Raw genomic sequence first — 72,089 nt, forward strand, 5'->3', positions numbered from 1 at the left:
GGCCAAAGCTGCAGCACTAACAGTAGAAACATGTTTAAGCTAATAGAAGAAGAGTGTTCGACTCTCTCTGCAGCAGCTGTGCATGACTTTAAGAGGAGTGAGAGTGAACACAGAGGAGTGCAGTGAAAGGAGGACGCTTACTTTCTCTCTCATGAATCTGTTTAAATGGAGTGGGATCAGTGCAGAGTTGGAGTTAGCGCTCACAATGCCAAACTCTAAAACCGCCTAAAACCCTAAAACCTCCTTGGCCTAGCCGTGCACCCTCTGAGCGGTTTGGTCACCGGATTAGATGTTACAGTATCATTTGGAGAAACCCTTCCTCCTACACGCTGCCACAGTCTTCTGCCTTTTCTCCCAGCTCTCTATTCAACTTGTTTAATCCCGGCCTCGCCAGGGGACTTGTGAAAATTTCTGACAGCCTGTGCATTGTATTACAAGCTACATGTGCGTAGGTAGGCTGAGTGAATCTGCATGTCTTTGTGTGCGTGAACATCGTCTCCCTGCAGGATGTTGTGGACCTGTACATTTCGTGGCTGCGGCCTGATGCGTCCCTTTTTACCCAACATGTGAGTCTGTATTTTTAGACACCGCCCGTGCAGCCAGCGTGCAAGTTTGCACATCGAGTCCGGCCATCGCTTGTCGTCTGTTCCCTCCATACACATACACACACACACACACTCTCCCTGCCCCCTCCTGAATTATTCATCCATTTGGGTGAAGTAACACACATCTATTATTCATTCAGCCTCCCCGGTGTCAAGCTACCCGTGCAGCTACAACGCTGTGAAACCTGAAGGGAGCGCTGCTTTGGGCTCCGGCACGTCGCTTTTAGCTGGCTTACAGTATGCAACACTTTGCAACAGTGGCCATTGTGGGGAGATTTGCATAAATTGAATAGGAATTTGGAAAGTCAGGGCCTCTCCTCCAAAAAAGGAGCAGTGTTGAAAGAGAAAATGAGTCTAAATCCAAACCGAGATTTTTCAGTGAACCCCTTTTCAGATATTTTGTGAGGCTTGTTGTGTTTTGTTGTTGCTGAGTTTCCCTCAACACCGACTCCGACACCTCAAACTTAATATTTAATAGAAGTCGAATGTGTTGTTGCTCTTAAAACGCTTAGCAAACCCTCTGAGCTTCGACTTTGCACAAATAAACGCAGGTGGAAAGGATGCAAATATGGTTTCATTCAGAAGTCACATCTGTTTTAATCCTGCAGTTTTGTTAGTGTGTTGTTTCTGTTGGTCTGTTGCACAAGATCTGCAGTATTGATATTGTTTTCGCTGTCAGTTTCCTTGCAGCAGTAACCGTGGCCATCTTTACTTCTTGCCTGATTTGGCAGCTTGATCCTCAGCCGGCAAAACACATAATCAATCGGACCGATGTTACATGTGTACGGGCCGTTACGCACACTCAAGCTGAGTCTAAAATAAGCTCCTCAGTTGTTTTCTTTCCCACTTGGATACGATCGTTGTCCTGCCTTATTTATACTCAGTGGGTGAGGCCTTTCAAATTAAAAGCAAAACATAATTTTCCTAAAGCTTTCTGGATGCATTGATTGACAGACTGCTGCAGAAATAAAGATAGCAGAGATAAATCAGGGCCACAAATCCCTCCGTGAGGTGTATCTTTCTCTTTCTTGGTTCTGTGTGATGGACAGGAGGGTTGAGAATTGAGCGACGATGAGTTCGGGAGCCTGTGATGTCTACAGATTATTTGACCCAGTATAAAAGCTGCAGAGGATACAAGCGGTTCAATCAATGGGTCATGCGGGACCTGCAGAGTCAGAACAAGCCGAAAGCTGACACAACAAATGGATTAAAAAAAAGTACAGAGCGTTCAACTTATGACACCTCTTTGTGGTGGATTTTTCTCATGTGTTGTCCCAGGCTCAGGCCTCCGACGGCCGGCTTCAGTTTCTCACATTTCTATCCAGTAACAGTCCCGAGTGGGATCAGCAGAGGCTGACAAAGACTCAGCGCTGCCCCGCAAACCCCCGGTAACAATGCTGCACAATACAGCCGGGGAGATATATATACTCCAGTGTGTGGCCATATTTTACATTTAGTGTCGAGCTGAGCCATTAATGCTGAGCCTGTAAGCTGCAAGAAAATGATGCTGACTGTGGAGCCTCAGGCTGGGCTGAAGAAGCTGCTGACAGGCTCCTGGAGACCCAGACGACAGATCCTGGTCTCTAACAATATGTTATACTGAAGTGTTAAAGAGCTGTTGTCACAAGGGGAAGTTTAAGTCTGTGCACAAACAACTTCAGTCCACGTACTGTAGGCTTTATAAGACAGTGCAGCACCTTGTGTTTGTGTTTATGGACATTTTGGGAAGACAATATTTGACTGAACTCATGTAGGCTACACCGAGTTTGGAGTTATGGTGCGTCTGAATTTCTGAGCTCTGAGTTGGCATTTTGATCTTGAACACCACCCGAAGTCGGACGACTCTCACCAGCCCCGACATAAGAATTCAAGATGGCTGCCACTCACGTTACAAAATCACTGAGGTTTCTGTACAAGTCTTAGTGTCATGGTTTGTGTGTTGTTGTTTTTTCACGTGAGTTTTGACTTCTTTGTGTTTTTGTGCTTGTCGTTTTCTGTTTTATTTTGAAATATCTTGTCTCTTGTCTTCTTCCTGTGATTACCTCATGTGTCCCACCTGTGTTTCTATCCCACCTGTGTCTCATTTCTCCCTGGTGTATGAAGTCTGTCTGTTTGTCTGTGTTATTTTGCTCTGAGTCAGTTCCTCCCTGCAGCTTTTTGATTTCCCCCCTGTGATTTATAGTTGTATTATATATTTTGAGTCTGGTTTTATCCCAGACGCTGAAGCTGCCTTTTGTTGTTTCTTTATTGCCATGACCATTTTTATGCGATAAGTTATTAGTTTGTTTTTGTTCACTTTACCTTCCTTGTCCTGGGTCTTTCCCTCTGTATTTCTGTCCTGAAGCGGGAACATTTCTTTCAATAATGAGACATTTTTCTTATTGTTTTGTATATTTACTAAGTCAAAAAAGCAGAAAGGCAAAGAATTTGTTGTGAAATTGACACTTGAAATGAAGTATTATAATCAGAACCAAACCATGGCTGTATATCTAATATATTTAATAAGTGAAGTTTTCTTACCTTTGTTCAAACAGCAGCCAGAGTAAGTTGTGTATTGTGCTGTGTCGTGTTTGTTTCCTGTTTTAGCCTCAGGAACCTGCAGCATCTGTGCACATCCCTGCTCCTCTTTCTGTTGATCGTCCTCGTCACAGGAAACTCAACTTAAAAAAGGAGAAAAGTACAAGTTTTACTCTCTTTTTGTTGGTGTACTATATTTGTAAAAATTAAACAGCGGGGTTTTAACAGGTTGTGAGAACCTGGGAGCAATGAAACACTCGCCGGAGGTAAAGTGAAGATGAACAATAATAAATACAACAACAACAAAAAAGACAACAGTTGTGAGTGTTTTGGTTTATTTGACAGCAGGGAGATGCTATTCTGCAGCTTCAATAAAATCCCCTGCTGCTCTAACCCCCCGACATACACACTCACCCTCTCTCTCTCTCTCTCTCACACACACACTCTGCTCCCCTGGGGGAGATCCAGCAGGTTCAGTGCACATTTCCATGATAAGAGTTGAGATGACAGCCGCGGGGACGTAAACGGCTTCTGTTTGCAGGGAAACATCAATCACGCACAATAGCCGCCTCCCAGGTGGCAGTGACCTCTGGTGACCCCACAGCCCCTCCACACTTCCTCCTGGACACTTCCTGTGTGTGTGTTTGTACATGTGGTATTTACACTGAAAAGCATAAGCCTGACTGCTGCTCTCAGGCTCAGGCGCAGGTCCAGGATATTTTTGTTAGTTTTATCTCTGTGGCCAGATTCACTCCTGGCATTAGAATACCGACACTGACAAAAGATGCAACTAGATTTGGTCTCGATAGACATCCAAGAGCAGAAAATTACTTCCAGCCACAAGCTGAATGCTGCTAAATTATCTCAGCGACTGTGGCAGATAATCAACCAGGCTTTTATTATGGAATTGGACCCAAAAAAAAAAAATCAGCAAGAGCTCGCCAAAATAAGAGTTTTCCTTCCAAGTGAAGACGCTCTGAGGTTCAGAAAAGGAAATAATTGGAAGTGAGGCGGTTAACATTATGAAGCATGAAGCTGCCTGCACTACAGTAAAAACCTGAGTAATTGTAATGTGTGTGGCCGTGGAAGGGGCCCATGCAGGGGGCCACAGTGCAGGAAACAGCCAGGAAGTAGTTCTTCAAAATGATGTTACATTATTCTGTTTTTGTTTAGTTTTTTTTGCAGTATATGCATTTACAGATGCTCAATTATGTCTTAAAGGGATAGTTCAACATTTTGGCAAATTGGCCCATTGCCATAATCCCTATAGTCTTAGCAGTAGGTAGGTTACCTTGAATTGTTGGTGCAAGCTATTTTTAGAACGGCGGAGCGGAGCGGCGAGCTGCTCAGAGCTAAGCTATGGAGGCTGATGGGATTTCTTGGTTTCCCTCATCAAACTCATCAAATACACAATCCAAAAACTCCAAAAAGCTCTGGTGGACAAGTTGTGACCTGCACATTCACCACGCTATAAGATAATAACGGAACGTTACGAGACAGAGTCGTTTTCAGGGTAAATTCATGCAAAACCACTGATGCATGTTGCCTTCAGGGGCAGTTTTTCAGCAACCAGTCTCTGCAACTCTGTCTGGTAACGTTCTGTTATTATCTCATTGCGTGGTGAATGTGCAGGTCACAACTTGTCCACCAGAGTGTTTTGGAGTTGTTGGATTGTGTATTTGATTTGATTTGATTTGAAAATCTTTAATGTCCCCGAAGGGCAATTCGGTTTGCAACAAAAGTTCAGAGTCAGTGTATTTGATGAGTTTGATGAGGGAAACCAAGAAATTCCATTAGCCTTTGTAGCTTAGCTCTGAGCAGCTCGCGGCTCTGTTCTTCCGTTCTAAAAATAGCTTGCACTGACAATTAAAGGTAACGAACCTACTATGACTATAGGGATTAATTTGGGTCAATTTGCAAAAATGTTGAACTATCCCTTTAGGCCGGTGCATATTCTCATTTGCCCAGGTCATAGTATTTCAAAGGAGGTTAAATCGAAAGCAACTGGACTTAGTTATTTGTCTAGGAAGACGTTTCACCAGTTCATGTACGCAACTGACCAGGCTGGGACTGGTCCTAGTCCCAGCCTGGTCAGTTGCGTACATGAACTGATGAAGCCTCTTGGATGAGAGGTGAAACGTCTTCCTAGACAAATAACTAAGTCCAGTTGCTTTCGATTTAAAAAACTATCCCTTTAATACAAAACAAACACACATGTTGAGTAGCCCTGTCTGAGTACAATGAGTCCACAGCACTTGGGAAACATGAAGTATGCAATCCTCTGCTGGTTGATTTGAACACAATTTCACAATAAAAACAAAATCAATAGACTAAAATGGAGGAGAAACAAGCCTAAATGATTTGTCAGTGGATCTCTCAGCAGGTATTAAAAAAAAAAAAATCTGAGTTAAACATTTAATAGAATAAACAATAAACTGATGAATCATGAAGGTAATTAATTAAACTAATATGCTGCTCTACACCTGTCAGGGAAGTCTAATTATAATCATTACAACAATTACTCATGCACCAAAATAGTTGCTGCTATTGATTAATTAGTCAGTTAATCATCTAATCATGATGAAATGGTGAGATAATGGTTTAACCCTTTAAAGCGCACTATGATGAATTCTTTGTCTTTTATTTTGTAATTCTTTGGCTTTTCCTTGAGAATTGTTTACGATTCAATTGGACTCAACAAAATAAATTCCCAGTGAAGTATTTCACCTTCCTGATACGATTTTCAGCCAGTCAGAAAGCATTTCTAACAACGTAATCACCTACTACGCCTGAACGTCTCATCCTCTTGAAGTGAGAAGCATACACACGTCACATTTGGTATTTGAATGCATTGAATACCTGCATCTCTTTCTGCTTACTTCTCCTGTCCTGTCTTGTCTTGTGTTTGTTAATTCTTGAATTCAGCAGTGACGCCGCTGGAGGATGTAACGCAGAGCGAGCGAGCGAGCGTCCTCCCTGCAGGACTCCACCGCCGAGCTCAGGTGTGAATGTGTGAGTTTTATAGCTGCTGTCATTTCACTTCTCTCTGAGCTCGTCAGTTTGGGAGCAGCTGCTGTCAAACCTCTTTTTCTATTTCTTTTCTTTTTTTTGTTTCTATCTACTTTGCATCACAGCTTCACCTCAAGGTTTTCACAGTCAGTGTATGTGTGTGTGTGTGTGTGTGCAGCTAAGTGCTGGTTATTCCTCCCACATGCTGCGTTATAGTAAAGAGAAGTCAATAAAGTGGAGAAACAGACTGTCACCTAGAATCAGGTATAAATCTGCTGCAGCCTGGAAAAAAAGAATCCAATTTTTTTTTTAGATAAAGGAGCAGTATGAGAGAGTCAATATGGATTTTGGTTTGTCACTGTTGAGAAAGCACTAAAGTGAGATTAGATGTGCATCATATTGGAGCGTAAATCTGTCTTCACAAAGATCTTATCACGTCGTTATTGTCCAAACGGTGAAAGGAAAACCTGCGGGAATTGGATGTTTCCCATCGTGTCGTCATCGTCGGCTCACAGCGGGAAGAAAAAACAGGGGCTGAGTGAGGATGAGGATGAAGGTGTTAAAACATCCAGAGATTAGTGCAGACACAGACAGGGGCTTCATCCCCTCCCTAATCCCTCTCCTCTCTGGGGCTCTGGGTGGAAGTAGCTTTACCTGATGTGCTGCAGATAATCATCACTTCCTCCCGCTGACAGGAAGTCGATCCCCCTCCACCGGGAAGTTCTCGGCATCTCGGTCTGAGACGTGTCGTTTTTCGCGGGAGAGCCGTGACATCCTCAGGAAGTCTTAGGAAACAGTCGGGGCCTCGACTTCCTGGCAGCGAGACGGGAACAATCGACGAGGGGAAGAAAATAGGAAGAAGAAGGAAAGGAGTGAAGTGAATGTTTCACCTCTGAATTGTGTTTTTTGTGTGTGAACTTTACAGGAGGAATCGTTCAGCTGTTTCACTCTCCAACACCTCAGGCCTTCTCCACACGTGACTCAGGATACACACATGTGAACACAACTGTAATAGACACAACATTATGAAACAACATGGAAACTCTAGGTGGAATAGTCTCCCTGCAGTTACAGACAAAACTGAGATTTTCCATTATTTATATGTCTGAAAGTTCTGACATTGTTCTTTATGGAGGAATCAGCTGTAATAGACCAAGTGAATATTTGAGTTTCAAAGTTGAGTTCTGTTCGTGGAAAATACAGAAAATCTGAGATAACAGACGAATGTCGGAGAAGATGAATCAAAGAAACAGAACAGATGTTTTCCTGCCTTTAACTTCAAACTTCATTTGCTGATGTAGTGAAATAATTCGACCAAAAAAATCCTGAGATGAGCCTGATGAGTGTGACATCCCTTGCCTAAGCACACATTGTTCTTTATTAGCTGTAATAGACCAAGTGAAGAGAAATGTTGTGAAGTGTTTGAAAACTAATTGTTTGAGAAACTAATTTTAACATTAGATAAAATAACCTGATGGAAATGTTGTGAAGAGTTGGACTCTAATACAAGCAGAGATAATGAAGGTGAAGCTGCCAGAGACATGATGTCAAATCAGAGTAAAGTTCAATAAACTACATGAATAAATAATAATCCTAACTCTTCAAACATTGTCATTTGTATTTTTGTAAAGGAATAGCTTTATTGTATTATTTGCAGACTCACCCCAAATTTCCCCTTGAAGTTTGAACACAATATTTTGAACTGAATAGAAAGGACGAGTGTCATATACTGTATGAGCTAAAAGCTGCTTTTTGAATAAAAAATAAAACATAAAATTCAATTTATTTATATGATATGAGGCGATTTGATGTGAAACGAAACAAATTACTTTATTAACCCCAAAAGGGAAATTTGTTTGTCTGGCAGCTCATGAATGAATGCCAATCAATAGAATATAATCATTACTATAAATAAATAAATAAAATCCAATAATCATTCAGGGTCTTCATCAGCAGGTGGATTTGACCCTTTGAATCAATGAACCGAAAACAGATGTGACACCAATTTCATATTTGGGTGGGTCACCTGTTGACAACTGACAAGACCATGAGATACACAAGAATGTGATATGAATGTAATTTAGACAAAACCTGATCAAGTTATTCTACTGTAGGCTTTGTAGTTTTTAATATTTGAGTTTCAAAGTTGATTTCTGTTCTGAGATAACAGACGAATGTCGGTGACGATGAATCAAAGAAAAAGAACTGATGTTTTCCTGCCTTTAACCTCAAACTTCATTTGCTGATGCAGTGAAATAATTCGCCTAAAAATATCCTGAGATGAGCCTGATGAGTCTGGACAGGAAGTCAAATCCCTTGCTTAAGCGCGCACACACACACACACACACACACACACACACACACACACAGAGTTGTCAAATGAACATGTCAGAGACGCTGCCTGTTGCTGACTGTTGAAAAAAAAACCCATATAAATGAACAGATTTGCCTGTTTGTGGCACCTGTAGCAGGAGAACGCAGCAGGTCGAGTCCGACTCCATCATGATATTCATGGAGACGATTCACGAGGGAGCGAGTCGGGGCTTTAAGAAGATGCAACCTGCAAAACTGTCAACGTTGGGTTTTATGTTATTTCATTATTTGGTGTAAAATATCAGGAAAGACAAATGCTGAATAAAGTCTGGGGTTTATGTGCGGAGGTGGGATGAGGTTTGTTTTGCTGCTGTAATGAAGGAGGATCTCGAACGCAGCCTGTCGGAGCTTCCCCCCTCTAAATATGCATAAGATGAATATTTCATGTTCCAGCAGGAGGGTGAGGAAGAGGAGGAGGAAGAGGAGGAGGAGGAGGAGGAGGAGGAGGGAGGAAGAGGAAGAGGAAGAGGAGGAGGAGGAGGAGGAGGAGGGAGGAAGAGGAAGAGGAGGAGGAGGAGGAAGAAGAGGAGGAGGAGGAGGAAGAGGAGGTGGAGGAGAGCTTCAGGTAGCTGCAGATGGATAAAGGGTTTTCTTTTCTTCTTCCTGTGTGATCATCTTTAACACATCCACACCTCCCTGCATCATTCTATCCATCTCTTTCTCCATCCATCCCTCTCCCCCTCCATCCATCCATCCATCTCTCTCTCCCCATCCATCTCTCTATCCATCCATCCATCCATCTCTCTCTTTCTCTCTCCATTCATCCATCCATCTCTCTCTCCATCTATCTCTCTATCTATCCATCTCTCTTTCTATCATCTATCCATCTCTCTATCCATCCATCTCTCTATCATCTATCCATCTCTCCATCTCTCTCCATCCATTCATCTCTCTATCCATCCATCCATCTCTCTCTCTCATCCACCCATCCATCCATTAATCTCTCTTTCCATCCATCTATCCACCTCTCTATCCATCCATACATCCATCTCTCTCTTTCTCTCTCTCTCCATCTATCCATCCATCCATCCATCCATCCATCCATCTATCTCTCTCCCCTCTCTCTATCCATCCATCCATCTATCCATCATTAACCTCTCCCCATCCATCATTCATCTCTCTCCATCCATCCACCTCTCTATCCATCCATTATTAGTAATCTCTCCCCATCCATCCATCTCTCTCTCTCATCCACCCATCCATCCATCCATCTCTCTCTCCCCATCCTTCCATCCATCTCTCCATCCATCCATCATTAATCTCTCTCCATCCATCTCTCTATCCATCCATCATTAATCTCTCTCCATCCATTAATCTCTCTCTCCATCCATCCATCCATCCATCCATCTATCTCTCTCCTCTCTCTCTCTCTCCATCCATCCATCCATCTATCTCTCTCCTCTCTCTCCATCCATCCATCCATCCTTCCTTCCTGCTGCAGGACACAGGTCGTTATCTTGGACGTCACACCAGCGTCGTCACGGTCCCGTTAGCGTCACAGGTGGATAAAAGGTCAGAGGTCAGAGGTCGTCTGCAGGTAGAGGAGCTGCTGCTCGACATGAACCAGGAGAGGGAGAGCGCTCGTGTTCAGGTCAGAGGCCAAAGGTCACAAGGAAGAACAAATTGTCTAGTCAGCTTCTTTTTTTTTCCTTCTGCAGGTCGACGGTGCAGTTTTATTGTTGCTGATACGGTGTAAACATCATCTGAGGCAGCGGTTTAAGGTCAAAGGTCACCTGGATGTGACACACACACACACACAAAGCTGTGAAGGAACAAAAGGTGTTTTTTTTTTTTTTTTAATTCTACAGCCAGAAGGAAATATGAAAGAGTGAGCAGAAGAGAAGAAGCATCAGAGTGAGTTCAGAGTCCAGTCAAGTGCTGCTTGCTGCTGCTCTAATCCGAGCCGCGTCCAGACCTGAATATAAAACACAGCAGAGAGGAAGAGGGAGGACGCTCGGAGCATCAGAAAGAGAAGCTGCTGTGTTTGATACCAACATGTGTCCTGAGTGACTGAAAAAAAAAAAATCACATTAAAGCAGCAGCAAAAGGCTTTATCTCTTGGGTGTTGTCAAAATGAGAAGTTCATTATGAAGATAATGTATCACAACAGGAAGTGATGTGTAGCTACATGTACAACAGTGGATTTCACCTAAATAAAAACTCAAACTTCTGCATTTAATGAAAAACACACAACACAAGGAGAGATAACAAGGTATCAATAGTAAAAGCTCTTTTACTATAAAGACCTCCACAGTCGGACTGACCACACTCTGCAGAGCTCAATTTATACTAACGCATCGGTGCCACACAAAATACTGCGCCATAACAGAGAAGTGTAAACAGCGTGCAAGGATTGTGGGAAATGTAGGTAACTGGCATGAGATATGTAGGAGATTGTTACATAGTGGTACGTTCGATGATGAAATGCTAAACGACTGCAGCCACCTATAAGGCTGAACCAATGAATGAGTGAATCTATTAACGGACTGAATGAAAATCAATTTAAAGGAATACATATTTAGATTGAGATATATGTTACTGCTGTTGAAAGTGAAACTACAAAGTGCAGTTAGTACAAAGTGTACAGAAAATTATCTTAAATTGTTAGAAAACGTGATCCACACAAAACATTGGATTAAAACAACAAAAAGTGACTTTTAAATCAGATTAAAGGATGGTTTAAAATGAAATTATGTTGCAACAAACTAGTTCAAAATTAAAGAACATTTAAACCTCTGTTTAAACTCAGTTTAAATTAATAAACTTGACTTTACTAAACGCAGTTTAATCAGAGCTCGGCCCAGTTTCAAACTTGGATTAATTCATTTTAAATCAAGTTTTAATTCACTTTGATCTTTAAATTGAATCAAACCTTGTTGGCCTAATTCAGCCCAACTGTGTCCACGGAGACGTTGCACGGCCGTGAAACTGTCATACACTGTCAGTGCAGGTTTATTTATAGTATGAAGCACGTTACAAGGAAAGTTTATTTGTTTATTTGTTAATTCACCTTCATGCTCATTTTGGAGGATTAGGCTTTTTTTATACTAAGCTGCGGCAACTGATTATTTACATTATCGATCAATCTCCACATTCTTTTTCAACTAATCGATTAATCTTGCTGTTTATAAAACACCAGAAATGTGAACAGCAGCTTCCCTCAGGGCGATGTCTTCAGATTATCTCTGTCCAAACTCAAACATATTATTGAATCAGTTTATTATGATAAAAAGTAATGGAAAAAGTAATTATTTAAACTTTTATATTTGATTTCAAGACCAGAAATGACTATAAAATTGAATTAAAGCAGTTTAAATTAGTCCGGCTGGCTGTTCTGTTTGTCTTGGGTAAAGTGAATAATAATAAACTGTTAACTGAGTGTGTTCATGCATCAGGAGAGGATTTGGGGTCGTCGTCACATCTTCTTCCCCTCTGTATAATGAACTGAAAGGAAGCCAACGCACGCATACATGCACGCACACAAAAACAAGACTTCCCATGATTCCACAGCCGACTGTGTGCAGAGGAGGGCAGGCTTGACCCACGTGTCCCAAAGTGCCATTTACCAGCCGATGGCGCTGACAGACGGCCCACATGCTACATCTAATTCTCAGCCATTAGTCTCCCACACGTCCACGCGGGCCGACGTGCTCGTTTTGGCACCGGGCGCCGTTTTATTTACGGAGGATTGTGTGAAGCGGTAATTTGGCTTCGGAGCAAGCAGCAGCTCTGCACTTCATCCTCTGAGCCGAGCCGCCATCTGGACAATCATCGCTCGCTACCAGAAACATCCACCTTGTTCGGTCGGGTGGCTCGGCCTCCATCCACTCGCTCGTCTCTTCTACCTTCTAGTGAAACGAGCGAAGCAATCTGCTGCTTTTCAACACTTTTTCTCACTCACTGTGAGGAAATAGTTTAATAAGTTAGAGACTGTGAAAAGTAACCTGATCACGTCTTAATCCAAGTTAAAGCTGAGAAAATTGAACTTTTGAGTTTCACCAAATTATGTTTGATTTTTTTGATTTTTCTCATTTTTCACTTTTTTGTTGGAACAATTTCCGTTAATAAACTTTCAAGCTGAGTTTGATCTTTTCTGTGCAGATACTTGATCGTTTTATGCCCTTTCAGTCTATAGATTGAGTCAGAAACCAAAACAAACCATTCTCCCTGTCCGCTATAATGCGAAAGCACGGATCATTGACCCAGTATTTCAAAATGTACGGACAACAATTGACCTCGATCATACTGAGTTTTTTAATATATAGCTCTTTGTCAGCAGATACAAGCGATTCATGACAGCAGACAAGCGTTAGACAAAGGTTTAAAATGCTGCGCTTTCCCATTGCCGACTCAATCTATGGCTTCTATCCATCTAAGTGGCCATATAATCATTAATGTTGTCCTTCTTTATCCTACAGATGTGACACATGGGTTATGTTGATCGGCATCCCTCAGTCATCATCCAGTATCCATGGAGACGCCCAGAGCCTGGAGGCTGTTCAGCTGTGTGGTCACCAAAGTTTATTTTTCTAGAGACTATGAGAAATTGATCTGGTTATCTCAGGGAAATGCAGGAAATAAAGGCTTCTCTAGTTTTCCATGCCTTGGACCAAGAGTCATGTTACGTTTCAATGGATGAAAATTGTAATGCTGCAGAACATGATGATAGTTAATCTCATAGTTTACGTCCAACTCTTAGGTGTCGGCCGCCCACTAATCAGAAACTCACTGCTCCTGTGGTCTGCATGTCGAAGTCATTGATCAAGATATCAGTGTATGGGTGTGATTAAAGCAGATATCAGTGGAATGTTTTTGTTAATATAAGTCCTAAATAGTCCTATTTTCCGTCAGCAATCACTTACATGAAGTATTTCAGCCTAAACACGAGTCTCTCCGTCACTCTGCTCTGCTGTAACCCGAGGAGAAAATTTTCCTTGTGGGATACAAGTGTTATCCAATGAGGAGAGAGAACGGCATGAAGGGCTGTGTGTGCAGCCAAGGGATGCGCGTGAATGTGGTGACGTAGCACGAGGACCAATTGATGCCTGACAAGGGCGGGGGCTGCTAACTCATGGTGCGTTCAAAGAAACTCGTACTTTGTGTTTTTCCTTCCTGTGAACTCGTACCAGATCGAACTGGTATGACTTCACAGGTCGGAAGTTACGAGTGGCCGTTATAGGGAACTTTCACAGACAACAGGACGGTAAAAACACGAGCTACGGGTTACCTGGAACGCTACCAAGTCGTAGTTGTGACTTGAAGCTGTAACTTACGGTTTCAAAAGCCTGCCTTGAACGCAGCATTAGCCGAAACGGCCGTGAAGCTGATATCTGCTTTAATGTATGGCCGTTGACTGTTGTCTCTGGAAAGGCTAGAAAAGTGCACTTCGACTGTAGCCTTTAGCCTTTAGCATCACGTTTTTTTTGTTTGTGTCTCCCCAAAAACATTTCTGGTGTCTTTCCATGTGTTTACTTAAAAAAATGCTGTGCCTTGAGCCCTCAGGGCCACCGTACATTTAGCCTCATTAACATCTATTGTGTTTGTAATTGTGTTTTGTGTGTGTGTCCACATACTTCTGTCCATGCCGTGTGCACGGTTCCTGATCGTCAGCTCCCTCCATGTTAAATCAACTGCAGTAATTAACTCGACAGCCTCAGTTTGTTTTTGGTTAAACTTGCTCATCTGTGTCACTGATCCTCTGGGACAGTCAGCTGCTTTGCTCCAATTTAAAACAACTTCAAGAGGAGCAGGAACTTCACATAATTTTTAAGGGGGAGATAATTGTCTGGACTTGTTTTCATCTGGAGAAACAAGACGTCTGAATTATTCACAATCAATAACTGAAGTCATGATACATGATTTAAACCTCTTCTTACTGGTGGAAAAAAAAATATTTTAAGGGGAAAGTCTGTGTCACAGCAGAGCAGGTTTTCTCTCTTCGCTCTCACCCAGGAGGTTATCTCAGTCGAGCGGCTTAAAATAGAGCAAAGTCAGACTTGGCACCGTGACGCTTCAGGGAAACCAGGCGCTTCTTCAAAAACGCTGAATTTACACTGCCGGCTCAAATCTGCCTTCTTCTGCATCTGTGACACAGTTTGGATCTTTTTGAAATGTTGTCCAAACAAATGGGGGAAAAAATCTGACTCCATGTGGGTTTCCATATTTAGACAGCAAAGCCGGAGAGGGACTGGGACTGGGGCTAACGTTACACTATAATGACTGCTGTCTGATTACGCTAACGTCACCACCACACTTTATCAGGTTGGTGGTTGTGAAGCACAATTAACGGTTCACTGGCGGAAAACATCATACTGTAAATACATACCACTTCCTACCCAGTCCTAATCCCCATGAGCCCCACAAATGGGTAATAATGGACTTAATATATGATTAAGTCCATTAAATTAGCAATTTATCCACATGCAATCTAGGCTATACTGTAGGTATTGGAATTTAAATGTATGCACATATACATTTAGCTTCTGCAGAAGAACTCCCAACAGACCTTTTCAAGTATAATGCACCAGTGTCTGCATATGCAATTAAAAACAGTACACATACATATATTGCTCTCAACAGAGGTGGATGCAAATGAGGAAGCACAACTAGAAGTGTTGAAGGAGAAGTAGAACAAAGGAGACAAAAATACAACTAATTTTTGTCGTTGTCAATTTTTCTGCAGATTGTTTTGTGTTTTCAATGAATGCATTAATTGATATTTGCAATAAATATAAGAAAATAGTCAACTTGGTCCATCCATGAAGCCGCAAAAACAAATGAAGATGGAACCAGAAAATGGTTTAAACTGGCTCCCCTCTGAGCAGTATTATAATATAATGAAGTGCAAACTGTGCCGAAGCATCTGTAGTTTAAGAATCTGACGTTTAAATTATTTAAATTTCTAGGAACTTTCAGTTTTACTCCAACTGCAGAGGAGAAGTCAGTGAACTAGTGCTGATGAAGATCACGTTAGACACTCGTTGGCTTCGTTTGCAAGAAATATTTTCATACATTGGATTAAAACATTCTTCCCACAGGATGAAGTGTCTCTCTGCTTATAGCCTCTGTTTGGTCCTTGAATTTGAGACAATTCTGCCTGAAAAGTCCTGGAAAAACCTTCAAATTTGATCTTTAAGAAGGTTTGGTTTAAGGTTTAATGTCATGAAACATCTGATCAGACTTAAAGTAGAAAAAAAAAGATTTATTGGATCTCAGATCAGCATTTAAATTCATCTTTATCAAAACATCTCTGGTGTTTGTGTGTTTGTACCCTATAATGATCAATGTGTTTGAAGTGCAGCACACTGTACGTTACCATAGCGAGAACGAAGATTGACAGGTCGAGATCTTAGTGGATTTCACTGAACTCTCTGTGTCACATATTTTGCAAACTTTAACCCTGCGGCTTAGAAAAGACACAGAAAGTGAGATTTTTTGGATTTGGTCCTATGGGGTGTAAAATCCGTCCTGTGGGAGGGGGGAGGGAGGGGCTCTGAGGCCGGTGAGCTGCCTCACTGTCAGGAATCGCCACTAATTACCAGCAAGGTAAATCCACCTCCTCCCCCTCCCCCTCCTCCTCTAACCCCCCCTATAGAAACAGCTTAAATCAATTAGCCCACACTCCGGACGGCTGGGCTCAATCCTCGCCGCCTTTCTCACGATCCTGCAGAACTGTGGGAAGCTGCCCTCTCCTCCTCCCCTCTTCCTCCCCCCCTGAGGCTTCATTTCCCCCTCCTCCCTTCCTCTTTCCCTCCTCTCTCTCTCTCATCCCTCCATCCTCGCTGGTCCACCGCCAAAACCAAACGTTAAACAAACAATCCAGCTACCGGTGGAGTCACTATGAAATAACTATGAACTGGTCACACACGCATCTTTCCACTCTCTACTTTCATCTCAGCCACTTTTCCTCAGGATTTAGTGACTTCTCACACTCGGGCGACTTAATTTCTGCAAAGTGAACAATGACAAATAGGAGCGGAGCGTGATATTGGTTTGCTAATATATCAGGTGGATATTAGCCTGATGGTAAGAACCTGGATTTCAGCCAAGTCACTAGATCAGCTCCATAAGAAGCAGTTAGTTAAACCTTCAAAGAGGATTTATCTTCTTTACATGTTTCTCCCTTTTTTTCCATTTACATGACTAATTATGTATTTTCCAAGTCATTAAGTTGGGGACTCAGGTAAATGAAAAAATCCAGGGAAGCGCACCAGGCTTTTAATTATCTCTGCTCCAAAGTGAAGTGGCAATCTCAAAGATTTTCACCTCAATTATTGACCTTGAAGTCACTTTTTTTATCGTCGAATAAGGAAACACAACAGTGTCTATGAGTCTATGATGCACAAAAACACAGAGTTAGTGATGCAATGTGGACATAGGCCTACCGAACAGGGAATCACAACTCAGCAACTTTAGGCCCTGTATCCTCACTTTGTTCAAACCACCAACACAAGCCATGAACAGACTTTAAAGCAGAAGTAAGCGGAATATTTGTGTTAATATAAGTCTTAAATAGTTATATCTTCTGACGGCTTTAAACAAAAAGGCAAACAGTTAATCCCAGTTGTATTAAAATTCAAGCACAAAACACAAAGGGAAATGTCCTTTTCAGGTGGAACCACAAAAGCAAAATGTCCAAAATGTCCCACACAAACAATAAAAAACAAAAACCAGTTCAGCTTCACCAACAGAAAGTTCAGTTCATCTCAGTCCCGTAAAAAGGACTCGTAGTGACCCCTCTTCCTCAACATAAAATCAGGTAAGGTAGGAGTTTCTTTTTTCTCGCCCGAGTAACTCCTCTTCACACAAAACGAATAAAGGATCTTTGAATTAACGAATCTCCGAGGAATGACGTTAACTGGTTACCTTGACGTTGCAGGTTAGCTTGCCGTTAGCTGTTGCTCAGAGTGGTCCAGACCTTTCTTTTTACAGTCTATGGTCCAGACTTTATAATCCACAGGACGAGGATGTTATGATCGATCCGACACGACCGCGGACGGTGTACGAAAGCCACTTGAGGAGAAGCACGGAGCCGAAGAGACGGCGAAGCGGACACTGCTTGTACTGCTGCTGCTCCGGTACGTTGAGCCGCCATCTTGTCTCTAACGGCACCATTTTTGAAAAACAAGGGCGGGAATTAACTGTTGAAGGGACTTTAGAAGATTAAGAAATATTTTTATTCATTATTTACCTGGAGGATTACCTCAGTTATTTATGAATGGTTACTGTAAATGATACAGCTTAAAGCAGATATCAGTGGCACGGCCGTTTCGGCTAATGCTGTGTTCAAGGCAGGCTTTTGAAACCGTAAGTTACAGCTTCAAGTCACAACTACGACTTGGTAGCGTTCCAGGTAACCCGTAGCTCGTGTTTTTACCGTCCTGTTGTCTGTGAAAGTTCCCTATAACGGCCACTCGTAACTTCCGACCCGTGAACTCGTACCAGATCGAACTGGTATGACTTCACAGGAAGGAAAAACACAAAGTACGAGTTTCCTTGAACGCACCATGAGTTAGCAGCCCCCGCCCTTGTCAGGCATCAATTGGTCCTCGTGCTACGTCACCACATTCACGCGCATCCCTTGGCTGCACACACAGCCCTTCATGCCGTTCTCTCCCCTCATTGGATAACACTTGTATCCCACAAGGAAAATTTTCTCCTCGGGTTACAGCAGAGCAGAGTGACGGAGAGACTCGTGTTTAGGCTGAAATACTTCATGTAAGTGATTGCTGACGGAAAATAGGACTATTTAGGACTTATATTAACAAAAACATTCCACTGATATCTGCTTTAAATTCTTGTTGATATTGTTGCTGAAGAGAAGCAGCTTGGTTGAACCTCCTGCTACCCTAACTAGGATGTTGAGTGGACAAAACAAGACACTTGAATATGTGTTGGGCATTGTTTAATTGAGAAAAATAATCTGTGTAGTTTATTAATAAGTAGTGAATAACCTACCATAAATTCTCGAAAGCCCAACTGCCGAAGTGTATAAGCTATCAGCCTATTATCAAATCGTACTGTTGTTAAAGAGTAATAATACAGTGAAATAGACGGATCTGTAGCACACATTCATTTAGAAGTTAAAGCAGAGCTGCAGAGCACGGTGCTGCGGTGTTGTTTGGACGCTTTCCATCCCAGAGTGCATCGGTGCATACCCACAATGCATTGCGCGATGTCAAAAATGGCGGTATTTGCGTAACGGGTTATCGGCTGACAAGACGCTATGGTGCGTTCAAGGCAACCCGTAACTCGTGTTTTTCCGACCTGTGAAGTCGTACCAGTTCGATCTGGTACGAGTTCACGGGTCGGAAGTTACGAGTGGCCGTTATAGTGACTTTCACCGGTAAAACAGGTCGGAAAAACACGAGTGGGTCGCCTGGAACGCTACAAAGTCGTAAGTCGTGACTTGAAGCTGTAATTTACGGTTTCAAAAGCCTGCCTGGAACGCAGCATTAGGCAAAACGACCGGATCGCTTAGTTCTGCTTTAAATCGGCACTGATTTGTGTGCTCCAGCTCCGGCTCTTTCCTTGGGTCAGTCGGAGTTCTCAACAGGCCGGGCTGGGCTGATCAACCCGACCGAACCCGAAGGTTCGGGTAAAGAACATACAAATTGCCTAACTCAGGTCGGGTCGGACCACAGGTTTCTTTCTTTCTTTCCTTTTTTTTTGGGCCACATTCGAGCTGAGAATGAATACTAGTCCAGCCACATCTGATCACTTGAAACATGTGATGTGGACTCTGTCAGCGAGATCGGATCCTCATCAGATTTGCCAAAAAATTGGATTTGTGCTGCAGTCTAAGTTTAAATAGTTTACTGTTGATTAACATGCAAATTAGCCTGAGACATCATCAGAAACTTTGATTTTGAGGACTCCACTTTCTTCATGTTTTCCCACACCTTCAGTTGCCATTAAAGCCAAAGTTCAGGGTCAGTTTAAGGTTTACATCTGGCTCCAGATTAAACACCAGCTTTCCACTCAGCAGCTAATACTCTTCACTGGTGGCAGGGATTTAACCCTGAAGCCGAAGTGTATAAGCTATCAGCCTATTATCAAATCGTACTGTTGTTAAAGAGTAATAATACAGTGAAATAGACGGATCTGTAGCACACATTCATTTAGAAGTTAAAGCAGAGCTGCAGAGCACGGTGCTGCGGTGTTGTTTGGACGCTTTCCATCCCAGAGTGCATCGGTGCATACCCACAATGCATTGCGCGATGTCAAAAATGGCGGTATTTGCGTAACGGGTTATCGGCTGACAAGACGCTATGGTGCGTTCAAGGCAACCCGTAACTCGTGTTTTTCCGACCTGTGAAGTCGTACCAGTTCGATCTGGTACGAGTTCACGGGTCGGAAGTTACGAGTGGCCGTTATAGTGACTTTCACCGGTAAAACAGGTCGGAAAAACACGAGTGGGTCGCCTGGAACGCTACAAAGTCGTAAGTCGTGACTTGAAGCTGTAATTTACGGTTTCAAAAGCCTGCCTGGAACGCAGCATTAGGCAAAACGACCGGATCGCTTAGTTCTGCTTTAAATCGGCACTGATTTGTGTGCTCCAGCTCCGGCTCTTTCCTTGGGTCAGTCGGAGTTCTCAACAGGCCGGGCTGGGCTGATCAACCCGACCGAACCCGAAGGTTCGGGTAAAGAACATACAAATTGCCTAACTCAGGTCGGGTCGGACCACAGGTTTCTTTCTTTCTTTCCTTTTTTTTTGGGCCACATTCGAGCTGAGAATGAATACTAGTCCAGCCACATCTGATCACTTGAAACATGTGATGTGGACTCTGTCAGCGAGATCGGATCCTCATCAGATTTGCCAAAAAATTGGATTTGTGCTGCAGTCTAAGTTTAAATAGTTTACTGTTGATTAACATGCAAATTAGCCTGAGACATCATCAGAAACTTTGATTTTGAGGACTCCACTTTCTTCATGTTTTCCCACACCTTCAGTTGCCATTAAAGCCAAAGTTCAGGGTCAGTTTAAGGTTTACATCTGGCTCCAGATTAAACACCAGCTTTCCACTCAGCAGCTAATACTCTTCACTGGTGGCAGGGATTTAACCGGCAACTTTTTTGGGGGGGTTATTGAATTAGAGATTAAACTTTGCTGATCCCTGTGGAGGAAAGAGTTGTGACAGCAGCAGAATAACAGGACTCAGCAGGGGAAAGGAAACCAGAATAGCAGCAGAACACAAATAGACTGTGAAATAAGCAGGAAAACAGAAGACAAACTATTGTAGGGTTATATAAACACGTTCTGCTGAGACTCTCAATATGTTAAGTAGGTTACAAGAGTGGGAGAGAAATATGAAGACTACTAATATTTACGGATTTACCTACAGATGTTCCCACTCAGCTATACCTGTCCCGAACAAATGAGCAGTGAAGGGGGGAAAAATAATGCCCTAGGGCATGTTGGCAACACCGGCGAGCGCCGTGTTTGTGGTTATTAGTCGGCCTCTGTCCGCCGGCCAAACTAAATCCTCCAACCGCTGGAATGGCACTACCCTTATTAGCAAAGATTTTAAAGTATAAGCCCTTGTTAACCATCAATGGCAGGAGGGAAAATGAAAGTGAAAGGCACCCATCACCCCCCACATCCCTCTCCTCCTCCCCTCTCTTGCCCTTGCCTCCATCCCCCTAGCTGAATCTGAATAAGTGGCTGGTTACAGATGAGAAAGCATGGAGGACTACAAAGGATAGTGGAAACTCTCACTGAGGCTATTTTAAAGGTTATGGATGAAGCTGCATCAGGCATCTCCACTGCATAAAGATTGTAGTTGTGCTCGAGGAATTTAAATTTTGTTTACTGTCACTCTGCAGAGTGAGTCTTAGCTGTGCTCAAATACATGATACTAAATATATATATCAACTAATGAATCTCTAGTTTGATTCAAATGAAAATTTAATGACGAAAAAATATAGTGTAAGAAGTTTTTTTAAATTTCCAAATGTCTTCATTCCACACACAAATGTGGAAATTGGAGGTATTCCATATCCAGCCGAGCCCATACAAATGTGTTTGCTCATATTATGTCAATATGTTGAACTCATAAACAGCAGGTTCAATAGTTTGAGAGAAGATTCCCACAGTTTAAATGAACATCAAAGTAAAAGAGAGAAAAAACTATGCAGGATTTTTCCTTAACTATGCTACATTATTACCTTAATTAAACAGCTTCGGAGTAATTGTAATGGTTGAATAAATTACTTTTAACTTGTCAGAGGGAGAATGGAGGCTCTCTGCCTTCCACGTAGCGTGCCTTGGCTAAAAACCAATCTTGCAAGATCAAGGTTGCCTCCGACCTGCTCTCGTCTCTGCCGCTACGTTATCCACCGCTCCATGGATTGCTTTCTCACTTGCTTCGTTAAAAACAAATGCACATGGCCAGGAGGAGGGTTAGCAAAACAGAGGAAAATATTTCCCTTTTAATGGGGAAAGTGAAAAGGAGAAAAATGCAGAATATAATCAAATAGAATTTGTATGTGAACACGCTGTTAAATAAACTTAAGTAAAATATCCAAAATCCAAATAATGTATAGGCCTGTATAATGTAATAATGTTGGTGCCAAATAAGTGAGGCACTTTCAGTCACCTGTATGCTATAGCATGTTAAACCAAAGATTTTGGACCAGAACTCAATCCTTCAGAAGCCTGACTCATGTTGAATTTTTTGTTTTTGGAGTTGTAGTGGAGCCATGTTGTTGTTGTTTTATAAGTCACAAATTTATAAGAAATACATTTAATATTTGTGGGGGATTTTTCCGAGGAAGGAAGGAAACTTGTCTCTGCACTTTGCAAGGTCAGACAAACATTGTTTGTTTTGCTTTCTGCCCACAGCACTGGGAGATCTTATCAAACTCGACTTTTCAGTTGTATATTTATCAAAAAGGAAATACCTTTTTATTTTATCCCAGAATCAGAATCAGATCATTTTAGTGTCTGCTCTGCCAGCATTGCAAAGTGCAGAGACGTGTTTCTTTCCTTGATTTAAAAAACATAAATTTCAAAAGTGTTTTTCTTGCAAATTTGTTATTTTATAATCAGAGAATATCAATTTTTTTTCTCATAAATTTTCATCTTTACACTCAGAAATTCAACATACTGTATAATGGCCTTTATACGCCAACATACAATTATGTTATTTTTAGCCTCAGTGATATCAATATTAGTGTGAATGTAAAGTGTAGTTGGGGTATTTGTTGGACTTGGTGAGTTGCCCCCCCCTGCAGGCATGACGGCCTGTGTTGCCTCACAGTGAACCCTCCTGCACTGGAGCTACTGGTTCAAACACAAGACGCACTTGGCACTGGAGATGTTTACAGACATCCTGGCTGGAGGATAATTTCCATCCCTTGTTAGGAATAAAAAAAATAAATAAAAAAAAAAGCCGACATGTTTCTGCTATTCTCGTATTTGACTGCACATCTTGTCGGTGTTTTGTTTTTTTTACCCCTCGGGGCAGAAACGCACCGAAGCTTCCTCCACGTCCAGACAGCGTGGGAGGAGGGAGGGCGAGGGGAGCAAGAGTGGGGGGGTGTGGGCGTTGGGTTTACCAGTCTGGGGGTCCCGTCAGCGGGGAGATAAATTGTTAGCTATCTATCCAGCAGAGCCCCTGGCATGTTCTATCTATGGCAACACAACAGACACTTCAGAAATCCAGGTTGATCCTTTCTCCTCGCCTCAGAAGGATGCTGGTGTGAGGGTGGGGGTAGGGGTAGTGGGGGGAGGAGGGGGCCCTGCGTCCCAGCTCTCCAAAAGCACCATAAATATCAAATATGTGGGCAGCTTGCAGGGATTCATCCAACCTCCAAATAGGAAAATAATATCTGCTTCTTAGGCTTCCTCACTCCATCAGCTCGCTGCTCACACTTAGTCTCTCTCTTTGTGATGCATCCAGACAAACTTCAGCTACTGATTCATTTCTTTCTCCCTTTTGCTTTGCACCGTTTCTGTGTCGGCGGCGGCGACGACAGGGGGGGGGGGGGGGGGGGGGGGTTTACAAATGCTTTTGTTTATTTATTGAGACAAAATAATATACACAGGCCCTTGAGACTGAAGTGAGCTCTCGGTGTCTGTGTTCCCAATCTTCCCTCCACCCTCCTGTCCAGGCTCAGCAGCTGTGCACACAGAGAATAACACTCACTCAGCCAAATCCATTCTGCTCTAATTAATGAGGGAATCAGCCCGAGTACCTGAGTGTTTGCAGCGACGGTCGGCAAACAGCTGCCGGTTGGTTCCCCCCGGCTCATCTGCACCGAGAGGAAGAATAAAGCACGGCCTGCAGAGCTGATCAGTAATAATCCGACATGACTTTGGAAACTTATAGAAACACCTCTTTAGTGTCAGTGTCGGACGTGTCCCTCTGCAGTGTCATTGAAACACAGAGGAGAGCACATTATCAAATATACATAGATCAGACATTTATACCCCACTATAGGTACTCTACTACATAATTGCATGCATTAGTGGATGAATAATGGTTGTATTTCATGGTCATACATGTATGTTGAATGCTACAAGTGCACTAGCATGACAGCAGTTCGCATTAACTCAACACTGGTGGTTCAAGTTAAAAAGTGAACTTCAGAAAAAGTTTTTTTTTTTCTCCATTATTAAAGTTAAGTTGTTTAATTAATGATCATTTATTGTTTGAACATGATACGAGATATATAACATTATCCATTCTGTTGTCAACGAAACATACAATTCAATGCTACTTCAACTCATTTTAAAGTTAAGATAACTAACTTTATTCAATTCAATATCCTCTCTAAGTTATGTAAACTAATACTCATTTTCAAGGCTGCAATTGAACTTAAACTTTCAAATTGAGTGAATTGAATATTCTGCATTTTAGCATCTGAGCTTGCTAATATCACGCTAACAAACTCACAGTTACTAAATGCGTAAGTAAACAGAGGAAGCTAACATGGTAAATATTTTACCATGTTAGCTTCCTCTGTTTACTATGTGCATCTAATGTAAACTGTAGAATAACCAATAAATGGTTGAAAATGATGAATGAAATACAGTGCATTATATATAAAAGACATAAAACTATTTTAATCATTGACCTATTGACCTCAAGGATCCAGTTACTTGAACTATAAATTACTACAAAATAATGACTTTGTCCTGTCTTATCCTGTTTTACACCTTTTCAGACAAAAAACTACTATTATTAACCCGAGCAAACAGTTGTGCACAACTTCAGCCAGGCTTCAGGAACATACATTCGATGTGTTGGACATATCAAGCCATTAAAACAACGTCTGATCCCGTTCCGAAGAGCTGCAGCCGTGAGCGGTAAAATAACCTGTCATGTTACAGCGTAAACATGAAACGCGTCACCCCCAATCTCCCTGCAGCAGACTGCAGCTCTCTGGTTATTTTATATAAGATAAAAGGAACACCTTATCTACACGGTGAGAGCGAGTCAAGCGTCGACGCTTTCTGCAGCCAACATTAGTGCAGCTGCTGCTAACACCTGCTCAGCTGGGACAGATGTCCCCGGGACGCACAGACACTGTCGAGCCAAATTTATCAGTCCAGGAACTCTGAATATTTACGGCCTGCGGTAAAATGCATCTATACGCAAACCAGGGAGGGTGTCGCTTACACGGCTCATCACCTCACTGTTGATTATGTTTGAAGCATGTGTAATCAGAGTGAACATTAGCACCGCGGCTACAGCTCCGCTCTCTGCTCCCTGACACACATGCATTAACCGATGATGGATTCATCATTGGCATCCATAGTTAACCACATCATTCTCTGGCAATGTAGATACGTTACAGTAGAATGAGTGCAGGTGGCTTTTTTTTTTTAAAACACATGTGAGCATATAAGTTAATGCAGGAGGACGTGAATATTTCGCATAATGCATGGCTGTCAAGTTGTTGTCACTCTGGATTGTTGTATTACAGGTGAAAACAAATGCAGATAGTTTGCAGCATCTGAAATTTGGATATCGCACTCGGCCATATTGCAGTTTAATTGAGCAGCCTCAGATCTGTTCCACACAGAAATATTCTTTCACTTTCTATTATAATATGGGTTCATTTGTCTAGTGCAAGATTTCAATACACACGGTGTAGTTTCTGGAATAGCACTGTTTTTCTCAATCTTAAAATCAACTTGAATTCCTCCATCGTGATCAATTTCTTGTCTCTTTGTAAATCATTTCAGTTTGACGAGGCGGCCCAGTTCTTCTCTTACTCTTACATTGAGTGACATGAAACACAAAATGATAAACCAGTGAAAGAACACAGTAAAACAACAGAACGATAGTAATAGAATTAAATAATTGGGATGCCCTAAAAGTGAACTTGCTGCTAATGGAGGAACTATGCAAGTCCCCTGGCCATTTGCATTTGTTTTTATCAAAGCCAGCGAGAAGGTAATCCAGTAGAGTGGTTATAGCGTTATATACCATGGCATATATGATGTGTATATTTGTGTATTATGTGGTGTGTTTATGTTGCAGGTTCGCCGAGATGAGATCTGGGACACCAAGTCGGAGGCTCTGATCGTACAAGGTTGGTTTTTTCAGCCAAGATATGCTAGGTGGAGGGCAGAGAGCCTCCATTCTCCCTGTAACAAGTCATTTTACCATCACAATTACTCCAAAGCTGATTAATTTGGGTAAAAATCTTGCATTATTCCCTTGTTTCGGCTCACCTCCTCCATGTGAGTCCGTGTTGTTGAGTGAAGGTGCACCAGGTTCCTCTGTTTTCACTGTAGATAGTAAAATGTTATAGTGATTGTGACAGGAGGGGAGAGACTGACTGAAGGACGGAGAGACAGAATAAGGTCAGGGCAGAAAGAGAGAGAGAGAGCCAGCATCACTCACTTCACATCAGCAGCTCAAAGGATAAAGAGGCAAACAGGTAGACAGACAGAGTGATGGAGTGATTTAACGGAGGTGTAAAGAGGAGGAACGGCGCGTTGAGCTAAAGAGATTGACAGGACGACCTGCCGGGGAAAGAAAAGTCCTCCACCCAGATCTTAACGTGTAAACAAACGTCCACTTTGTCCTGTCACGGTCAGACAAAGCCTACAAACGTCCATGAAGACACGGAGGAGCAGAGACCGGACGCTGCTCGTTCAACAGGTTTCAGACTGAACATAAATACTCATTACTCTCCGGAGAGAGGAAAATGGCAGCTGTCTGGGCCGATGAGACGAGAACGAGTTTATAATTTGCACATTGGCAGTGAGAAGTGTGTGAACACGGGATGTTTAGTTTCCCAGAAATTAGGAGCAATTACAGCAGAAACATCCACAATGTAAAGTCAACACACACTCTGAGGGTCGACTGAGGTACTTATTACATCACCATGCAAATATAATACATGTACATTCATTGAATTTCTGTAAAAGACATACAGTATATGGACATAAATAAAGAAAATCAAGTATGAAACCTTTTAGAAATTGGAGCAGTTCCATGTATTAACGTATTTCCTGCTCATATGATCATGTATGTTAATGCATGTCATAGATATATGTTATATTAATGCATTGATCCTAAAGCCTGTCAATATATGTTGATGTTATAATGAGTTGGCTCCAAAAGACTGAGACTAATCAACAAGAAAGACACATGTGCAAATAGTAATGTTTATTTATATTAAATGCTGTTAAATTAACTGCAAATCATCACAAAGATGTTTTTGAAAAATGTATGAATGTATTTCATACATCAGACTTGATAAAAGGATATATACTGTATGTCTAGACATTCATAAGGATGAATGAGCAGTTCATTCAGACCACTGCTGCTTACAGCTGAAATGATTCATCGATTAATTGATTAGTTTATAAAATCAGCAGTTATTGTGATAATCAGCTCTTTTCAATATCAAATTAGTAAAAAATGCTTCAACCTTCTGCAGCTGGTAGGCTGTAAAATACAGTAAACAGAATATGTTTCAGTTTGTTTTTCTGTAGGACGTGGCCTCCGGCTGTTGGAAGTTATGATCGGAAAGTTCACTGACAACCTGAAAAATATTGACAACTCAATCAATAATGGAAATCATCATTAGCTGTAACTATACTGCTGAAGGGCTTTGACTTTACTGTGATATAGTTTGAGCTGCTCCGTTTCTTTCATTATATTTTATACAGTTTGTACCAATAACATCTCTGTTGTGTAATTCTGTTGTGTCTAAAAAGTATCTTAAAATTTTTGGAAATACCGGTAGTGAAAATATTCTCATTGCAGCTTCCACACATCATCTGGTGCTTTATTTTGTTCAACCAACAGTCTAAAACCCTGAAGATACAAACAGGAAATCCTCACATTTAACAAGCTGGAGCCTGGAAATGTGTAAAAACCCTTGTGTAGAACAAGACTTTGTGCCAAAAAAATGGACAAATCAGTTAAACAACTAGTTATTACAGCTTCCCCTATTTTCTGAAGCAACATTATTCCGGATTTTTTAAATCTGCACTAACTTCATTACTCACAGTTATCAGACCTGTCCAGGTTTTAAATCCCCGTCTCCCCATCACTTATTTCTAAACTGGAACAAACAGTTCAATCCTCACAGACAAACAGACCCCCGTGATCTCCAGCATCGTCCACGTTCCTTCACATTGAACTTTACTGCACTGATCTCTCGTTATGTTCACTGGAAATACACAAACAGCACTGATTTCCCATTTTCCAGCCAACTTAATCATGTCAGAGTCAACACGGCTCAGATCGCTGACAGAGCTGTAATGTTTAGATTTGATTCAGTGATTTTCTAAAAGCACAGATATGGATGGTGCACACACCTCATCGTCATGGTTTCATCTCGTCCTCTTTGTTCGCTGTGTGTGTGTGTGTGTGTGTGTGTGTGTGTGTGTAAGGGCTCAGTAAACAGACAGACGGTCAACAGACAGACGGTCAACAGACAGATAATAACACCAGTCATGAAGACGAGCAGATGGAGTTGGATGTAAACACACAGGCTGCAGCTCTTATTCTCTGATTGTGGCCAGATTGACTTTCTGCTAATTAACAATTTTTCTACTTTTCTTAAAAAGAGAAAAATTACTTAAATAAGTCGTTTTGACATTCAGAGTCCAGATCCAACAGAAAGTTTAATGAAGAGATAATGTATTCACAAATTAGATTCTGGAAAATGATCTAAAATTTCATTTCTCCTGCTTCTTCTTCTTCTTTCTTTTTTTTCCTTTAACCTCATGTTAATGAGTTTTAGAAGTGATGATGGTAGATTTGAACTTCGGACAGAGCGAAGCAGGTTTCAGGCCTCATATTAAACTGGAATAACCACATCCTGACTTTGTATTTAAAGTGACAGGGTCGGTAGAAATGAGTCTGTGTGTGGTCGGTGTTCTACCTGCTGTAGATTGGATGAAGACATCAACAACGTCCATTATATTTTGAATATTTTCACGGCTTTAAGTCAAGTCAAGTCATTTAAGTTTTATTTAAACAGCACCAACTCAAAACAGGTTATCTCACGGCACTTTTTAGGACACTATTTCAGAATAGTATTTACAGAAACCAAACAGTTCCCACCAAGAGCAGCAAACATGGAAACAGTGGTGAGGAAATGCTTTCTGTTAAGAGGCAGAAACCTTGAGTAGAACCAGACTCAAGATAGACAGACATCTGCCTCAACTGGTTGGGTTGGAAAAGAGAGAAATAGACAGGACGTACTATAAATACTGACAAAATCTAATAAAACTGACCCTGACACTGAAACTGCAGCTGGCTGTAACTTAAAGCCTCCTAACAGCGGATGTGTGGTTAATGTGCAGGAATATGGAAGTGCAGTGGTTGAGAAGATGTTGTGCCAACAAACTATTTGAGATAAAGCAGTGCAATTATTCCAAATAAAGCCAACACTTATTTACAGTCATGTTGTTTTTGTAGCTAAAAACACATTTTCTTTTGGTACAATCAGGTAGAAATATTTTTTTTATTTTTTCCCCACCCTTTTTGTACTTTGTCCATCCACATATCGGATGATTGTTTTTTGGGTTGAACATCAAAGAGAAATTGGAAAATCTTCAGTAGTGATCACAAAACATCCTGTTATTTAATCTCTACACGAACACAAATCACTGTTTCCCCTCCCTCCATCCTCCATGTTTCCACTTCCCTTTCATCACTTCTCCTTCCTTTCTTCCCTCCCTCCATCTCCCTCTCTCTCTCTTTCCCTCCCTCACTATCTCTTCCAGCCAAGTCTGCCAGCTCTCATGCAGATCTGAGCTTGGACAGATGGTCGCGAGCAGAAAGTGTTTACTTACACACAGTTCCTAACAAAACGAGCAGATGCCTGCAGAGCCGCCGCTCCCCTCCAACCACCATGATACCAAAAACATGGAGGAGGAGATGGTGAAGAAAACCACCGGACCGGTTCTGAGCACGAAAGGAGGATGAGTTTGAATTTTTCTGCTCAAGTATAAACACACACTTCATCACGAACTGACAGTCAGCAACAAACTTAATTTAATTGGGTTTCTTTCCCCTTTTCACCTGAGTCTGTCTCATCTTCTGTCTCTTTTTGGAGTGAGATGTTTTTTAATCCTCTGGAGGTTTCTGCATCTCTCAGGCACAATAGTTTCCCTTTCCTCTCCTCCACCATCCTTTTTTTTTGTGTATATGGAGATATGCTAAACCTAAATCCAGGGTTTATTTCCTCAGTGAAATAAAATTAGTTTTCTGCGGCTCAGCATTCAAAGCTCAATTCAAAAGTCTATGAATAAACAAAAATCCAGCATGAGTCACGCAGAGGCACCTCCCAGTGAGCGCCGGAGAATATGTCTGGATAATTTGGATGAGATTGGTTTCTTTTTTTAAAAAAACAACAACTTTTATTTATAAAACTCTCACTCTGGAAAACCTCAACTGTATATTTTCCACATTTACCACACTGGTTCCAGTATCAATGAAATTAAAAAATCATAACAGTTGTAGCTGTGAATGACACTCACGTTGTGGTTAATGTGTAAAGCTTGCATTTGTAGTTTGTTAGGTTATTATCTCATTTTGTAATATCTGGTGTGAACTGAGGTTTATTTTGAAAGGGCATTTTATACATGTAATGTAAGGAATGTGACGGTAAATGAAAACAAAAGGGAAAAGGAGAAACCGGGAGAGATAACAGGTCATTATGCTAATCGAATATAGTCACGCTTACTTATGTACTACAGTATGTAGAGTTTGTCTCATGTATTAGCTAACTTTTGGAGGTAGCAAAGTTTGGTGTAAGTCGGTCTAACTACACATTGATCACATATAGATTGCAAAAAACAGAAATTCCCACTTGAAACCAGTGTTTATAGCTTTGTTTACGCAGGAGTGTTGAGTGAAATCATGATCTTCCTCTCACCATAATAAGTAGTTTTGGTCCTAAACCTGATGAAGCCACAACCTTTATATTTGCGTTGATTGGTACACTGGTACAGTCACATGTTTATTATGGTAACCATGATAACCAGAGTCCATTATGGGTGCTGCTATTTCAGGAAACACTCACATGGGTTGGTCGTACTGTATGAGACGACACTTTGGTTGAAGTTTGATGTCAGCCTCCGATCATTGTTGGGTTGTTTTACTGCACATGTCACTGTAAAAAAAAAACAAGTCCTTTTCTACCATTTACTCATTGATACATGGAAATAATGCTGACCTTTTTGGTGCCAGGGGATCAGGATCGTGCCAAGGATTCATCATCCTCTGGGGACCGTGAACATCTGGACCCGATTCCACACAAATTCATCCAGTTGTTGCTGAGCTTCGTCTCCAGTTGTCTGGTAGGATCCCACTGAAATGTTTGTCTAGATTTAGTTCTTGGTTTTTGTTGATATTATGTGGCCCCCTGTTGCGCTATGTTCTGGGCGTTACTGCTACAAATTTAAAGGAATAGTTCACCAAAAAATGAAATTCAGTCATTATTGACTCACGCTCATGCTGATGAATACTCCGGAGTAGTTTTTTATTCCTCAGTGCATCTGGAGAACCGGGAGGGGAGTTGGTAGTCCCAGAAATCCTTTTATGAGAGTCAATAGTGCTGGACACAAAAAAGTCTATAAAACTACACAAAGACCTTGTAATATTCCTCCACACCGCTCGTCCGCTGCAATCCAAGTGTCCTGAAGGGATATAGTCCAGAGTTTACTCAAAACGACGTAATTTAGGACATTTTTACAGCCTAAACAGTCCTGTATTGAATGTATCTCACGTTCACGCGAGTGCGCCCCAGGCAATCAAGCAATTCAATACAGGAATTACAATTTTTGTGTAGTTTTATGGACCTTTTTGTGTCAGGTGCTATTGACTCTCATATAAGGATTTCATTGGACAACCCCCCTCCCGGGTCTCCAGATGCACTTTGAGGAATAAAAAACTCTGGATTATTTATCAGCATGAGGGTGAGTCAATAATGACTGAATTTCATTTTTTGGTGAACTATTCCTTTAATTATATCTTAATAACTGAGGAGACTTAATACAGAAACTGTGCAATCACAAAACCCAATCACCTGTCGTTACGGCAACATAACAGCCTGTAAACAACCTGTAAAGACCTGCTGTATCATTACGTACCTGTCTCTCTCATCACTTTATTCATTCTCCCTCTGTCTTGTAAAAAGACCCTCATAAACCACTGTGTACCCAGTTCCCAGCATCCTTTGCTGCGGTGATCTAAACCAGCCTACTCTCTGTAATCATGTTGATTGGCACCCTCGGCAGCGTCTTTTGATTAACGCCACAAATCCTCATTAGCGATGCAGGAGTTGCATTTTCAAAAAGCAAACATTCAAATTCAATCGTGAGTGGAACATGACCCACCCATCTCCACTACACACACACACACACACACACACACACACACACACACAGACACAAACACACAGACGGCCAATTACTCCAATCTGAACGTTGGTGTGGGACTCAGCATAGAAGTGGCTTTAATGAACCACTAAAAATAGATTTCATTTTTGGTTGGCGTGGAGGGATTAATTTGCTCCTGAGAGCAGCGAGAAGAGTCGAGATCTGAACGTCCTTGAGAAAACGTCCACATCTACAAATTTATGAAATCGCTTGTGCGGGAGAATCAAACTGTTTATAGATTATTGTGTCTGCTCTGCTCTGCTATCAATACTCTCTCTAAGCAGCTTTATCTCCAACATGAAATCTGTTTGGCAACTTCTCCGTCATTGACCGACACAGTTTAAAAGGCATCCGGCAGATGTTTTATTGTGAGATGATCCAGTTTCTCCTCTTGCGGCGCATGCTTATAAACCACAATAATAATAATGAAATCAAATTACCCTTTCAAAAGCAGAGAGAGTTGATTTTCCTCTCCTGTTGTTGCCTTGAGAGAGGCACCTAGTGGCTATCCAATTCCCCCCGCTCGCCTCATTTGCAGAGCAGACTTTGTGCAGAATACTCATTAGCAGCCATAAATATCTTCTCTGAATATTCATGACTGCAGGGAGAACATGAGAGGAAGACAGACAAAACATGGCCGACCAAGGTAATTGTTTAAGTCTATTTTTCTCTGAACAACAGATCTCGAACGTTCCTCTGCAGGAGTTAACTCTGCTGCATTACGCACATGGACGAATCACACCACGGTGTTGATTGTGCAAAAGGGGGAGATTACACTGTAAATCCCTCATACTTGTGCACACACATGCAGTTTGACACTATATTAATTAGGATAATCCACCTCTGAAAGTAGGTTTAGGTTGACACTGGTAATCAGGATAGTTACTTGCCCCTTTTTTTCCATAAAAGTGCTCAGTGACCTGGTACAACTCGACCTGGAGCTGCAGGTCGATGTCACTGAAGCCTCACTCACATGAGATACAAGTTTGTTTGGCTCCGATATGATATACCTGTGGTTATGTGAATCTGTGGATCAAATCCAGATGTGTTGTTCAGTCACTGAGCTTAAAATGACTGAAATGTGTTTGTGAAGAAAACCAGAAAGTGGAAAGACAGGGGAACTGTCTAAGCTGCTGTAACTATCAAAAAACAAACTTGCTCTTTATTAAAATATAAATCTGCAGCAGTAACAGTGTAGTATGTTTTTTATAAATGTTCCTTTAGTGTCTTGTGTGATTTTTACCTTCAGTGGGTGAAACTTATATATAGTAACTAACCTTCATATATGGTAACTTTATTGACCTTCATTTGCAGTGAAAAAACAAAGAATTTAAAAAAAAAACTGAAAGTAAAAGTCAATAAAAAAGTTTTCTAGTGCACCAATTACACATTTTTTAATTAAAACAACTATCTTGTGTTAATTGCAACTTTGTATGTCCATACAGTAGGAGCCTGTTCTTCATAGTTTTCAAAAAAATCACTTGTTTGTTGAGTTTTGCTAACATTACATTTTGATTTGCATTTTCACATTTGACGTAGCAGATGAGCCAAACCTTTAAAAAAAAAAGTAACCATTCAACTGAAGTCAATGTATTATGATGCAGATGATGATGTATTACAGTGTAGTGGTGGTGTCTCATACCCCTGCCCTTTGCCACTGTTGGGCGAAGAGGTACTAATGGGGAATGGGACTTGGCCTTGGATCTGTCGTCATAATGATTAGGGCTTGACTGCTGTGACCTTTGACCTTTTTGAGGCTTAATCTGTTTTGACTTGAGATGTAAAACAAACACGTCACTGATGGTTAATTAAAGTGTGTCAGGACCATTAGCTGCCTTCTGACCTGTAGTAACCTTATACAACAGGGTACAGGTGTTGGGAATTGTAGTATACCGGTACTTTATTCTTTACATGTTTGTTTTCTGGCTACTGGACACAAATAGTGGATTTGTTATGATTCAATAAGATGAAAGACTGTAATCTGAAATATTTTTTGGATGGACCCACCCATCTCTGGTAGTGATATTAGATGAAACACTCAGTAGGTGTTTTTTCTTTTAGCTGAATAACTGCTGATAATGTTTACACAGGTATTTTCTCTTCTCTTTGGTCTTGCTCTTATTCCCTCTCTGTTATGAATAAATCCAGACTCGCCGTGTTTTTACATCTACTGACAGTCCGCAGGTACAGTTTGTGTGCGTACAGTCTGCAGCAGAGTGTTTGTTAACAGGGTGAGCAGGTCTCAGCATCGTTTCTGTGCGAGCTGCAGACGCCGTCGTCAATTAACTGAGCGGAAAGTGCTGAGTGCAGGTCTGGAGGAGGGAGATATCAAAACAACAGCCTGTAATGAGAAGCCCTCTCTCCACGGGACCGCCAGCCAATCAGGGAGCTCCCTGGGAAGAGATCAAAATGATGTCAACCAGGCACGGTCTCCACCGATGGGGCCGAGCCGCGGTTTAATAACCGTACCTGTAATGAAACTGATCCGATCTCTGCATCAGAAGCAGGCGGAGTCGGTTTGATCAGTGGCAAACGGGATGAACAATATTCCTGACATGTGATCAAATCTGATCAATTAAAACTTATTTTAACACATGCACCACTCGCTGCAAGAAGAATAAACAAGATAACACAGAAAAGCCTGCGCTAACACAAAGTTGATCAAGCATTTGATTGTTAATTGTTGGCTTTTAATTACTGTGATTATTTAGGTGTAGCTGGTAGGAAACACAGAACAACTCCTTTTTGATTGAATTATTTACTGATTCATTTGATTTCCGTTGTAAAAGAAAAAGCAACAAGAGTAATTAATGAACAATTAAAAGTAATAAGTGAACGGATGGGAGTTTTTTTTTATTTTTGGGGGGTGGGGGTGGATTTAAACAAATACATTCAGTGCATCTGCAGCTGTGAAGGAAACAAAAGTCCTTTCACTTCTTGGCTTCATTGCACAAGATAACAAGACTATTTAGCACATCGACTGTAAACTGCTGTGGGTTTGTGCCCTGAATGTAAAGTCTGCTCACAGATAAATGATAACGTGTAGTTTTTGTGTGTGTGTGCATGTGTGTGTGTGTGTGTGTGTGTGTGCAGCTTGCTGTTAGTGAGGAGGGAGTTGCTCCATCACTTTGTACAATCATATTCCACTCAGAGCTCGAGCTTCATGACTAATTGCTCGGTAAATAATGTGAACCCAAACAGAGGCAGCTGGGAGTCTAGTGCGCTCATTAGGATGAGTGGCGTCGCCGAAACGAGGGGGTGAACAAACACGACCTGCGATTACGCGAATCAAGACGCTGCCGCCGCCGCCCGCTCCAATCAGAATTAAAAAAAAAAAAACAGACCTCATTTCCATTCAGGCGTTAAGTTTTCACCTTCATCCCCACAATAGAGAGCGAGAGTTTACACAGAGATGATGAAACATTACCTGAAATACCTGAAAACTCAATGACATTCCCATCAGCCTCGGCTCTGCTAATTAGTAAATGTTGGCACATTAACACAGCATCAAAAACCAACTTAAAAGACGGTGCAAATATAGTTAATTGGCAAAAAATATATATGTAATTCTGCTCCGCAAATACGTCGGTTCTTCTAAATTTCAGTCTTGGTTTTTGGCTCCTCACTCTTTTTAAAATGTATCCGAATTGAAGCATCTGAGTCAGAGGAATTCTCTTTGATGAATCCTCACGGCTCCCACTCTCTTCAGCTTGTGACCAGACGCAGCTCTAATTTATTTTTTTAAAATCTTATTGACATTATAAAAGCTCTGCATGTAGCACCTTTTTGTGTAATTGGCTTTCCACGCACTTTCCACACCTCCTCCTCCTCCTCGTCCTCCTCCATCACACTCTCCTCCACATGCTCTCCTCTTCCTCCTCGTCTTCCTCCTCCTGCACGACGTCCTCATCTGCTGCTCCTGGCAGGGTGGCGGTGTAATAAACTCGTATTCCTCCACCACACGAGATTTTAATGGTGCAATAAGAAGGTTTGAAATGGGGCACAGGAGGGGGGCGGTGTGTTGCCCCCCACAGCGAGGCCTGCTGAGCACCTGCAGAGTGGAGAGTGGGCGGGGCTTAGTCTCATCTCGTAGTGTAATTTCCCTCCATTTTGTGAAGATCCACCATCAACACGACCTTGTTGTTTGTTGTTTGGATGCAAATATTGTTGTTTACAGTCGAATCAATACGAGACCTGAGTGATTTATGATGAGGAGGACGTTGTTTTCTGAAAACCACTGACAGTTTGTGGCATCATGAGGATATTTTGTCTTTGTTATGACTCATTTGGACTCATGTTTGTCTCCATCTGATGACTCTACGTCCACCACTGTCTCTCCTTTTAGCTCTGGGTTTGGTCTCCACCGACTCCTGTAAAAACACATCTGGAACCAGCAAGAAGTTAGCAGCTTGAAACAGTAAAACTTTAACAACTATTATGTTATTTGATCAGCTGCTCAACATAAAATTAAATAAGTAATTGATTGTTGAACTAATTGCTAACACTTTACTATTAAGCGTTGGTTAAACTTTCATAAATATTTAATTCATCATTTACAAAGCATTCTTCCTCCACAGATACAAACTAGTTTGTAATTAAAAACCACCTGTTAAAATCTGACTGATCTATAATGTATGTAATAAATCAAGTATTATATCAATTAAAAGCCAGTTATTTAGGAGCTGTCAGTGATCAGTAAGAGCAATAAATGATTAATCAACTTTAAGATGAACATTTATGCTGCACTTACACAAACAATGAGTGTATTAATCTTATACGTATATTATTGAGTTGAACATTTAAAACTGTATTTATAAACTACAAACTAATTAGTATCTACCTATGGCGACTGTTTTGTAAATGCTGATACTTAACTATCATTGTATCTTGAACTTTTCTGTGGTTTGGATGTCTCACATTTGAAGACTTTGCTCACCATAAATTGACACTTTAAAGGCGACATGACTGACGGACCAGTTGGTAAAATAACTGAAACACATAATAAACATGGTTTCAAATCTAAACCAGGACCTATGGTGAAGTGTAAAGAGCTCAGACGTGGTGTAGCTTTGGCAGCACAACTGAGGAATATGAATAAAATAATATTTAGTCTTGAGTAATTACACATCACTGTTCTTTATGAGCGCCCCGGGCAGACGTTGAACCGATCCCAGCTCCATAACACAGACATTCAGCTCCACTAATGGGCCAGTCAGAACTGCCAAGCAGACATGATCCGGCCCTCAGGCTTTATCTTTCCCAGATGTCGGGTGTCATCTCTGCCCCTGAGCCGGAGCTGGATCTCCCACAGGCCGACAGGATCAACACGACTCAGTAGCGCGGAGGTGGTGACAAGCCGGGATTCAGGGTCTGAATGTTTCCGAGCCGGAGAACCGGGACTCCTGATCTTATCTCAGGGACATATGAATCGTCCAAGAGGAGGAGGAGGAGGAAACATTGAAAAGGCAGCAGCGGTTGCCAGAGATTCACCAACCAGTTAAAAGTTTTCTGACGTTGTCTTTGACAGTTTGCACAGCCGGGAATTAGAGGACAATTCCAGGCAAATTCAACCTGGGACTATAGTTTTCTAATATTTTAAGTCTAAAAGATTTGGGGGTGGAACGGTCCACAAAATCCACGGTTCGGTTCAGTTCACGGTTTTGTGGTCATGGATTTCGGTTCGGTTCGGTACATGTTGATCGTTGGGAAAATCAAAAATGGCTTGTATATTCAGGTTAGAACTGAAAGAATGAGGCAGTCTGACATTTGATACATCATTGTGACAGTCTGAGGTTAAAAGTAGGTGAGATTCTGGCACTGCAAGAAATGAGACATTGCTAGTTCCAATATGCTTTTAATTTATTGGGCAAAGAAAGTTATATTTAACAAAAGCTAAGAACAATTAGTTATTCCCTGAAATGTACAACCTGAATTTGTATTACAGCTCCGTTTACAGACATGTCAGCTTTCTTGAAGTAAACAAACCCATCGGTGTATGTTTGAAGCCATCTGACGTCATCTGTGAAAAACAATTGTGGTTTTGTGGCATGTAAACAGCCTAAGATCCGTCCGCTACCATTATACGCTGCTGTGGCGATGCAGGGACAGACAGAACTACAGTACTGTATAACAGGAGACATTAAAATGAAAATCTTCAGATTCATTCTTTTAATTTAGACCTAAAATATTAGGAAACTAGAGCCCCAGGTTGAATTTGCCTGGAAGTGTTCTTTAACTTGTGATTCTGCTTCAACTATGCAAGAACCTGATGTTGAACAACCAGCATTTGAGACACGTCAGACATCGCTCCCGTCTGTGTGACGCCCTGCAAAGGAGAAATTCAGCCTGACTCTGTGTTTGACTCTGGCTGAATAAGGGTTAACTGTAACCTACACCAGTTGTTCTCAGAGTGGGGTCTGTAGGGGTCGTTGAGGAGGCTCCTGGTGAGATTATAGATTATAATTACCTCCATAAATAACACAGTAACATAAGTGCTAATGAAACAAAAATCCAAAACAGTATCAGGTGAGGTCTGCGGTCAAATTTGTGTCACTTCAGGGTCAGAAGTAAAAGCTCAGTCCTGATGCTGTCAACAGAGGTGAGTTATAACCGGAGCTCTAAACCGCTGACACTGGTGTGTTGTAAACAATCTGATTTGCCTCATACTCCCCCCCCTCCCTCCCTTCCTCCTTCCCTCCCTCCCTCCCTCCCTCGCTCCCTCCCTCGCTCCCTCCACACTCAGGTAGAAGAAGCCCTGATCATTAATTGATGACACAGCGGGGGCCAGCAAGCATCCTGTTTGGTGGCGTGCTCCAGCCTCCGTGGTCATTGTCTGGAAAACAAACCGAGCACAAAGTGGAAGGTGGAGCGATGAGGCTCGCCGCAGAGTCAAAACAACCGATGCATTCACCGCAGTGTCAAAACAAGGTCATGTGGACGTGGCTCATAACGCAGCGTTCCCACGCAGACTGGGAATCTGCAGCAGCAGCAGCAGCAGCAGCAGTGAGCGGCGCTGCAGAGCGGCCGGCCGCCCGGGGGATGAGTGATTTATCTACCAAGAGGGAAACAGGCAGCTAATGGAGCTGGATGTGCAGCTGCAGAGGATGGAGAGATGGACGGAGGGAGAGGGAGAGAGAGAGGGAGAGGGGGAGGTAAAGACAGACTGACAGAGACAGGAAGCCCAAACAGAAGGAGACTCCCACTTCTTGTTCCTCTCTCGTGTGAGACTAACCGGGCAGACAGCTGACGTGCAGGCTTTTGTCCTTGAGTGTGTCTGTGTGCGTGAGACGATTAGGACTGAACACACAGAACAAATAGACCTGGTGTGAGCATTTGTGCACACACACACACATAAATCTGTGTGTGTGTGTGTGTGCATCCATGTGTGCCATCCAGCTCAAACTAGACACATCACATCATGACATGTTTGCGCTAACAATCAGTGTGGACGTACAACAACTAATTTATACATTGATTACAGTTGATGACAGTCAAAACAATTAGACAGTGTTTATTTTTCATTCATTGTTTCAGCTTCTCCAGTCAGTGTGAGGATGTGTTTTCTACGGTGGCCCTGAAGGCTCAGTACAACTTCAGAAAACACCAATTGTCTGAACACGTGCTGCAAAAACAGAAGTGCTTTCTGACTAAAGACTAATGCTAAGCTATGTAATATTGACGTTATAACAAACCAATTTTTATTTTATTGAGTGTTAGGGTAAGGGAATGAACAAAAGCCGACCCCACAGTCCAACACTTTTTTGTGTCCCTGGAAACACCAGTGAGTTAATCTGTCTTTGTTTTCTTAAGATGCATTATTTTGAGCTCTCGGGGCCACCGTAGTTTTCTGTCTGTGTTAACAGTCGGAGTTTGAAATTCTGCACAGATGTGACGAAACACCTGAGGATGTGACCTTGAAATCTGACATTTCATCGACTGAGCAATTAATCCTGACAATTCTGGACATGTGAATCAATAATGAAAAATAATCAGAGCTTCTCATTACATGAATAATCATGTCACCAGTGCTGCAGCGTTCATGCATGGAGTTGGTCTGCAGGTGATCTATTAGTTATTGATTTTACAACAGCTTAGTTAATAACAGAATCAACCTACAACTAATGGGACAATCTGTGTTTGGCAGCTCTGGATGGAAATGTTGGTACTTTAAAAACATTATCTTACCCCGGGGGATCATGTTACTCGTCTTTAAAACTTAACAGAATATAAAACATGTCCCTTAATGTTAGATTTATACTTCATACTTAATATTTTATCACCGTGTTCCCTCCAGTGTGTCTCCAGCAGGATGACAGACAGAGGCCCGGGGTCGTTAGCATTAGCACTGATAGACACAGCAGCATTCAGATCCAAGGGCAAACACATTGCATATGTTTCAACCGCAACACCATGACCTCATGGAAACGTGGCGCAGAAACAGCAGTAATCGCTTAGCAACAAAGATGTTGATCAAATAACACAATACGGCACTTTGTGGACAAGCAGAGCGAGCGCAGACACTCGCAGCTGCGCGGCGCTGAGGTTTTCTAACCTTTGTCCTCAAGGGCGCCGCTGACAGCATTGGCCATGAGTGATGGAGGAGAGAGCAGGGCAGTGGGGAGATGGAGGGGGGAGGAAGGGGGGAGGAGGAGGGGGAGTTGGGAGAATGGATGGCCAGTCTGAGCGACTCTGGGCAGTCGCGCTGCAGCTCGATGAGCCAGAGATGAACTTCCATGTGTTTAACACTGGGATCATGAGGATGAAACTGATTTAAATACAGTTGAATACAGAGTAGCAGCACAGGTGGAGTCAGTGTGAGCACTAAGCAGGATTTTAGGTTTGATTTAAGAAGTGAAAAGGAGAGCTAGAAAGATTTATAGAGTAACTGTACACACTGTACTTGTAGGATATTCCCACTGTAAATAATTGTTTAGACCTACTGATTAATTGTTCATAAGAAAACAATCAAAATATCCATCTTAAGTTGGTTGATTGTGTCTGAGCAACAAAAACAAAGTCTACATTCTTAAAGGGATAGTTGAACATTTTTGCAAATTGGCCCGTTGCCATAATCCCTATAGTTTAAGAGTAGGTTCGTTAACTTTAATTGTTGGTGTAAGCTATTTTTAGAACCGCTGTGTTTTCGAGGTAAATTCAGAGACTGCTTGCCAAAAAACTGCTCCTGACGGGGATGCGCATGAGCGGTTTCGCATAAATTTACCTCAAAAATATCTCATCCATCTCGTAACGTCCCGTTATTATCTCGTGGCGTGGTGAATGTGCAGGTCACAACTTGTCCACCAGAGCGTTTTAGGGTTGTTGGATTGTGTATTTGATGAGGGAAATCAAGAAATCCCATGAGCCTCCGTAGCGTAGCTCTGAGCAACTCATGGCTCTGCTCCGCCGTTCTAAAAATAGCTTGCACCAACAATTAAAGGTACCGAACCTACTGCTATGACTATGCCAAAATGTTGAACTATCCCTTTAAAAAGCAGATTGTTTTTCATATTTTCATGATTGTTTTGTTATTTGTAGATGTACATGTTACATGGTACATGAAACAACATTTAGCTAAATTATTGTTCTTTATCTTTAATGGTAGCTTCTGGTTGTAATTAGAAAAGATAACAGGAAATATAATATAGAGAGACAAATAAAGATGGTCTGGACCTTGATATGTGTTCAAATTTTTTTAAATATATTTCTGTTCTGCAGTTTCTTGGCTCTTCTATCTACAGTACACTCCAACCATCACACATACACCTCCACCAGCCTTCATATAATAATGTGTTGATATTATTTATTTTCTAAAGCCAATTTATCTGATCAAATAAGAAAAAAAAACACTACAGAATCCACTTTGTAGTCTCTGGAGCGTTTTATTAACGTCCTCGTTGTCAGATCGACGCGTTTCCTGTTTGATCATTAGACGCTCTGAGACAGTGATCCAGTCCTTTTCTACCACATTGAACCGTTTTTAATCACAGCCCTGCTGTGTTTGCTACAGTATAAAAACACAGTGTAAATAAATCATCTGGGGTTTATTATCAACGTTCATTATCATCAGAGGCCACTAAGCCTGGTGTTAAACGCTTCCAGATCTGGACACTTTGCAGGAGCTTCAGTCGTATTAAAGAGTTGAAGCTGATAACCGTGGATCTGTCGTCTGAGACAAGAATGAGCTAATCCCATAAATGTTACGACGCCGACGCTCGCGCTGCCAACACGTCTGAAAACATGGGAGTCTGTCTGTTTTCAGAGCGAGAGTGTCTGCACTAAATCTGTTAGTGTGTCGGGACTGGAAAGTTGTCAGATTAGAAAAACTGTTGTTGTGTTTCCGTTAAGCAGCCTGTTCCCTCACACAGCTGAGAGGAAAATAAATGAGGTAAAACTTTCCTGTGCCCTTTTGTGTCTCCGTAAAAAAAAAAACTATCAAAACTTCATTATTGGTATTCAGCAGCACCTGGGCTTTGTGCTTTGTTTGTGGCTGTGAATCCTCCCTGTGACCAGTGCAGAGCTAATGGGCCGCAGTGGACTGGCAGCGTTTCCAGGCCATGAGGTTGGCAATAATGCAGCAGGCAGGAGGAGGAAGCTCAGAGTCTGTTTGGCCGAGAGTCAGACGACTTTGAAAGGTAAAACAAAGTGGGTGATGATGAAAAAAACAGGAGCAGTTTGGTCCAGATTTAGACAGTGAGCATGAAAGTAATTGGTGCATTAAAATCCCCCGGCTGAGAAAAGTAAAAGTTTTTACAGACTGTGAAATGTGGATGTTTAGAGATTCAATAATCTTCTTTATATAAATGTCTGTGTCTATATTATGATACAGTGGAGCTAATGTTGACTGTCCCTGGCTCAGAGCGCCGGTCTCACAGGAACAAGATGCAAAACTAAATCTAATACATCGTCCTGTGGAAATAAATGAGCTGCTCAGACAGACCGGAGCTCAGGCTGTTTGTTTGTGTCGTGTAAATGTAGCAACTACAACGCGTTTCATTGATGAATCTGTGTGATGCATGATTTATTTTAGCTGTTTATCACTGATCAGAGTAAGTCAGAGTATTTATAAAAAGAAGAAGCTCTGTAGGACCTGAAAATGAATCTGTGCACTTGTGAAACATGACAGTGGATACATATCATTTGTGAGACACACCTTTTATTTTATATTTTGTTGAGACTAAATAGGTGAATGTGAAAATTGTAAACTATAAATCAGACTGTGACACTTTAGTGAACAGGAGGCCGGTTTGTATTTAAAATAATAAATTGTTTGTTATTGAAATGTCTGGTTGATGCTATCTGAGTTGTTTTTGGTGTTTTGATATAAATGGAGGTGACTGTGTCGAGTCAGCTTCTCATATTGACCACCGTCCATTGAATCAATTTGAGATTGTATCATGATAAAACTTGTATAAACAGTGACTCAGTCTGATACAAAGTTAATTCAAGGAAGCTCATAGTGTAGCAACAGGATGTCTCAGGACATTAAAGTGAACATGGACGTGAAAACGCGAAATGTGAAGAATTATAAAACTAAAAGTGAAACAACTGAAGGATGTTAACGCTCGTAATAAAACCAAAGTGATTGTTGAACTATGTTTTGTGAAGCTATAAAACCTGTTGAACTGCTCTGACTTTACTCTGCAGTGTTTTATTTGTTCTGCTGCACGTTGTCGCTCAGGGACAAATAAAGTGTTTTCAATTGAATTATTTGTATTTTCAGTTCAACAAATCAGATTTTCTTTTTCCAGCTCGATGCTGCAGCAGAAGGTTCAGGATACCAGCTTTTCCTCTTTCTCTCGACCTCAGGTCAGTGTTTTTGCGCTTAAGAAGTTCTGTCGATGAGAATTTTACACAGGAGTTTGTGTGTATCAGAGGTTGTGGTCTGTTTTAGGGGCCGTGTCCACCAGACGCGTTTTTAGCGCTCTGGGCGTCAACTTTCCATACAAACCCTATGGAGTTGGGCGCTCAAAGCGCTCAGCGCCCTCGGCGGTAAAACGCCGTCGGCGCTTGCTTCTTTTTGTCGCGGCGCTCAGAGCGCTTCGAGTTGAAATCTGCTCAACTTTTAGAACAGCGCCACGCTCGTTGTCACTTCTCCCTGCACTGACCAATGGGACATACGCGACCGACAGCAACACAACCGGAGACGTGGCTCGGTTTATATCATGACCCACACTTGTATTGAAGGTAGACCGACCTCAGGGTCCATGTCAAAAGCTGACGCTGTGTATTTCTGACCCTCGTTGTAGTGTTTACATAAACAAGGCAGGAACACGTTAGTGTCGGAGGACTCGTTTTGTAACTTAGCAACAGCGGAATTCTAACGAGGAGGGGAGAGAGAGCGCTAAGCGCTGGGAAAGCAGCGCTGTGAGCGCTGTCAGTGCTGAAAGCGCGTCTGGTGGACACGGCCCCTTAATGCGTCGTTTTGCATGTGCCACAGTTAGCTGCATGCATTGATATTCTAGAAAAGAGTTTTGTTTGAAAGGAGACATATTGTGCCCCTTTTTCACAAATTAAAATAGCTCCCAGGTGTGACATGCTTTGGTCAAAATACCCCAAGGATCAAACATCACAGCCTTTCATCCTCTCAAAACAGCCCTGTTCAGAATGGATGGTTTCAGTGCCTGTCCCTTTAAATGCAAATCAGCCACTGCTCATCGCGCCCCCTCTACCGGTCCGGTACTCACAGGTAGGGGTGGTATTATGTAAATTCGAAAACTAATTACATAATTGAATGACAACTGGAAAACAACTGGATTTTAAAGGGATAGTTCAACATTTTGGCAATTTGGCCCATGAATGTGCAGGTCACAACTTGTCCACCAGAGCGTTTTGGAGTTGTTGGATTGTGTATTTGATGAGTTTGATGAGGGAAACCAAGGAAACCCATGAGCCAACGTAACTTAGCTCTGAGCAGCTCGCGGCTCTGCTCCGCCGTTCTAAAAATAGCTTGCACCGACAATTAAAGGTAACGAACCTACTGCTATGACTATAGGGATTATGGCAATGGGCCAATTTGCCAGAATGTTGAACTATCCCTTTAACCTTAGGAGCCTGAAAATTACAGTTTTTTGTCAATTCTCACATTTTGAGTGCTAGAAGACAAGACAAACACCCAAATATATGTTAAAGAGCCTTCAAAAAGTGATTTTTCCGTAATATGTCCCCTTTATGCCAAAGTTCAATGGGGTTTTAGTTTCCTCTCTTCACTGCAGAGTTAGCCTGGACCCTTGCAGACAGTTGTTTATCCCCTGGGTTTCAGCAGTGGGACACGTCATTGTGCTGTAGCTGCTCTGCTCTCGACTGCAGAGATGAAGGCCATTAACTTCACCAGCGCACATCTGTTTTGCGTTGCAGCCGTTCAGGTTCACTAAAGGACACTGGCTACTGCACCAGGAAAATCAGTAACTTGCCCCCGTGTATGAACCGCTCGGTGCTGGAGGGTTTGTCTCTTAGCAACAGGGTCAACCCGGCAACAGGCTGAGCTTCTGAACTTCTGCTGTTTCACACTTCATCATCATCATCATCATCATCATCATCATCATCGTCGTCGTCGTCATCTGGGTGAAAAGTTACCGTTGGAGTTTGCAAACACCTGAAGCAGACGTCGGTTTGATGTCGACATGTTGCTGCTGCCGGGGCCCGAGCAACAGACGTGACCACAACACATCCAGAGAAAACATCACTGAGCCCTCCAAAGGTAATTAGATCGCCTCCGAGATGTTGTCAAACTTTTGAGTCGCTTAGCAACAAGGACGAAGTACGAAGCACACCTTGAAGCTCGACGTCTGATCAGGACCAAAAAGGAACGAGGCCGAGCCGAGCAGCAGAGAAATTCCCCTCGTGGTGGTTTTAATCTCCGTCATGTTGCCTCTGATCAGGCACCAGGTGTTCAACCTGCTCCGCCGTCAGACCCCCCCTCTCTCCCCCTCCCTCCCTTTGTCTCTCTCTGTCTCTTTCAATCTCGCTCAGCCTCGCTCGCCCACCCCCTATCATTATATATCTCTCTCTAGCTCACACACACACACACCTGCATGCATGTTCATCTGTCAAACCCGCAGACATGGTAATAACTGCATAAACCAATTTTATAACTTAAGCACACGGCTTGTACAAACAAACACGCAACACACAATGATACATGTACACACAAAAAGGACAAACACATACACACACACACAGCTATACACACACACATACACACACATGCAGGTGGGTTGCAGCACCACTCTCACCCTGTAATTAAATTCTGTGTCTCCCACCTGTGTTACAGAAGCAGATCTGACTCAAGGTAATTACAGGGCTGCAATAGAACAAAACAACAGAGGGCGTGCACACACACACACACACACACACACACACACACACACACACAGCATCAGCACCTCCTAACCCTCTTATGTGACACCACAAAAGAGGGAACGCTCACTCGTACAGATGCAGACACACACCTGCAGATACAAAGCAACACAGCAGGGCCACCACACACACACACACACGGTGACAGCAGCTATAAATGAACCCATCAGGGGACTTGCATCATGGCGCTCCGTCAGGCCGTCACTGTAAATCTGCAGCTGTCACATGTGTCAGTGTCCTGCTGCTCTGTGCATCTGCAGCCTCCATGTGTTTACACTGACGATCACGTCCACATTAATCCAGATTCAATCCACTTCTGCCTCCACATACAGTACTGTGCAAAGGTTTTAGGCAGTTGTGGGGGAAAAAAAGCTGAATGCTTTCAAAGATGGAATTGTTTTTTTTTTTTTCATCAATTAACAAAATGCTGTGAATAAAGAGACGAGAATCCTAAATCAAATCAACATTTGGTGTGACAACCCTTTGCCTTCAAAACAGCATCAATTCTTCTAGTTTGGTTTCATTTGCCCTTGTTATATGTTCTAAAAAACAAAAAGAGGACATTACCTGTATGTCCTAACTGCACACATTTCTATATGGATATACATTATACTCTTGGATGAGTATGATGTAGATAATGTAACAATATTACAATGTGCTCTAATAAAAATATTTGAAAGAGAATTCTTCTAGGTAGGTACACCTGCACACAGTTTTTGAAGGACCTGGGCCGGTGGTTTTTCCCAAATATCTTGGAGCTCCTCAGATCCTTCTGTCTCTACATGTAATCCCAGACAGATGATAGTTCTAAATGACACTGTCTGAATGTTTGGGGTTGTTGTGAATAAATTTGGGTCCAATCAGACGCCTCACTGATGGTACTGTATTGCATGATGGATAAGCATTCTGACTTAACAGCATTTTTACTTTTACACAGTACTGTATGTATAAAAACAATCAGATTACGGCAGAGGTTACCATCTAAGGCCACAGCTCACGTAGCTATCAAACAAGCCGGTGTCGACCTGCAGGTAAAAGCAGGAGGAGAGCCAAAGTGAAGGTTTTTCCTCTCCTCTCCTCTCCTCTCCTCTCTTCTTTCTCTCTTCAACGCTTCATGCGCTGGAGCTTCGCCTGAGAGGAATTAAGATTAAATATGCAGCTCGGAGAGACTGATGCATGAACACCTCTTAATGCTGCCGGTGGTGTGTGTTTGCCTCTTTCGCTTCGGTTCGCTGAAGCTGCCGCGCCACGCTGCGAAAACGGTTCATCTCAGTCCACGCAGAAACTCTCTACACGTCCGTCCGTCTTTATTTATTATCCCTGCTCATTACCACTGGTAATTATCACAAAGAGCTCAGGAAAGGACTGAAGATAAATAAACCCAAAAGACTCAGTAAAGTGAAGTGTAATTAGCCGGCCGTCACTGGAATTAAATTGAGTTTGATTTTTCCTCCCTGAGTCCGTGTAGAGAGGCGTTTACCCACCCTGGTTCATTTATCAGTAACAAACTGGAAACAGTATTTTTAAAAATCTTAACCCTGATGCATGAGGCTGCGTGTCACACAGAAATACTTCACAGATACTGACAGAAACGTGTCAGGAGAGATCTTAGCAGTGATGAGGATGAGCTACATCCAAACATCAGTCACTGCACTTTATTATTATTATTATTAAAAGCTCAAACTGAAACCATGTGCTCTGTTGTCTGTGGAGCTCATCAGAGTTTCCTCCATTCAGATTACGAGCTGTCTTCTTCTCCACCTGATGTCGATTTATGTTTCCCCCTGACAGCTCGAAAAATGACATGACAAAAATTAAAAAAAAATTGAAGCAGCTCAAGTTCCCTCACCTATTAAAACAGGATGTTGATGCACAGTATTAAAATCCAGGGTGAAAGAGTCCAAGAGATGTTTGGGTCAAACTGTATGGAGCTTTATCACAAACAGCTACCTTTATTTTGAAGGAGCTTTAATACAAACATCAACCTTTATTTTGAAGGAGCTTTAATACAAACATCTACCTTTATTTTGAAGGAGCTTTAATACAAACATCAACCTTTATTTTGAAGGAGCTTTAATACAAACATCTACCTTTATTTTGAAGGAGCTTTAATACAAACATCTACCTTTATTTTGAAGGAGCTTTAATACAAACATCTACCTTTATACTCGTTGGATGAAGATTTACATTTTGGTGAATACATAAATTCTGCACATTAATATATATATAATGAATTACACCAGTTTTCAGTCCAGTTTTAATTAGACGTCCTAATATCAGTGTCTGCACAGTTAAGTACCAGGTGTCATGGACTTTCTTTATTCTACGCTTTTGTCATTGTGACTCACTCTGATATACGAGACGTGTCTGAATGTGTCACGCACATATGAGACATGTGTAACTCTGCTGTGTGTGAATGAGCCAGTTTGTGGGAAAGATAAACACTTGTGGAATTGAACACGCAAATAAGCATGTGTATGTGTGTGTGTGTGTGTGTAGGCTATACGTGTGTGTCTGTGTGTGCGTGTGTGTGAGATGGCTGTCATGGGAGTCGTCTCCACAGATGGGGGTTCACTTATTCCTTAATGAATTAAATTACTGAGATGGGACCATACGTCAGACCAGAGCTCTGAGCCGAGCATCAAACTCATCTGTGGCCACGGAGAAACAATTTGGAGGCTCCTGCTGCTCCTCCTCCCCCCGCTCCTCCTCCTCCTCTCTCTGTATGTTTACAGAGTTGTGCACCGAGCCAGAAAACGTCCAGGATTTATGTTTGGGAACCGGGGGGGACGACAGGAGCTCGGCGGCGCTGTGCAACGGCGGCGGCGGATTCAGCTCAGCTGTGGAGCCAAGAGGCTGGACGGCTCCACAGCCAAGACTAATTTCTTCATTTTCTACGCCGTTCAGACTGATTTGGTTCAGCACTCGCTCAGCTGTGAGCATGAGAGGGTTTCTCAGTGTCACGCAGTGGCATTTTCCCAGCTACACTTATGAGAAGATGCGAACGTTTCTGTCTGCAGCGACCGGGGCCAGTTCCACATTACAGTACGCGTCTATTTTTTGTAAGTGCTGCGGCGGTGGAGGCGGCAGCGGCCTGTTCTCACTCGGATACAACTGCCAAACTGACATATTGTCACGCAGAATTTGTGACTCTTACTCGAGTCTCTCAATAGCATCCTAACTGGCTGAAAGCAGAGCCAAACTGTAACTTTCCAAACTGCTCTTCTCAGCAGCCGTAACTCACTGTCGCTTTCGGTAAATGCAGAGGCATCCGGCCTGTTGAGGGAAAATTTAATCTAAAGAAAATAGATTAAAAAAACACTTAGTGGAAGGAGGGAGCTTTGTGAAATACGGCCTTGGGCTTGTCTCGACTTGGGTTTTGACAAAACCTCTTTCATTTCATAAAAGCTCCATTTTTAAAGCCAGGAACATCGGTTGACCTCCACTTGACCTCTGTAAGAATTGAAACCAAGTGAGCTGTATAAATGTTATTGCAGTTATTCTGCAGACATGAAGAGGCAGACAAACTTGATCCATTGTAACAGAGTAAGTAAATAAGAGCGAAGCAGCTGTAGTGAACCTGAAGCTGAGCTCATGTTCTTCTGGCAGCACAAGAAGAGCAAGAAATACGTTCCCACACTATGACTTTAATGCTTTAAAATGCAGTTACCATCGTCCTTCAACCTTCAACCACACCAGAAAAATTCACAATGAAGCCTAAGTCATTTAATTAAGAAGCAACATAAAGGTTCTGCTGCATCCACACAACCATGTTTTTGTTTAAAATGCATCTCTGCAACAAAAAGAGATCAATTTGGAGAGAATCCAGAGGTGAAAACAACATGGATAATGATATAAAAGTGTTACTGACCTTGTTGTCTTTGCAGCTGCTCGTTGCAAACTGATCTACTGCAGAGTAGACGGTCCGGCTCAGTGCACACTCGGTGTATGTAGTTGCTAAAGTATGGATGCATTTCAACATCAAGGTCATGATAAACTTTATTGTCCCCTGGTGAGATGGGCTAACCACTGGTACTGCAGCCACAAGACAACAATATACACATGGAGCAATAAAAAAGATCATAAATACATAATAATAAATACTCAGGGGATGTTTTTCTTCGCAACCTGAAACACAGTAGTGAGGACTGATGTAGCTTTAGCCTCAGTGAAGAACTCATTAATATCTAACATTGTCCACACAGCATTGTTTTGATGCAGTCTCACCTGCTTGTTCAGGTGAGTTGAAGTGTGAGAGGAGGCAGAGATAAGCTGTGTGTTTGTCCACAGAGCTGCTCCATATTTAATGTGAACAAACAGCTGAGTGTCTGTTTTTAGCCCCTTTGTACAATTCATGGCATCAAATCCACAAAAACACGCAAGATAGCGATGAGAAGCTTCTCCCTGGACACGTGTCAAACACTTTTTATCTTCAGTCGTTCGTCCAGTTCGTCTTCTGTCCCGAGGAGCCAGTAGATATAGATGCAGGTCTTCTTCTTCAGTCGGCTCAGTGTGGACGCACTCTGACTCTGTAAGCAGGTAGAACAGATGAGACCGGGCTGTAAATATCTACTGACGACGATGATTTGTTGAAAACAAGTCTTTTAGTCTATCCCACTTTATAAAGCTGATGGCTGCTCCGTCCTTCAGAAGCTCCCACCGGACCGTGATTACAGATTCTGTACATGCAGTGTAGGCATACCTCAACAACCCTTAAGCTACCTGTCAGGAGCATTCATCCTGATGATGGCAGAGAAAACAGGCACTCAGGGCAACATGAATACCTCCATGTATTTATTACACAATGGATGCCGTCGCCCGCGGCGGAGGGAAGGTTAGCGAGGAGCTTGACTACAAAAGAGAGTGCCGGGGTGAATGAATCCCTCTGAGGTAAAAGTCCCGGGAAATAATTGGGGTGAGGAAGGAAAGCTGGAGGGGGAGGAGGGGGGATGTGGTGTGGTGTGGTGTGGTGTTTGGGGTTGGGGATGCGGATCAGGGCAGGGTGAGTTTGATATGCTGATGCAGGAAAACGCAGTGCGGAGAAGTGGGAGAGGGGGGGAGGAAGGGTGGGATTATTAAGAAAATGGCTCTGGCAACAAACGGGTCCAGGTCTGGGAAAATAAAAAAGTGCACGTGTGTGTTCCTGTGCTGCTGTCTTTGTGAGGACCAGTTTCACCGTTACACCTTGAGAGTTTGACTCTTTTTTTTTTTAAGAAACATTATTAAAAAAAAAAAAAAAAGCAAGGACACATTTGTTAAGTGAGGACGTTTTTACAGTTGTCGAGTCAAGATGTTTCAAACATCAGCGGGTTTTCAGAGACGAAGGTCAGTTCGGGAAAGTGAGGACGTTTATATAGTGACTTGTGTTTGATCAGAAACAACGAGATAACGCCTGGACAGTGAGGACATTTTGGAAAGCAATGATTTAAACGACAAAAAAAGGAAAGTCAGCAGTAAAGGCGGAAACAGGAGTTTTGATGAACGAGCACAGATTTATGATTTAAAGTGAGGACATTTATAAAAAGTAAAGATAGTAGTAGCTGAAAAGTGTCCTCACGTTTGTCCTCAGTAAGTGAGGACAGTAAATTAGGAAGGGGGGATGCATTTGAAAGACGAGTAGACGATAGAAAAGCTTCAGAAAGTGGAAAAATAAAAGTAAGGACATTAATGACATGAGAAAACAGTTTGGGAAAGTAAGGACGGCTTAGACATTTATATAGTGAGTCAGTGAGGACTTTTTACAAAGCAACAACTTGGAAAAGTTATTATAAAGGAGAAACTAAGTTTATAATTAGGATATTTTAAATAAAAGGGAGTTTCAATAAATTACGACAGATTTATGATTTAAAGTGAGGTTTGAAAAGTGTCCTCATGTTTTTTCTTTTAAATGAGAGGACAGTAAGAAAGGACATTTTGGGAAAAGAGGGATAAAAGTATGGACGTGAATGATGTTGGAGGACAGTTTTGGACAGCTTACCAGGCCTCTCTAGGGTTGAGATCAGAGTCTGAGAGGTTGAATTAGAGTCTAAACTGAGGCTCAGGTCGAGGTTCGGCTTGGTAAATGAATGCATCATGTCCTCAGAGGTATTAATAGGTGTGTGTATAAGTACAACTCTGTGTGATGAAGGTTGGTTCAGCCGGCAGAGGTGCCTTTGAGTCAAACACACACCAACAAACACACAAACAGCCTCCAGGGAGAAGTTAGCATGGTAGCTAACTGCAGCTGTCAGAGGGAGGAGGGAGGGAGAATAAAAAACAGGAGAGAAATATAATATAAGGAGGACGGAGGAGGAGAGTGAGTGATTGGACATCAGGAGAGGAGGTAAAGATGGAGGGAGACACAAAGAGACAAATGGAAGGGGAAGAAGAAATAAAAGAGACAGATAAGGAAAGAGGGATGACAACAATATAGTCGTTCTGGTGAAGGTGGACTAAAAGATGGAGGGATGCAGGTGAGAAAATAGAGGCCAAAGAGGATATTTATGAGGAGAAAGGGAACATAAAAGACGATGGAGGAAAATAAATGACCAGAGGATGTTGGGACAGGAAGAAGGAACGTGAACACTTCGTCACACTAACCTTTAAAATGACTTTGTGACCAACAGCGAGTCGCTCAGACAGCAAAGACCTTTAGTAACTCTATAAGACGAAAGGAAAGAAGAGGTGAGCACTAATGCTACGATCCATTAGAAGTATATACTCAAACGCCTCCTGAAGTCAGAAATCCAACACACAAACTACACTGACCCCAAGCTAACAATTCAAGATGGCCGCCAGCAGAGAATAAAACTTAAACTCTATTTATCAGCAACTTATAAACTTAATGTTTTAGGTCACTGAATTAGTCAATATTGTGCAACTTCTACCTGTAGATAATATGTTATGTTGCTATAAACCACAAACTATCACGTAGCGTTATCGGCTGATGTTTGCTAACAATGCTTACAACAACATGCTAGCCTACTACAATTTATAACTTAAGCTTTTTACCTCTGGAAATTTTGCTTCAGAAATCATAAAGTGACTTATAATAACTATTAAAAACTTGAAATAATGTACCTTCATCATACATTTTGAGCAATTAATAAACTACATTAATTTACAATAGATCATGATTAAATATTTTAATAAATTGACAGCCTGTATTGTTTTATTTAGTAGCCTATTTTTTCTAGTCACCAACAGCACCTTAAAATATGACCAGTAAACTACAGAGCTGTGAAGGAGAACTGATCAAATCATCATCACTTTTACCATTGTCTGTCGCCAACACCTGATTAATTTAGATCAAATGAAGATTAGTGGGGAAAACAGATGAGAAAAGAGAATCTAAATATCAACAAAAACAACGAAGGAAGAGGGGGTGAAATTAAGGGTGGATAGAAGGACAAGAAAAAGACGAGAAACACCTTAGGGGGAAAAAAACTTCTTGCAACTTTTCTCTTTGTAGTGACGGAAACAGGAAAAAGGAGAAGAAAGGAGGAAGTCTGAGGAAGGAGGAAGAGGAGAGGGGTTCGCTTCTCTTTTTAAATCCTCAGTTCTTCTTCCTCAGAGTCACGCTTGAAGCCAAAAGAGAGGAGAGGAGAAAAAAAAATCTAAAGAAACCCCCTCAAAACTGCTTAATCAACTCAGACTGAGGAGGAATCGTCTCGTCTCGCCTGAAGCTCCGACTGTTGAAGGTCAACAAGGTCACAAAACTAAACAGACTTTTACTGTTTAGTTTACTCTATTCCTACTCCATCCCTCAGCTGCATTGTGTAAAGGTTAGGCTACAGTCAAAGTTTGGTGTTGGGCGGGGGAAAAGATTAAGTTTCAAGAGGCTTGAGGGGGCAAATACCAAAAAGCTGCGTAGGTACAGTTGAGTACAGTCGGCCCGCGGGGAGCAAAGAGAAGAGGGTGGGGGGTGTAAAACTCAGAAAGCTGACCTGACAGCACAATTACATAGCATCATAAACCATGAAATTATTTCCTGTCAACCTGAAAAGAGGAGGGGGCTCTGTTGGTGCTGGTGGGGGGGTCATACAGAGTGTAATTTTATAGTCTTCTCACATCTTCGTGGCCCGAGGCGTCGCTCTGTTTCGACGTTAGGGGACGATAATTCCCCGAGACGACTGGAGGCTTAACTCGTGACATTTTCACGCCGGCTAGTAATCTGTTAATACGACTAATTTAGTCTCTCTTGAAATGTGGACTCGTCACGGTCATCGGATCCTACGGGATTTCTTGTATTTTCTTTGTTTTTTTTAATAAAAAATAAAAATAAAACAAGCGTCCTTAAGAGTTTAACGAAGTCGCGAGTGAAGGTCAGGAAATGTTTCAGTGTTTCTTGTTGCTGCCGTTGAATTAAAGCAAATGACAGCAGTTTTTTAAAGGTGCAACAGGTAGCCCGTTGTGAAATTCCCATCATGTCTCCTCTAATTTGTTTCCCAAATGGATAAAAACTGCAGCGTTTTGGAAATGAACTTGTCGGCTTTGAAATATGAGACTATAAGAAACTACTGATGATGTCCTCATTAAGAGTGGATTCCTGCTTTCACTAATTAACTCTCAGATAATAAAGACATCAGCAGCATCTTGACTCAGTGTTTAGTGATGAGCTGCTCACATTCACTTCATTCTTCCTCATTTTCAAACCTGAAATCCATCATTAAAATACTGTTAAAATGGATTTCCATAAAGTTTTCAACAGTGCAAACAACGTTCACAAAGTCAGAAACCAACTTTTCAAACAGACCTGAGCATCAAAAACGTGACACCTGAGCAGAAAAAGAAGAGAAAAAAAATAATTTGACTTGCAGAAGTTTTCCAGGGCCGTAAATCATTTTCCATAAATTTTCCAGTTTTTCAGTGAGCGTGGTTTAATCTCTTTTACTGAGTTCAGCCCAAAATGAGACGTCAAGAACCCAACACATCGCCTCAGTGCAGCTCCTCCTGACAGTCCTTGAACACACCATCTGCTCAGTAGAAAGAAATAATAATACTGTTAGATAGCAGTTGTTTTTCTAAAAGGTTCAGTTTTAATAATTAGCTAATCCTCTCCTCCGTTTGTCTCGTAATAAGATTAGTTTGTTGAATAAAAGCTCTGTGTGTTAATCATCAGGAAGAATTTCCAGCTAATGAAGCAGAACTTGTTTTGTTTTGCTCTAATCAGTCGTCGGCATGATCGGCTCAGGAGCTGATAGGTGCATTAATAACCACAGGCTTCTTCACACTTTATATTCCTGAATGTTGAGCTGAAATGAGCTGAAACGAGCTGAAACAAGCTGCTTCAGCCTCGTCCACATGTCCAGACTCTGACTGATCAGTAGTTTCTAAAGCAGGCCCATCAAATCAGGTCTAACACAGACTGAAGTTATTTAAAACCCCTTAAAAACATACAGTATGTCTGTATTAGAGATAACTTAATAATTGCTCCTTAAAACTCTGAGAAACAACTGGAGTCAAATTAGTGGGATATAAAGTCTATGGGTGTAAATTGTTTTAAATGTTTTATTTTTGCGGTCTTCAGTTGCCTGTCTGAAGTGGACACTTAACTCTTCTCTTACTAGTAACTATGGAACCAATAAAAAGACCTGAACCTGCACCTGATAACCTCAACCAGACATTTATCTTATCTATTTATTTTTTTACTTTACAAAAAACACATTCTATAAAAGAAACCTGAATAAAGAACATTAAGTTTCTATTTAAAGCAGGATTTAAGTGTCAACGTTTCTCCTATTTAGAGTCTCAGAACTTTGCGAATGGAAAATATAAAATAGCAGCAGATACTCATCGCTAGGGGAATTTGATAATAAAGTCTTATAAATGATGATATGCATCAATATGTGACCGATGTTTTCATTTTGGATCGATGCCACTGACTCATTGATCATTCAATCGATAAATCACTGGAGATCGATGTGTTGTTACACACAAATACAAAACGTCTGACTGGTTTGTTAAGTTGTAAATGCAGCACTTGACTGTGACTCTTGGGAAATAAACAGCTGCTAATGTTATTAATAACTTTTTCTCTGTGTAACAACAACAAAAAAACTACAAAGAAGAGACAAGACGTTCATATTAAATTACCGCTCTGTCAAACTTGAGCTTCACACACTGTCATTGTTCTTCTAACAAATAAAAACTTATGTAATCAGGTGATACATAATCTGTCTGTTAGATGATCCGTCTTGGCCGATGCTGCTAACACTGAGCTTTTTAAGGGATTGTTTGTCCTGACAAGAAAATTCATTGCGTGTAAAGACTTCATCATCATCATCATCATCATCAAGTGACGTAAGCTCTGCCTCAGTTTCAGATTTCCTCCCACTCCTCGATTAGTGACTCACCTTTCTCCAGAATCGCCTCACACACACAGACACACACACACACAGACACATACCCACATACTCAGAGACACCTAATACGTCTGGAAAACAATACCATTAGAAAACTGCAGCGGTGATAAATGATCCCGCAGAACCAGTGAGACAAACTCGTCTGATCAAACGGCGTTGTCGTGGTGACGGCGGATGGGCGATGGTGTCGTGTGACAGTTTAAGCCGAGTTCAGTCCTGCACAGACGTGATGAGACGACGACGACGTCTGGATGGGGTACGATGCAAAATGAGAGAGAGTGAGAGTGAAACAAAAAGATTTTAAAAAAGGTGAAAGAGTCAAATATGAATGAAGACATGATGATTAACGGCGGATCACGGACTGACTGCTAATAAATTATTGCATCTCTGGCGTCTGAATCCATCTGTGCTGCTAAACACAGCTATTTTCAGTCTCAGGGCAGTTGAATAAGTCGACCATGACGAATTCAAGTCAAGTCTCAAGTTAATAATCCTAAATCAAGGTCCAGTCCCATTATAACCACTTCCACTTGTTTTTCGCCCTAGCACTGGGTTTTGTGCGTTCTTGTTTAAGGACAGGGTGTCTCACTTCTTTTAAGAACAAGGGGAATTGCTTTTCAACCCCCTACAATTGGAGGCGTCTTCTGTTTTCTGCGTTTCTTCTCTGTTGGTTCTTCAAAAGGAAGACAGATGATCAAAGCCCACGCAACAGGTAACACAACCACTGGAGCCGCCTTCTTCAAACTTAAATGAATATGACGTACGAGCACGTAGGAAGGAACACGTTGGCTACGCTAAGTGATGTCCCATTTCGTAGGGTAAGATCTCTACTTCCAACACTTCTCACTTCATCGTCAATGGTTATCTCCCTTTGGAGGCCACTCGAAACCAAGTGCTAGTGTTTAGGGAGGAGAAATGGGACTGGGCCAAAGTCTCAAGTCAGTTGAGACCAGAGAGAAAACGACATCATGAAATATTGATTTTATTCCTCTTTTTTTCTTTCAACTTTATGACTTTACAACTGTTTTTTTCATTATTGTGGCCATAGTATGGGAGTGCTTTTGGTGTGTGAGTGGTTGGAGAGTGTGTCCCATGTAGGCCCTGGCCCTTATTCAGGAGGTTGCCAGTTCAACTCCCACCTGGACTGACCATTTACTGCAAGTCTGTTTTACTATTCTTTCTCCCACTGTCTCAACCAATAAAGGCAAAAAAAACCTAAGAAAATGTGTCCGTACCTGTAGAGCTGATAGTCAGACCTCAGACCTTCCTGAAGCTCAGTAGAAGTGTTTGGACTTGTGTTGCAGCTCTGCACCACAGCATCCGTATAAACACTACACCTCAGGGTCTTGGCTGTTGTTGTTGCTGTGGAGCTGTGAGATTCAAGCAAGTAGCTACAAGCTGGTTGTTCTTTCTGTGGAAAGTACAAACTTCAGTGGTGAGTGAGTCGTTCCTCTGTATAAAGACACGTCCGGTCAGGTCTGTCGATCATGGAGCTGTCAATCAAAAACGCGTCCAGCTCAGGTCTTAACGTGGACATGAGCGAAGTGACGTCTGGACTCACCTGATATACGTCAGAGTAACTCAAACCTGGTGCTGGTCCAAGTCACATTTTAATAAACAAAGAGCATCGAGTCTGAAATATGATCAGTACAGGACATTTTCCTGCTTTACAAGCAAGTTTATCTTATTCATTTTGTAAAACTCATTATTTATAGCATGATACATTATTGGGGACACTTAAGAAAAAGAATCTGATGCCATAATACAAAAATTAAGTCCTATAATGTGTCTTAATATTGAAATATTTAGAATTTGTTTGGAAACACTGACTTTTTTTCATGATGCTATGGCTTTTCCCTCTAAACTTTACTTTATTCCTATACATTATGAAATGTATTCTTGAAATATTGACTTAATTCTTATAATGACTTTCTTGAAACCTGAATTTTCTCATGATTTTTTTCTTGAAATGTGACTATACTTGTAATATGGTGACTTTTTTTCCCTTGTAATACTATACGATATAGTAATACTTATTCTTGAATTACAACTTCTTTCTTGAAATATTGACCTTTTCCCCCCAAATTGTGACTTTCTTCTTGTAATATTATGGTTTTATTCTTTTCTCCTTTACTGTACAGTAGCCCTGATACTTCATTCATGTGTTAGATTTAGTTTGTCTTCAAGGATGCAGGTCTGAGGTCTTTAGCTCGTGTCTTTAGTCTTGTTCTGTCTCATGCTGGGTGGTTTACTTGCACATTTCCCAACCTCCCAGATCTTCTCCACCTCCTCTGTAGTTTCTTCTGTGCTGCAGTGTATTTGTCCTTTGGGACAGAAAATGTAAAACTCATCTATTATACAAACGCCTCCTAAATGGCAGTAAAAGTTCCTGGCTGAGAGTTTTCTCTTCAGAGACATTCACGAAGCAGCCGAGAGCAACTTTCAGGAGGAACAAAGTGAACTCCTGAGCAAAGAGAGAGAGAAAGAGAGGGCAGAGAATTTTTAGTTTAATGAATAATTCTGTCAGACGACTGAGGCTCAGATCAAAAGTGCTGCTAACTAGTTTTCTGGTGTCCAACTACAGAGTCGTGCCCATGGTCGGCCGCTGGTGTTGTTGTTGGACAGGTTTGATTTGCTGCTGATCCGTGTTAAATGCTTGCCACCGTGTGTGTTTTAAAAGTTAATTATCAGTGTTTGTACAAGGAGAGCCTCAGTGGAGCGTCTCCCCCCGCTTGAGTTTTAGGTCTAAGTGCAGGACACGTTTTTGTTCTTTAACAACTTTGCACAAAAAGTGAGAAGTTTAAATGAGTTTTGTGTAAAACTTCACAGGAAAAACCTGAACACAGGGCACAGAAAGAAACCTCTGCTGCTTACCTTTTTGTTTTTGCTTTTCTTGGGGTATTATTCTTGTAAATGTGTGCAGTTTTTTGAAATTTTGTGAGTTTTTTCCTCGTAAACTTTCAAGTTTTATTTTTATTTTATTGCATATTTCATTGGTTCTTTTTTTCTCCAAAATATATGATTCTCATCAACTTCGTCCTACAATTCCACTACTATCATATCTACTAGACTGGTACAGTAGGTAAGTGTCTTTAAACGCTAGTGCCAGTTTCCATGACAGTTGCTAACTATAGCGACATGATGAGGACAGACGTGATGTGAGAAGCTTTAAGACGTGGACACGTTTCTTCTCAAAACAGTAAATGAAGGAGGAAACTCTTGTTTTGCTATTTAGTGAGATCTTTACTGTAGCAGCAAATTCACACAACACTGTACAGATGTAACATCAGGACTCGTAGCAGCAGCAGCAGCACTGAGGCTGTCAACACGCCTCGCTAAATACTGACACAGTGAAAAGGCCACAATCTCCTCCAAACTAAGTGTTTTTTTTTCTTCTTCTTCTCCCAAACACAAAAATCATAAAAGCTTAAATAGAAAACAGATCGATTCTCTGATCGGGCTCCATCTCATCCATGTGGAAAATATAACACACCGCAGAGAAAGTATTTACATCCTGGCTTTTAAACCCCTAAAAGAATAATTAACATTACATCAAATAACACAAGCTCATCAAGCTCATTAAATTAACCATAAAGCATCAGCTCCATCACAAAACAATAAAGAAAAACCCTAAAGCAAATAAACAGAAAAAATAAAACCTAATCCAACATCATCATCAACTTGAAACTTTGTTCTACTAAAACCAAAAGTTTGGATCTGATACCATCTGGCACAAAACCTGGAAAAAACTGTTCAAAGGCAACAACATTGTTCAACTTTGGCTTCAGAGGAGCAGACGGTGAGAGTCTGTCCACTCGTCACCTAAGGCATTAATAAATATGGATGACAGAGGAATATTTGATAGTGACGATTGATCCGGCGCTACCTGATTAATTAATAGATGCTTGTTGGTCAGTACATGTCAGTTTCTGAGAGGCAGCGTAGCACAGAAGCACAAACAGGAAGTAGTTAAAGTCACACACATGCACCGGTAAGTACTCAAGTGTCACGGTTATGAGGCAAAGTGCAAGTTTAAGGATGAGGATGTTTTGCATTTTTGTTCGACGTTCGGCTTTTTCAGGCATTAAACCATCAAGAGGAGACGCATCTGTCGTCACAGTAAACACTCTCGAGAGTTGTCTTACGTGTTATTAAATGTCTTTTTATATGCTGCTCCTGTGTTTACTGGGAAACCTGCGACTGTCTCTCTCTCTCTCTGTATGATCCCGTCTCCACTTCACCGGGCGTCCAGATGTGATGCCAAAGGAGACATCTGTCCCATTTCCTCCTCTTGGCATCACTGCTGTGTAGTGTCCTCCCTGGTAGTAAACATCTGGTTCAGGTAGTGATGATTCAGGAGGAGCAGGAGGTGATGGAGACTCTGGTCTCTGCTAGAATCCATCGTCGTAGTCTCCGTCACAGCCGTAATCTGAAGAGGAGGAGTTCAATACTGATCAGGAGTGGGCAGACTTTACATTTTCACACTGATTATTAAAGGGATAGTTCACCCAAAATTCAAATTTCACTCATTATCTACTCACCCTCATGTCGACTAAGGGCTGGGAGAAGTTTCAGAACCCTCCGTGCCTTCTCTGAGTTACAGCGGGGCCATACCTCCATAGTGCTCGTCTGTAATGTCCCTCTTGTATTGAAGCCCCGACATGAGAAATTGTTCAAATCTTGTGTGATTTGCACTGACGCTGGCGCAAATCACGCAAGATTTGGACGGACCAGGTAAATTTTTTTCGGAACAATTTCTCATGTTGGGGCTTCAATACACAAGGGACATTACAGACGAGCAGTATAGAGGTATTTGGATGTTTTTTGGTGTGTCTTTTTGAACGAAGAAAAGTGAGCCCTGTTCACAACCATTATATGGACATGTAGTGCTGCACGAAGCCCCGCTGTAACTCAGAGAAGCCACGGAGGACTCTGAAACTTCTCCCAGCCCTTAGTCGACATGAGGGTGAGTAGATAATGAGTGAAATTTGAATTTTGGGTGAACTATCCCATTAATTCATACTGACGGTTTGTGCTGAGTGAGTTCAGCCTGAGGATCAGACTCCAGTGTTTTCATCTCGCTTTAGCTCTTTTACCAGATGTGTTTTATGGTTTAAAGTGTAATTTCAGACAAAGTTCTGTTGTTTGCAGCTTTGAGCTAAAATAAATTTTAGATATACATTGAAAAAAAAAAAAAAAACAAGATCATAAAGAGGCAGTCGGCTGTTAACGCTGCAGATCGTGCTGTTCCATAAAAACTGCTCTGATTCATTAACTGAACTTTATTTGGGGAAATTTACTTTTAAATCAGTTATGTTTTTGTTTGTTTCATTTTTGCATATACTTATTTTTCATTTAAAAAAATAGACAATGTGTTGATTAAAGGAACATTTTGGCATCACTGTGCTACCACTGTTCAAAGAAAACTGGTTTTATTGGACGTCTGGTGTCGCTGGAGGAAAATAAAAACACTCAGATTGTAAAATAATAATAAAAAAGTTGCAACCCTGACGTTCAGAGACGCCGTGAGTTGTGAGAACTGTAAAATGTGAAAAGTGTCACTGTAAACGAGACGACCATCATCCAGCATTCGTCCTGCTCAACCGTCGACCACCAGCTCCAGAGGTGCTGCCCGGAGCCCGACCCTGACCTTTGACCTCTCGGGGGAGGAACCGGAGGATAAACAAAGAGCTGCCCTACAGGAATCAATTAAGTAGCTCAGGACGTTTTACAGCGGCAGAGCAGGGACTTAAAGTTTTAACAGCCAGAGACGTGAAGAGGAGAAACTCAATCTGAGCGTCGGCTCATTAAAACAAAGTGACACAGAGCCACAGTGACACCCCCCCCCCCCCACTCCCACTCCACCTCCCCTCGAGCAGCTCGGTCATTAAAACAGTGACTCCAGCTTCTTCACACTGTGTGGCACTGAGAGCCGATGGAGAGCTGAGACGTCCGCTGCCGCCGACGTCAACTCGATGAAACTCAAGTGAAGGAAAAAATGAGCTGAGAAGAAATGAAAGAGTTTCACTCATCAAGTCTCGGAGTCGGAGGAGAATCCGTTTCTTTTAAGTTCAAGAACCTGTGTAGAAAATGATCTTAACTCGACTTCAACTCAGTTTAACTTTGTGTGGAGACTTTTAGAGAATCAGTGAGAAACAGAGAGCAGCTGTTTTTTTAATGACAGGAAAAATATTTGTTGTCGCTGAGAAACCTTTCCTACTACTCCTTATTTTTAATGTTTTAATACTTTTACTTTATCTTTATTTTTATCTCAAGTTCACTATGTTTATATTTCACACCGAGTCTTTTTCTTTCACTGCTGCTCATCAGTTAAAAGACAAGACATCATTTTTTATAATGAATCACTGATGTTTTTTATTGTCAGTACGGATTTGAAGTTCATATTTGTCTTAATTTGCAGATTTTTTATAAACCTAACACAAATAAATTGACTATTTGAAGCCGTGACTGGCTCTGATCACTGTTTATGAAAAAAAATAATTGACATTTTCAGACTTTTAAGCTTCAATCAAACTAAAATGAGTTGAAGAATAGTAGAAAAGTGATTTTCTCTGCTGACAAAGGAACATGGAAAATCAGGTTTAATGTCACGCTTTGATGTTTTTAGTTTGTGTGAACTGACCGTTGTTTCCCATCAGCGCCATGGCGCTCACACACGGGTCGTCCTCCTCCTCCTCTTCCTCGTCGGCGGCCGCGTCGTCATACACCACGGGCCCGCTCTCCACCACCACCGCCTGCGCCGTGCTGGCGGGGTTTCCCACGGGCACCGGCACGGGGTTGGAGTTGGCAACCTGAGCAAACAGGAAACACAGTCGTCAGGTTGTTGCGTCGTTTGGTACTTTTTAATATTTTTCCTCTGCGTGAGACACGTGAGGTCGGCTCTCGGCCTCCGGGGAAATCTAAGCTCGATGTGATCTCATCTGCCCCACTTCCTTTAAAATGATAGAAAATAATAAACAGTGTGTGTGTGTGTGTGTGTGTTGGTGGGATCTGCTGCAGGGCAGGTGTGAGTGAGGAAATATTTCATCTTCTGCAGCATCTCTCCACACACGACTAAATGCAGCATCAGAGCGTAACCACAACCTTTATTATCTGACATCACATTATTACACTTTCTCAAAGCCCGCAGTGTTCGAGTGCACCGCTGCCGCCTCGTAAAGTCAGGGTCAGGAGTTAACCGGAGCCTCGGGCCCAAACTTCCTCCTTCAAGCCTCAGAAATTAAAAATGAAGGGGTGAGGGTGAGCGAGGGGCAGAAATATAATTAGAGCACTGTGTTTTTTTGTTGCATTTAGTTCAGGCCATTTGCATTGTCTCAGTTGAGCCGTCACAGGTTCACACATGAATATGACGACTTTACTCCCCCTCCCCTTCCCCCTCCAGGTGCATGATGGGAGATGATAAAAGAGACGTATTTGATTGAAAAAAATATATATAAGGGAAACAGGAGGAAATGTTGGCAGCAGCAGGAGAAAATAAACAGCTGGTTCAATAAAAATGTGCAGAGGACAGAGGCGGTGGGGGGCACGGGGGGGGGGGGGGCAGTTTCCAGCAGTGGAAACGATTTGAGCCAAACGTCAACGCTACGGTGACGCTGCTAATTCTCCATTTCCTGTCTCTATATCTATATATAAGTGACTAAACTAAACAAACAGTGGATTATTCCACAGTCACCTGCTGCTCTTCCACTTCACAACAACAACGTGTCGTCACGGCTACGGTTTATTCTCAGTGACGCCCCGAAGATTTTTTCTTTTTCTTTTTTTTTCTCCCCACATACAGTATGGTTCAAACGGTTCACTTTGACTTCAGCGGTTAAAGGTCAGAAACCAACACGTTAATTGGTCCTAACACCAGAATACAAACAGGACAAACGGGATAAAACTAATGAAGCGATGATGTTTTATATCCAAAAAAAAGGTCCAAGGTTCAACTGAGACGCTGTGATGCTCTGTAAGAAAAACTCACACACAGAAGGAAAAGCTGTGGTGATGTTTCTGGTTTTAAAGTCAAACTGAGGTAATTTTTTGCTACTGTAACATCTGTCAACATCTGTCCTCCTCTGGAAAAGAAAAACTCAGAAACCGCAAAAGAAATTTTATGGTTTTACGGCGACGCCCCAACAAATCATTGATACTGAAATATCTGAGCTGTTGGACTGAAGGGAGGAGTGCTAGGCTAGGCTAAGCTAGGCTAGGCTAATGTTAGGCTAATTGCTTTTGCTGTTCTTGTTCTTTGTTTTTTCTTCTGATGAACTTGTAGTAATTCTGATTTATGAATTGAGGTTGAGCTTTGGAAGTATTTTCTTTATGTTTTTTTGGCTTTATAAAAGAACATTTTACACATTTTTGGATAGGCTACTGGATGCTTGAGTTTTTCCAAGCTCCACCACCTAAGTCCAGGTGAGCACTGAGCCCAATACCTGAGGAGGCCGCCGCTAACACACCTTCATTTACTTCACCACCTCTCTACAGTCACATTTTACAGTTGTTGTTTTTTTTTAACAGATGATGTTGATGATTTTCCTGCTCCGTGTTTGTTTGGGTTTTGTCCGGTCTGGTTCACTCACTGACCTGTTGACCAGGCTTTTGTTTTTCCTGAACTCGGTGACGACTGTGTCTGTTTTAATACAGACAGAGGGAGATTTCCCTCAGGTTTAGGAAACCGCTGCTCAGCTGCTTCAATCTGGGTTTTTTATTTACTTTCTTTCATCTGAGAAGCCAAACACAGAGCTGCTGCTGCACCGGTGGGGTGTATGGAGGATATTTTGGTGTTTTTTATTTATTTATTTTTTGTATGAGGAACTCTAAAATTAAACTTTCATTCAGATTTCTCGTCTGCTTCGGAGTAAAATTGAAAACCGTGGTGTTTTGCAGAGGAAACCCGTCGTCTGCAGGTTCTGTTATCACTTTCCCTTCAGCCGGGGCTAATTATAAAGCAGGAGGAGAAGCAGGTGGAGGGTCCTCAGTGTGACGGAGAGATATTTCTGTTCTCCTCAGCAACAGCCTGTTGGAGTCCCTGCTGGGGCCTCTCCTCCTCCTCCTCCTCCTGCCGTCTCTCCCTCCAATTTTCCTTTCATTCCTCCCTCCATCCTTCCTTTTCCTCCCACCTCGCTTTATTTTTTATTTCTCCTTTTATTCTCCCCACGTCCTCCTCTCCCTCGTTTCCTTCACTTCCCTCAGACTTTGATAAATAGCCAACGATTATACAGCGAGAGCACTGCTGTATAAATATCAACCACAAAAACCTCCTTTTTCCCTCCTTTTTTTTTTTTCTTCTTTCTTCCTCCTCCACTTCGTCCTCTGGTTTCCTCCCCACCCCCCGCTGACTTTCACCTCACCAGGCTGTAAAGAGGCTCCTCATCACAGGAGCTGGACGCCTCATTAACTGCCCGGCGAACACAGGGCGGTAATGTGAAGAAATAATAATATAAAAAAAGAAAAAATTATAATTAAAAGGGGAAGCATAACAGCATAAACACGGTGCTCCAGACTAATTAGGAGGTGAGAGCTATTAAATGGGTCAAGATGACGGCTGCGTAAGAGGAGGAGGAGGAGGAGGAGGAGGTGGTGGCGGTAGGAGCTATTACCGCTCGTATTTATACACAGATAATGTTTCTGTACAAACACACAGATACTCAAACTGTGGAGTGTTTACACTCTCAGACAGTCGTGTAACGAGAAAAACTGCTCGTTAAAGAGTCAGAGGAAACACAGCAGGTTTCTTTTTTTTTCTTTTTTTTTTTATGGGTGTGAGAATGTCGACATGTGAGAGTTAGAGCTCAGGTTTCTTTGAGTTTTTTTAATGACATGATGACTTTTTTCTTTCTTTTTTTTTGAAGGGGTCGTGACCTCGTCCTGCTCCGACGGGATTAACGTAATTTAACTAATCATCAGTAAAGCAGTCGCCACGGAGACAAAATCTGCTGTTTATTGATCCAACCAGTCAATCCATGGATGTTTCCTGACACTGCGAGTTTGGAAACAGAGCCTTAATCTTCTGATCTTGATCAAGTTAAAACCCCCCTGTTGTCCTCCTGGGTCAAGGAAGGAAGGAAGGAAGGAAGGTAGGAAGGACAAAGGGAAAGATGGGAGGAAAGAAGGAAGGTTGGTAGGGAAGGGAAGATAGAAAGAGAGGGGGAACAGATTGGGTCAATTGGGTCAAAAAGCAAAGAAGAAGTAAGGATGAAGGGAAAGAAGGAAGGAAAGAAAGATGGAGGGAGGGAACAGATTCGTTTAAGGAAGGAAGAAGAAAGAAGGAAGGACGGAAGGAAGGGGAAAACGATTGTGGAAAGAAGGAAGGAAAGAAAGATGGAGGGAGGGAACAGATCAGGTCAATTGGATCAAAAGAGGAAGGAAGAAGAAGTAAGGATGGAAGGAAGGAGGGAAGGAAAGAAGGAAGGAAAAAAGTATTGTGGGAAAAAGGAAAGGAGGAAGGATGGAGAAAAGGACCAGATTGGGTCAATTTGACCCAGAAAGACGACAGGAGGTTTAAATGTGAATTTTCTTCATATAAATGATTCACTCGCCCTGTTACCAGTGTTTCTACTGTCTTTGAATTTTATATGTCTCTATAAGTCCACAGCAGCCAAACTCTGTTTTTTGTTTTGTTTTGTTTTTTTTCAAACTAAACGTATATAAATAAGATGTTTCTAAAATGATTTGTTTCCTGGTATTTAGGTTTTTCTATTTCTATAGCTACTGTTGCTGGGGAGACCACATCATATACTTATTATATACATTAGGGTAGTTACAGTAATTGATGGAAGTATTTAATCCTGATTAATCCCATTCAGCGTCCATAGTAAATCACGATTAGCGGCAAATGAATCACGTTTATTTGCTCTAAATGCACCTCCAATAAAAACATGACGGCTTAAAGGTCAACAGGTCAATAAACAGAACCTGCGTTAACAACTTATTGTCACATTAAATTGCCTCCATATTGTTCATTTTTCAAGTGGGTGGGGCTTAAATTTCACTTTAAAGACAGAAGTGGATGTAAACGGATATAGAAATGAACCCTGAGCTGCAACAATTCAACCTAAATAAAATAATCAACAAACTGTTTGAGACACAGGATCGTGTAATGGAGGTCAACGTGAACCGACCTTTGACCTTTTTAAACGTATCCCTGCAGTTTCTCACTAAATGAGCTCAGAGGAATTTCACCGTGACGACCTGGAAACACCGGCCCCTGACGGTCTGACGTCTTCTCTGAGAGTCCAAACTTCACACGGACTCGGCCGTCGGTTGTCAGGACGACTGTTTGCATAATCAGACTACAGCTGCATCACCAGAGCGACTGTCTGCGGTTCACAGCCCCTCTTCCCCCCCCCTCTCTCTCTCCTGTGACCTCATCGCTCTCTTTCAGATTTCTAAGCCTCTGTGAAAATCCCCACATCCCCTAAATGCACCGTCTGCTGCCTCCACCGGCCTCGACCTCGGCCTCTTTCTCTCTCCGTGTGTGAGTGCGTTGTTGTTGTTGTTGTTGTTTTCTGTTTTTTTTAAAGGGAGGCAGCGAGGGCGGCCGACAACAGCTGGACCACTTTCTTCTTGGCAGAAATCAACCGGTTTCTCCTTCTGTCTTGTAAACTCATCATTTCCTCCCTCGGCTCGGCTCAGACTAATTGCTGGGTCACTAAAGACTCACAGACGGAGCTCAGCGAGCGACACACACACACACACACACACACACACACACACACACACACACACACACACACACACACACACACACACACACATCTCTCTTTTCAATCCCGTCGCTGCAATGAAATGGCAACATTACATAACAGGGGAGAGAGGGAAAGGGGAGCAGCTTCAGCCAATGGCAACGGCCGCTCGCCTCCAGTTCCCAGGGGGAGGCGAGGGGGTTGCTAAGTAACAAGCCTTGTTGACCCGGCCCCTCGTGGCAATGTTTTCTTCCTGGTTGACAGAGCCCGAGCTCCCTGAGCGCTGCCATTCAGAGCTGCCAACAGCACATGATGGAGAGGGAGACAAAGACTGAGGAGGAGGAGGAAGAGGAGGAGGAGGATGGGAAGGAATGTGAGAGAGGAAGGAGGAGAAACAGAAGAGGGAGAATTAGGGTAAAGGAGAGGACAGCCGGCGGAGGAGAGAGAGAGAGAGAGAAGAAAAAGAAGAAAAGAACAAAGGCAGAAGAGTTTTTCTCACTGTAAATTCCCTTCAAAGTTTTTCTCCCTCCAACTTCCTCGACCTCTCGTTAAAAACCGTGTCCTGGATAATTTAACGACCCCGAAGCTGCTTCACTGTTCAAGCACAAGATCCAACACAACCGGTTTCACGCTGAGCGCACAGTGATTGAAACGACATCACATGATGAGTAATGTTAAAATAAACTATTTCATTTGAATCTCCATTAAATCCTCAGTTTCAGTCGGAAACATTGAGTTTTCTGATGGTTTAAACGATCAATCAGCTGATTTCTTGTTTCCTGATTTTCACTGCTGAAAGTTTCCTGGATGAAATTTCCACGTTTACAACTTCACATGTTTCTACGGTGACGTGTTTAGAGGTGCTGCAGGTTAAAAAAAAAACACCAGCTGGAAGAGAGAGAGAGGTAAATATCTGAGTTTAAAGCTGAGAACTTCCAAAACTAAACTCACAAGTTTACAGGAACAACAAACAAACTTAATGTTCCTTAAATTATAAAGCCACAAATTCAATACACTTGGCTCTATCAGGTGAGTTTACATAGTCACATGAAGTTTATAGGTTATTGATCGTCCTTCATCAGAAAAAGATTCTTGTACAATTTGTGAGGTTTTTCCATTTGTAAATTTGACTTGTTTTTTTCTTGTAAATTTGAGTTTTTTCCTGCAAAACTGTGACTTTATAATATCAGAGAACAGAGTTTTTCATCCTTGCAAAAGTTTCTTAAAGCTACAGTGGCTCCAAAACGCTGTCATATGTTGCAGCTGCAGCTACGGTTTATTTACTAAGCAACATTTCCACATGCAGACTGTGGAGGTTGTGTTGTCACACTCATGTTTTCAGACTCAGTGACTTCACCACATTCACTTGGACGCTTCATGAGTGAAGAGGAGGCGGTTCAGTCTAAACACACAGAGTTTGTTCCCATTGAATCATCGATGGCATCGATCTGTTTCAACCATCAGTTTAATTTCAACTGTTTATTTCATTCATCCGTCAGTTTAGGCTGGCAGATGTTTCTATAAAACTCTAAAATACCCATGAAAACCCATGGAGAAGACGGTGCAAAGCAGAGCAGATAGAAAATCAAACGGTTTGTTGTTGCAACTGGATTCATCCATCCAACAACTCATCCAGATCTGACCCTAAATATTAGAAATTAAAAATACAATAATGAACTTCTAACATTCACAGACTTGTAGTTCTGGTCTATCGTGACTCGTGTCTCCGTTTAAACCTGAACTTACTACAAGGATGAAGAGAGAAATAAATCAGCAGCAGGAGAATATGAATGAGATATAAGATAATAAAAAAGTGCACATATAGAAACAGAGAGTCGGATTTGAAACTTTCAGATCCTGCAGATCAACCTGTGATTGAATTTCTGGTCCTATTAAAATAAAAAAAAAATCAAATTACGACAGGGAGCTGCAGAGAGTGGCCTCGTTCTCCTTGAAGATGGCTGCGAGAGCTGTGAAGCTATAAATGTGCAGAATGAGGACGTCCGCAAATTAACTCTTCAAAGACACGGAGCCTAACTGGGTTTGGTGAAGCAGATAGGACACACACTGTACCACTAACCTTCTTTCTCTCTTTCTGGATTCATCGGAAAGCTGGCGACGGGCCAACAGCAACTAACCCATCACTGCAGGGTGGCAGAAAAAAAAAAAAAAGCTGGGAAAGTGCTTTTTAAGACGTTTTTATGTCCAAGTTTAAGGCCGTATTTATTTTAAGAGCCTGTCAGAGTTTTTAGGGCCTGGAGGAAGGAGGAGGGCGAGCAATAAGGGACGGGCAAACAAAGGCAGCAGAGAGCTTCACTTCACCTCTCACATGGCCTGAGCTCAGATTTATTTATCCTCCATCCGCTCTGCAGGAGATCCCAGCAATCTGCAATCAGCTTTTAATGGCCGAGAGCGACGGGGGAGTTACACTCTGTCTGTTACTGTTACTGCTTTATTATGTGGAGACAGGAAACCTCTGGGCTGCTGCTGCTGCTGCTGCTGCTGCTGCTGCTCAGGGTGCTTAAAACTATTTTAAAACACAGATAAAAGATTTCTGACTGTCAACAAATCGCACAAACAAAACCCAAACCCGACGTATCTTATTTCTCTGTCGTAAAGATTCATTCGCTCGTTACATTTATGACCTTTTTTTAGGTTAACGGGTCACAGAAACTCAGTGACACGACCATAAAACCTACAAATTTTTATTACGCACATAAACTATAGACCTTTCTATCACTTCCCCCACATTGCATAATAATAATTATAGATATCATTTATCAATTAATGTGACCTATAGGCCCTAACTTTTAGCTTAAGCTGTCGCTTCCTGCCGCTTCATTGCAGTTCGTAGGTGTTAACTGACTGAATAATAAGAAATGTTGTTGCTATAGAAGAGAATAAATAAGATTCAAGACCTTCTGTTGTTTTTAACAGCTCCTGACACGTGATGTGACTCTGTTTTATATCTTCAGTAGGAACCAACGAGCTGAGAGTCACAGAGGAGGAGGAGGGGAGAGGAGGACAGACACTTTTAGTCTTTTTTTTGTTAATCATAAGGAAAATATAGAATAATAAAAGTCTGATTTTAAGACTTTAGATTTTGGTACTTGTGTTTCCAGGTTAAATCATCACTGTGATGATCTCCATGAACTCTTATAATGTCCAAAGCTTTTATTTGACAAACTCTGTTTTATACTGTATAAACAAATATAGACACATCCATTCATAAAATCAAGATACTGAAGCTGACCTGCTCACTGATTTATAAAAGGTCGACAAATCAGTTTGACCTCAGTGTAAACTGAAGACATAATGAGGCCAAAACTGT

At 41.9% G+C, this 72,089-nt stretch overlaps 1 protein-coding gene and 1 long non-coding RNA gene across 2 annotated transcripts in view; one reads left to right on the forward strand and one right to left on the reverse strand.

Moving 5' to 3' along the window:
- The first annotated feature begins 17,558 nt into the window (after positions 1-17,558).
- Positions 17,559-50,783, forward strand: LOC146963335 (uncharacterized). Its single transcript, XR_015034796.1, has 4 exons — positions 17,559-17,581; positions 25,997-26,048; positions 31,178-31,287; positions 50,610-50,783. It is a non-coding gene; the product is annotated as an uncharacterized LOC146963335 (long non-coding RNA).
- A 9,501-nt stretch (positions 50,784-60,284) lies between these two features.
- The window catches only part of brf1a (BRF1 general transcription factor IIIB subunit a), a 129,280-nt gene continuing 117,475 nt past the window's right edge, over positions 60,285-72,089 (reverse strand). The window contains exons 18-19 of the mRNA XM_085768589.1: positions 63,709-63,877; positions 60,285-61,494 (exon numbers count right to left, since the gene is read on the reverse strand). Coding sequence (XP_085624715.1) covers positions 61,457-61,494; positions 63,709-63,877 — 207 coding nt within the window. The 3' untranslated portion in view covers positions 60,285-61,456. The remainder of the gene's footprint in view (positions 61,495-63,708; positions 63,878-72,089) is intronic.

Source organism: Trachurus japonicus, chromosome 22 (genome assembly GCF_045865225.1).
Source record: "Trachurus japonicus isolate A0001 chromosome 22, Traja_1.0".
Taxonomy (NCBI): Eukaryota; Metazoa; Chordata; class Actinopteri; order Carangiformes; family Carangidae; genus Trachurus; species Trachurus japonicus.